This window comes from Miscanthus floridulus, chromosome 13, assembly GCF_019320115.1.
Source record: "Miscanthus floridulus cultivar M001 chromosome 13, ASM1932011v1, whole genome shotgun sequence".
NCBI classification, from domain to species: domain Eukaryota; kingdom Viridiplantae; phylum Streptophyta; class Magnoliopsida; order Poales; family Poaceae; genus Miscanthus; species Miscanthus floridulus.
Genome location: NC_089592.1, coordinates 76206027 through 76277014, shown reverse-complemented (window position 1 = coordinate 76277014; position 70988 = coordinate 76206027). Strand labels below are relative to the sequence as shown.

General features: G+C 50.9%; 3 protein-coding genes, 1 long non-coding RNA gene and 1 pseudogene across 9 annotated transcripts; 3 read left to right on the top strand and 2 right to left on the bottom strand.

The window, feature by feature from the left end:
* The first annotated feature begins 16246 nt into the window (after window positions 1-16246).
* On the top strand, window positions 16247-17966 carry LOC136502143 (NAC domain-containing protein 83-like). Of its 3 annotated transcripts, XM_066497616.1 has the most exons (3): window positions 16247-16401; window positions 16483-17463; window positions 17563-17966. In XM_066497616.1, exons 2-3 carry the CDS (start codon window positions 16827-16829, stop codon window positions 17880-17882), a joined length of 957 nt encoding a protein of 318 aa, XP_066353713.1. In that variant the 5' UTR covers window positions 16247-16401; window positions 16483-16826; the 3' UTR covers window positions 17883-17966. The 3 variants fall into 3 exon arrangements, with proteins under 3 accessions (XP_066353713.1, XP_066353712.1, XP_066353711.1); XM_066497615.1 differs by having other exon boundaries at window positions 16628-17966; XM_066497614.1 differs by having other exon boundaries at window positions 16483-17966.
* A 17485-nt stretch (window positions 17967-35451) lies between these two features.
* On the top strand, window positions 35452-37240 carry LOC136500073 (uncharacterized; annotated as a pseudogene).
* A 643-nt stretch (window positions 37241-37883) lies between these two features.
* Window positions 37884-39675, bottom strand: LOC136502141 (NAC domain-containing protein 83-like). 3 transcript variants are annotated; one of them, XM_066497613.1, is made up of 3 exons: window positions 39556-39675; window positions 38494-39474; window positions 37884-38394 (listed from the first exon to the last, which is right to left on the bottom strand). In XM_066497613.1, the coding sequence occupies exons 2-3, from the start codon at window positions 39128-39130 to the stop codon at window positions 38075-38077; spliced, it is 957 nt and encodes a 318-aa protein (XP_066353710.1). In that variant the 5' UTR covers window positions 39131-39474; window positions 39556-39675; the 3' UTR covers window positions 37884-38074. The 3 variants fall into 3 exon arrangements, with proteins under 3 accessions (XP_066353710.1, XP_066353708.1, XP_066353709.1); XM_066497611.1 differs by having other exon boundaries at window positions 37884-39474; XM_066497612.1 differs by having other exon boundaries at window positions 37884-39329.
* Window positions 39676-49040: 9365 nt separating this feature from the next.
* On the top strand, window positions 49041-51200 carry LOC136499204 (uncharacterized). 2 transcript variants are annotated; one of them, XR_010769939.1, is made up of 5 exons: window positions 49041-49177; window positions 49295-49734; window positions 49874-49924; window positions 50432-50584; window positions 50741-51200. It is a non-coding gene; the product is annotated as an uncharacterized lncRNA (long non-coding RNA). The 2 variants fall into 2 exon arrangements; XR_010769938.1 differs by having other exon boundaries at window positions 49295-49760; window positions 50741-51199.
* A 1132-nt stretch (window positions 51201-52332) lies between these two features.
* Window positions 52333-54397, bottom strand: LOC136499203 (thaumatin-like protein 1). Its single transcript, XM_066494904.1, has 3 exons — window positions 53941-54397; window positions 53112-53787; window positions 52333-52719 (listed from the first exon to the last, which is right to left on the bottom strand). The coding sequence occupies exons 1-3, from the start codon at window positions 54008-54010 to the stop codon at window positions 52506-52508; spliced, it is 960 nt and encodes a 319-aa protein (XP_066351001.1). The 5' UTR covers window positions 54011-54397; the 3' UTR covers window positions 52333-52505.
* Between the last annotated feature and the right edge of the window lie 16591 nt (window positions 54398-70988).

Genomic DNA, 70988 nt, shown 5'->3' with positions numbered 1-70988 from the left:
GTTGTCCGACCACACACTATGACTAGAGGTAAAATAATGATGGTTCATGGTCGGCACCACTAACGCGTGCTCGACAACATTAGTGAGTGGTCGGATATCTCCGTGATCCAGTGGGCTAACACTGGCTGCTCCCGAAGCGGCACACTTGGAATGGTCTGGGCAAAAACCAGCATGTTCCATCTTAAATTACTTATAGGCTTTCTCTCCTTGTCAATTGCAGGTCAAATTGACTAGCACGCCCTTGGGAGGAATTCATAGGGTCGACTGGTCCTGCGTTGAAGCTAAGCAGATCTCTAGCCTTGCTCCATCAAGCAGATCCTTCTGGCTTACTGTGTGTCGACATTTTTGTGTTGACACATGTTTTGGCATGCCCGGTGGGACCCCACAATTGTCATAGCGACTTACAACAATAATAACATCCTTATGGTGCCTTATGAAGACCTACCCGATAAGATAAAGATGTCATCAACAAAGCTATAGAAGAATTTTAGAACAAGTGTTTGTTGTCCTATACCAAGACACGCGACAATAAAGTTGTTTAGAAATTTCCACTACCAAGAATCTTGTTGCATGGGCAATCAGATACAGACGAAGCTAAGGACATGCATTTCTTCATGGATGCCGTAAACAAATCTATTCATGATGCCATATTAAACCATAATATAGTTTTTTTCCAAACACATTCCATAACACCATGAAAGAGGTGTTTCATGGATATCCAGTTGATCAAATCGGACTGGCTTATTACAACATTCCACATCCGTTGACTCAGGGGACTAATCAAGCTAGCACTAGCCATCAAGAAGCAGCACCAGCTGGTAATGATGATGTCCAGGTAGTTCATAGCTCATCTGAGCAGATTTAAGGTACCACCACCAATCAGATACAATATAATCCTGGATCATCAGCACAACATGTGCAACAGCCGACGGGGCAAGGTTAGAACCAGATGGTTAATTTTGGCACATTAGGCCAAATACCATCGTCGGCTCAAAAAATAGCGCCATCAGTTCAAAGGATTCATAGAGATATAAATCCTAATATCTATAACCAGAGACTTCAAGCAACAAACCAGCAAAGGACCCAACAGATAGAGGTTCTGCAAGGATATTATTATGGTACAGATTACAATACTCTTCATATGATTCCACATCTAGGGTATCGAGGTACCCAAAATTTTAATCCATAGATGGGTCAGTAATTGCAGAGAAATCCAAATTCAAATGGTGATGAATTGTTGTTTAGAGTGATCGAGATGATGAAGAATCATTTCAGTTTGAAGCCAAAATGGTAGACCTTCTCGTACAAACGCCCATATCCAGAGTGGTATGATTTGGTCGCTCTTACTACAAATTATAGGCTCCTAGAGTTTGCTAAGTTTATTGGTCAAGATAGCACAAGCACGATAGAAAATGTCAATTGGTATCTCACATAGTTGGGTGAAACATCCATTGAAGAAGCCCATCGAGTTTATTTCTTCTCCTTGTCTCTGTTAGGACTAGCCTTCACTTGGTTTTCGTCGCTGCCAGTCAATTCCATTACCAATTGGGCTGACCTAGAGAAGAAGTTTCATACATATTTTTACACTGGGACAGGAGAAAAGAAAATTACCGATTTGACGACTATAAGGCAAAAAACTAATGAATCAGGCACTGGGTTTCTTTAGAGGTTCCGAGAGACCAGAAATTTGTGCTTCTCACTGAACTTAACTGATGACCAGCTAGCTGCTTTGGTCATTCAAGGAATGTTGCCAATGTGGAGAGAGAAGCTACTGGGATACGATTTTGATAACTTAGGTTAGTTGGCTCAATGAGTGGCAGCTCTCAATAGCCAATTCCAGAATATGAGCAGAGATACCCGATTATAGAAGAATGTCGTAATTGCTGAAACCTATAATCCATATTTAGTTGATGACGGCTATGAAGATGATGATGAAGAGGTGGTTGCCATGGCTGAGTGGAATTGGGGTAAGAAGATAGTAATGGTGTCAAATCCTTGGGGAAGGAGAGTCAAAGAAAGCTATGATTTCGACATCACAAAATCAGACAAGCTCTTTGATTTCTTGCTCAAGAAGGGACAGATCAAGTTGTCCAATAATCATGTCATGTTGCCTCCTGATCAGTTGAAGAATAAGAAGTTCTACAAATTTCACAACGCCACTTCTCATTCTACTAATGAGTGCTAGAATTTTTTGGGAACACATACAGAGGGCTATTCAGCAAGGGAGGCTCAAATTTGATAAGCCTCAAAAGATGAAAGTTGATGATAATCCTTTCCCAATAGATCAGAACATGGTTGATGCTAGGCTGCTCAAAGGGAAGACTAAAGTCCTAACATCAACTAGATCAAGAGAAACTAGAATAGTCAATCCCTGAGATGCAAATATCGGCTGATGAATATAGAGAGATTAGAAGGCGTCGTGACCAACAAAAGAGTCGATATGAGCAGGAAGAGACATCAAGGGATGGGGCAACAAGGCCGCGTGGTACATCTCAAATTTTGTTGAATAAGTGGACAGCAGCAGAAGGAAAAGGATTATCAGCGTTGGTTAGAAGAGCAAGAATACCAGCATCAACAAGAAAAAGAGAGGTATAAAAGAAAGCAAGTTGAATCACATTGGAATTGTCCTTTCTTCAGACATTGCTAGAACGAAGGTTTGAAATTAATTACTAGAAATAACTGTACAGAGTGCTATGAGTAATATTGGGAGTTTAGGCAATCTCAAACCAACCGTCGGTCTATCCATACTGAAGATGAGTATCATCATAATAACATGGATCGGCGCTTAAAAAATAGAAGTGTTTATGATCGGCTTGAAAAGCGAGTTGTTGATCAAAATTGAGCTGATTATGAAGAAAAAAGTAATGAGGAAGAATATGTTTGGTAGGAAGGCCAATGATGTCCAGGAGGTTTGACAAGAAGCCAAAAAAGAAGGGATGCAATGCCTAAGGAGTAGAGAGCTAGAATAGGCTTAGGCGTCCGGTAGACCTCAAGTGTAGTGTGCTAAACAAACAGCCGGTAGGGGTCAATCATCGGCTAATATTCAAGTGGCTTTTTTATTACCATCAGAATTTAGAGCTCCAGCAAACCAAGAAGTCTATTCGAATTTTGATAAATCAGAGTATGAAGAGATAGTTGCCAAGTTGACGGTTATACAGCAGGGCTATATTCGATAAGCCAGTGAAACATCGACACTTAAAGGCTTTATATGTAAAAGATTTTGTTGATGGGAAGTTGATGAGCAAGATGTTGGTGGACGGAGGTGCTTCTGTCAATGTGTCTAAGACCTGGGACTAGGAGATTTGATTAAAATTGATATGATGCTTAAGGATTTTGGGGGTAATACATCTAAGACCCGGGGGGCAATGAACGTCGAACTAACAATCGAGAGTAAGATTCTGCTCACCACATTCTTCGTCATCGATGGAAAAGGTTCATACAGTTTACTCCTCGGTCGTGATTGGATTCATGCAAATTGTTGTGTACCATCGACCATGCATCATTGTTTGATTCAATGGTATGGAGATGATGTTGAGCTGGTTCACGCTGATGAATCTATGAGTATCAGCAACAGGCCGATCCAATATATTGGGAGCTAGAAGACTTTCGAGTGTTTTTCTGGCAAGCTATGGGAAAAAGGCTTCATTAAGATCAGTGATAAAAGCCAACAGCCAATCCAAGCAATTAGCTCTTAGAGTTTGTTTTGATGGATAATCATGTCTTCGCGTCGACCGATGGGTTAAGGGAGATAAACATTGGTCCTAGAGATAGGCCTAGGCCGATGTACGTGAGCTGCTAAGTCAAATCCTGAGTACAAGCCAGAGTTGGTAGATTTATTAAAGGGAATTTAAAGATTGTTCTGCTTAATGAGATGCTTGGCTTGGGTCGATCGATCATTTAATCTTTGATCTAAAAAGTTATGGTGTAACCTGTCAATAAGCAATCGATGGAAAATGTTTAAAGGAATATTATCCTAGTGCTTGGATCAACACTTGATGGCCGATTTGTTCAGTCATCGACTCTAATAGACGGTACCCGAAGGGTATCAGCCTCTAGTTTAAAAATTAACCCAAAAGAGGGGAAAAGCCGATACAAGATGTATCACCTATAGAGCAAAACAAACATAGGAGCACTCATGATATATACAAAAACATTGCAGGAGTACGCTAAGATACGATCATGAAAAAATAGAGGACTTTATTGATTAGTTTGCCCTAAATACAAACTAATCGAAGACATGGTTTATCACATCCTGAGCGGATGTGATGTCCACAATGGCCTCCGCTGCATTCGACGAATTCCTCAATCAACTCCTCATGCTCCTCGAGGCCGTAGCCCATCAGGAAGCTAGTCTCTATGATATGGAGCTTGTACCCTGGTCTTGACCTACGCCGTGGCCAGCTGCCACCGATGCTGCCATGACGAATGCCATGAAGGGCAATCTCCTAGATGAGGGTCAGGAACATCATGGAGGCGGGCATTGATGAGGGGGCCCCAGGCATTGACGGCCAGCCGTAGCCACTGTTCGTCACCAACTAGAGAGACTCCAACTACACTATCAGGGCTAGCGATCACAGAAGCAGAAAAGTTATCAAGATAAAGACAGTGGAAATCAAAATAAAGGTGTTCCTAGAATCCATCTTACCCGCCACCATGGCGTCATACTCGGCCAGCCGCACCCGAGCAGCACTGGCCTCCCCCTCGGATGGCGTGAAGGGCTGCTTGAGAAGCCCCGAGGTAGATCTCGAGCTGACCATTTTCTCGAGTTGCCTCGAAATAACGGTCCTTGGCTACCCTCCACTCTCGGAGGAAACGCCAGGCGTCATCGTGCCATTATAGAAGTCGGAGGAGTCCAACAACTAGTCCGCCATAGAAGCAGTATCAGATACAACATTGGAGGGCTCACTAGCCCTGGGAAGAGGACAAAGGCTATCATTTAAGATGAACCTATAAACAAGTTAGAAGAGTTCACCGCCGTGAGCAAAAGATATCGATCTCACCTCATACGATGAAGGCGCTGGCTCACCGACATGTCCTCCTCCAGAACCTCCCTCGTCGTGCGCTTGCCTCGGTTGTCCTCGCTGGCCATGGAGTTTGGTTGGATCTATAGAGAGGAGAAAGGAAACCGCTACTAGGATTTGAGAAGGTGGAGAAGTGCAAAGGAATAGGAACAGTTGCGAGTGTAGATGTGTTCAAGGTCAGAGCCCTCGGCTGGTATTTGTAACCACGAAGCAAAGTGGTGGATATCTCAGGACATGCAAAAGGCAACCGCAATTAATAGAAGGCGAAGCGTCACCTGCACTAATGCCGAAGAGAATACGACGTTGATAACTAAAGATAGAAGGTTGAAGGAGTTCTCTTAATAAAGGCCATATTTTTAGACTTAATCGGATTAAGGATAGAAGTCTGGAATCGGACTATTTTCAAATCAGCTCTTTAGCCAAAACAAGAAATATGATAAGGCAACAGAAAATATGGTTATCATTGATTCTACACAAGATACATGTTGATATACAGATTATAAGTCTAGAGCATCTTGGATTGTTTTCAATACTTCTAGCCGGATAGCATAGACTTATGTGATTTGTTGCTTATCTTCTTTGGCTGATCCAGGGATATCCTTGAGGCTACTGTAGATGACCCTGGCTTCTCTGATCTTGGTCAATAGTTCCTATTTCTTCTGCTTAATGGCATCGGGTATTTAGGCCAGAATGGACTTGTGGTGATCAATGGTAGCTTTCACGTTCTCTAGTTCCTTCTCAAGTTCTGCACACCCAACTTCCAGTTGGGTTAGCTCTAGATTGATCCTGAGAGAAGAGTTCTTCAAATCATTGATCAACTATGTCAACTCTTTGTCCTCTTGCCTGTTGGAGTTCTTCTTGGCTAGTAAATGATGAGGACATCATTGGCTCAAATATGACCATGCCAACCACTTCTATACCAAAGGTGCAACCATTCTATATGAGGCTTATCATTGATGCATTTGATTAATTGGTGCTCCACCATAAAATGTGTTCATTCTTATTTTCAGAATTACTTACATGGATCAAGGGAAGGCTTGATTGCATATGGAAAGCATGGAAGGTTAATGAAGTTGATTGGGGACCAAATCCAAGTATTCCTAATGTCCTCTGCTAGGCCACCACGTCACTTTGGTTCCAAGGACGGAAAGAGTCCAAGTCCAACACGTTTTAGAAGTTGAATTCGGACTGCAAAATAGTCCCAAATTGCGACAGTCGCCACGACTTCATACGGACTCCGATTGGGACGTTCTAGCACTTTTTGGAAAGCTTATCAAGTCTATTTTCCAACGGATCTGGACTCATGGCTATATCTTATCTGATGCTTCCGCAGTCGTCATTTCAACGCTAGGACCTTTTCTGCCTTTGGTGCTGCGTCACCCTATTTTGGGCCGATGGTCCATGTATCAAGTTGGGTCCATTAGGGATGCGTCCTAGGGTTGGAGAACGACCCCAACACCCCCTAGTCATTCCCCTAGGTATTAATAAGGATTAGAGCCGCCACAAACAGATTGGGTTTTGTTTTGTTGAAAGTTTAGCCATTGCTACTTCCTTGTAGACGCGTGTGTCGACTAGACCATCCGTTCTACTCGATTCAGAACCCCAACTTTGTGATTTTAGATTGGTTTTCATCTCCATATTTGCAATTGAGTTGCTTGTTCTACTTGTTCTTGCTTGTTCCTCGATTGCTTGTAGGAATTACCCTAGTGGTTTGGTTGATCGTGTTCCACAAGATCACGACGGCTGTTGGAGGTGGTGTATCGGTTGCTAAGGCGTAGCATCCTTGGATGGTTGTAGTCGGGCCGTGAACGTTATCTCCATCCCCAAATCGAGTTATCCACCTTCTCTCATTGAAAGATCAGGATTCACCCTAGCGGGTTCATATCAGTTGATAATCAGAGCAAGGTTGATCGGTGAGAGACTTCCAGTTCTTTATTGTTTTTAATCTCCTATAGTCTAGAAAAAGCCAAAACAAAATTAGTAGATTAGTTCTCCATAATCCCAAAATAGGGTGACACAGCACCAAAGGCAGAAAAGGTCCTGGTGTTGAAATGACGACTGCGGAAGCATCAGATAAGATATAGCCATGAGTCCAGATCCGTTGGAAAATAGACTTGATAAGCTTTCCAAAAAGTGCTAGAACATCCCAATCAGAGTCCGTATGAAGTCGTGGCGACCGTCGCAATTTGGGACTATTTTGTAGTCCGAATTCAACTTCCAAAACGTGTTGGACTTGGACTCTTTCTGTCCTTGGAACCAAAGTGACATGGTGGCCTAGCAGAGGACGTTAGGAATACTTGGATTTGGTCCCCAATCAACTTCATTAACCTTCCATGCTTTCCATATGCAATCAAGCCTTCCCTTGATCCATGTAAGTAATTCTAAAAATGAGAATGAACACATTTTATGGTGGAGCACCAATTCATCAAATGCATCAATGATAAGCCTCATATAGAATGGTTGCACCTTTGGTATAGAAGTGGTTGGCATGGTCATATTTGAGCCAATGATGTCCTCATCAGTAAAGCTTCACGGTTAGACAGTCTCCTCTAGGCCTTTTTCACCTTTGGAGCTTGATCTTCAATAATGGACAAGGATGACAAAACCTTGGTAAGAACCAGGGATGGATTACCTTTAAAGACCAAGGAGACTCTTTGCATTAAATCTGCATCTCAGACCAAATCGGCTATATTCTTCTCAAGCATTAGCAACATATCCTTTTGCCGATTTCTAGTCTTTTCTGATAGAGCTTCTTTAGAAGAGGTGGCTGATGAGCTGATTTTATCTTCATCTAGATACTCTTCAAGATTGAAAGAGTAGCTCGGAGCTGAAAGATTAAGTGCCTATATATAAGAAAATCTTGTTAAGAGGATTGAATCGGTTGATAATAAGATAAACAATGAAGCAAGTACAGTACATTTTCTATGGTAGCCTCTATCTGGGAAGAAGGAGCAGCTGATGATGCACCAATGATATCTGGTTGAATTGGCTCTGAACTCTCAACATTGATATCTACAGACATCAAGGAAGATTTTTTAGTTCATGTTTGTTGCAGAGAAATAAACTAAGCATATGACTTTCTTACCATCAGTTGTGTGCTAGACTGGGGAATCGATAGTTTGAGTGTCAACAACAATAAGATCATTTTTAATAAGGAGACTATCAGACTCCTGCTCTTGCATAGGTGTTTCCTCAGGAAGTATCTGGCATGATAAGAAGTCAGATGAAGGATGAAAAATTGAATAAAATTAAAAGTTTTGAGAAAATACTTCGACAACATCAAGGGTAAAATGGAAGGGCTCACATCTTCTGCTGTCTTGGAAGCATTAGCTATTTCAACCAAAGTTGGCTCCTCTTGGGGATCGGCTGATGAAGGTCAAGTCGATGCTGAATCAAATGCCTAGGATAATAGTTCTACACCCAGAGTCGATTGGGATGCAATGGTTGATAGCTGTGAAGAAAGAGGATTAGAAGTTGAATATCATTTTGAGGAAAAAATGAATTATTTACCTAGGCAGCCGATGGTCTCATTCTAGCGAAGTCTTTTCCTAGTAATAGTTTTCTGGGTTGTCCCTTGGCCTATCTTGCATTTTGAGGATTGATACGTTATGATTGTAGGGGCAACTTGAGTTTTCATCAGCTTCTTCAGTGGAGGTGCAGCTGATCCTATTCTTGAAACTAGGCATGGTGGCTGATAATCTATAGGACGCCCCTCTCTATCCACTGCTTGGGGGATCGAATTTGGTGTCCTGAAAAGGTCTGTTAGAATAGTTGGCAGGGGAACTCATCAAGTAATGTTTTTGAAAAAAGGAATGGTAAGTTACCTTCACTATCAGAAGCAAACTCTCCATCTAGAGCTATGCATCTAGGATGGACCGGCCCACAGAAGAGGTGGGAGTGCCATTCTTGCCACTAGGAGTCAAAAAGATTAAAAGAGAAGTTGACTCTTGTCCAGTTGTGCAAGTAAAGAGAAGGAAGATCTGATCCTAGTTGGAAAACTTTGGAGTCTTTCCATTACTTCACTAATGCCCTCTCTTAGCCTCAGTATATCGTTGAAGAATAGTTGAGGAGGTAGTTGACCAAGACCAAACTAATGAGCTACAAAAGAAGAGTTGTAAAACTCATAGGTTGGAAGGTTGCCTTGGAAGGAAGGAACCTATAGACATTTTGCCGTGGCCATGACAAAACTCGGCTGGAAGAACACAGGGCTTGATGAAAGAATTAAAGATTAGTGGCCGCCAGTTTCATCTAAACAGCCTAATTCAAATCAAAATTTGAATGGGAAGATCAACTTATTGTTCTCATTCTCATCATAGGGTAGCCAAGTCAGGATATCTGAATCAAACCCTCCATAAAACCTTTTGAAGAGATGGCCAACATAGACAACAATTGTTATGGCCGATGCAGCTTCACCATAACTCATGCACTGATGGGTTCTTCCTTCTTCGCCTCTATATTCCTCATCAAAGTTGGAGGAAGGAAAGCTCAGGTTTCTGAGATCAGGCCTTACAATCTTGTGCATATACAGGTTCAAACATAACTGTATCAACCACCAAGGGCCACTAATAGTATGCACTGGTTCGTTCTTTAGTAACTAGGCAGCTACCTGGTACATCAGATAATAAGCAGCTCCTAACAGATACTTTCTAAGAGGAATATCCTTGCCTACTAGTTAGATGCTCTATCATAAGTTTATGATTGTAAGTTAGACCACAAGATGACCCATAGAAAATAAATCTCTCTAACCACATGTTCTGAAAGGCCACATATTCTCTTTCGCTAACAGTTGATTCATCTCCAATATGGTTCAGAATGTAGCTTGCCCATCCTGTGCAATCTGATATTTTGGCTAATTTCTTAGATCCAACACTTAAGAAGTCATAAGGCTGCATCGATCCTATTATTCTAAGGCCGGTCAGCATATAAACATCGGCCAAAGTGATGGTCATTGGGCCATGACAAAAAACGAAAGCATTTAGGGTGTTGGACCAGAAATAAGATGCAGAAATTAAGAGTGAATCATTCTCTTCATCCCAGACAACGAAAGTGTCAAGCATTGATTCAGATCATAAAGCTCCTAATCTCCACCCTTTTTCTCGAACATCCTACGAAACCAGTCTCTCCATCCCTTAGGCATTTTGGGCCAATTTCTGAAGGGAGTCTTGATATTCTAGGAAGACGAATCCACTATAGATTGTTTGAAGGAGATTTGCTTGGTTTCTTAACAGATAAAATCAGATGGATTAGGGTCACCCATAGGCCCAAGAAAATAGACATTAGGAGCACTAGCCGATGGAATCAAGATTTCGTTCCTCATTTCCTAGAAATCAGATAAAATAAAATTGAGAAGAAGGGAAATGCAGGGAAGCGGCCGATACTTGGAGAATGGGAACTTGAAAGCATACCTTAGGGACATGGTCGCTGGTCACCATTACAGCCAAAATAGATTTGAATCTAAGAAAGATCACTTGGATGAAAGCTTGATAGGGCAGAGGATTCGCTAGGGTTGAAGCTTTGGCGATGGCAGCGTCGGCTGTTAAGATTTGCTTGAGAAAGAAAGGGAAAGCAAATGGGTCGAGTGAGTTGGAAGAGATACTATTGGGATATGATATAAGACTCGGACCAGAAAGTTAGGAGTCACGCGTATATCTCGAAATAAAATGATTGTGACGTGGTAAATAAATAAATAGGAATTTTGGAATAAAATCATTTTTATTCCAAAATTGGGGGGCATGTGTTTACACCAAAATTTGGGAAGAAGAATACAGGAACTCGAAGCTTCCAAGATTGTGTCAATCAAGAATCAATTGCATAAGGATCGATATTAGTTGATTCAGATATGACACTGAAATCGGCTCTCTTTGAATGACGTCAACCGATAACGACAAAGAGCTGTGGTTGGTGTCGACCGATAACGACAAAGAGCTGTGGTTGGCGTCGGGAAATACATATCAGACTCTACAAAAAGAGAAAGATTAGGGTCCAAGTTATCTTAAGTTAGGAATGTTTTCTTTTATACCAAAGATTGTACTGAGTCATACTTGAGTAGGATTCATGCTTAGGCTTCGGGTATAAATATTGGACCCCGACTATTGTAAAAAGGACATCCAATCAACCAATACAAGTTACTTTCTTTTTTGGCTCCGTGCCAACCCTTAGGAGTAGGAGTAGAGTAGAAGCTAATGAGTTCTTCAACAAGAAGGGCTGCATCGGTTCGGCCGACCTCCGGCTTGCCTGTAAGTACCATCATGGCTTATATTTCTATTTGTACGACTGCATCGGTTAAGTTCGACATCCACTATGAACTCTAGTATAAGCTAGTTATCGATCTTTATCTAGTTTAAGTATGACTGCATCGATCCGGTCGACCTCCACTGCTCGAATTAAATTAAGGTCAAGTTATCGGCTCTACCTAAGGGTGGCATCCTTCGGGTAGATTCATTAAGTTATCGATCTTGCTGATGTTTTTATCGTCGTTAGTTTGCAGCAACATCAACCTGCCCAGTCAAGATTGATCTAGATCGGCCTCACATCATTTTAATCCCTCGTTTATCTTGTTACATTGCAATGGTTCTTACTTCAAATGATGGATTATGTTTTATTGGCTGGTCTACTTTGATCTTGATTGTGCATAGTACGCGGTCAAGGCATGTCTGATCTTGAGGATGTTTACTAGCTAGTTGAATCTGGTCTATAGCCCACTATCACGGCTGCATCGATTCGGTCGACCCCCACTGTTAGTACTCTAGATTGGAGGATGCTAGCTGGTAGGTTTGCTTTTGACCAGGCATGGCCCTGGCTGTTTGCTATGCCTGCATCGACTAAATAGCCGATCGCCCGTATTTCAATGTTCATAGTGTGTTTTCATGATCCTGCTAAATATGAGTCGATTTGTTTTCTTTAAGGATATAATCTGTTATCTTTATTATGGCTGCATCGATCCGGTCGAACCCCGCTGTTAAAGATAATATGTTAGATTTGAGGAGTTGATAGGTCTGCTCGTGTTGAATAGTTGATTGTTCACATGCTATGATCCTTTTTCAACCCGAATCGGCTCTTTTAGCCGATTCATCCGCGCTTTTACAAATATGACACGCTCTCATGAACCTATTAAAGTATGGTCGATTCTATGAATTCTCTGGATTTAGTTTGTTGTTATCATCAAGCTACATCGATCCGGTCGAACCTCACTGTTGATGGCAATGGATTAGGTCTAGACAGTTCATGGGTCTGTCTGTATCAAATAGTCGATTGTGTGCGTGGCATATCCCTTTTTCTTACTAAATTCATTGGCTCTACACTACGTATTGATAGAAATCTGATTTAGCTAGTGATGTATCTCTGACACATACATGTTAATAGTTCAAGGAAAAGAATCACTAAAATTGGGTACGTCGCAATTGTCACTATAAAATCAGTCACAACCTGTGAGCATTACAGTTCTTAACAGTCGATTTTCTTCTTGTATCAGTTTATTTGATCGATTTTCCCATTTGGCTGTTAGGCCACTGGATCGTTGAGCACTCACCAGTGTTGTCGACCACGACTAACGTTGTCCGACCACACACTATGACTAGAGGTAAAATAATGATGGTTCGTGGTCGGCATCACTAACGCGTGCTTGGGAACATTTGTGAGTGGTCGGATATCTCCGTGATCCAGTGGGCTAACACTGGCTGCTCCTGAAGCGGCACACTTGGAACTGTCTGGGCAAAAACTGGCATGTTCCACCTTAAATTACTAATAAGCTTTCGCTCCTTGTCTATTACAGGTCAAATTGACTGGCATGCCCTCGGGAGGAATTTGCAGGGTCGACTGGTCCTGCATTGAAGCCAAGCGGATCTCCAGCCTTGCTCCATTAAGCAGATCCTTCCGCTTTGCTGTGTGTCGACGTTTTTGCGTTGACAGTATTTAACGCACTAGACTTTCTCATAATCAGAATAGGAAAATGTGCCAACCCCTCGACTACTACTCTGACTACTCGTATTCTGAATCTATTTTATTAGTAATTAGTAACGCTACGGGGACTCACAGTCTTCTAACGTTTGTTAGCGTCTACGTCGAGTATAAATATCCTTCCTGGTCTCTTTTACTTTTCACTTGCAAGTTGCTAGCCAAGGAAAGGAGGTAGTGTTACAACTTCGTTATTCAATCATAGGAAGTGGACGAACAAATCAATAGGCCATAAGTAACGTCGAAGGCAACCTAGCAACCTAGCAACTCACCTTTTTAGGACTCAAGCTAGGAGGCTGATGAGAAGCAGGGTGCAACTCACCTCATATTAGCCAAACTGATGTCTGCTTTCATCATCTTTGAAAACACCAACTCGCATATCGGCAGCAAGGACCAAGACAACGAGATGCCACTACATCATGGCGTGCAATCTTATGTCAACAGAATGTCATCAATCAATGGTGATCTATAGATGGTGTCTCATGGAATCATGAACAACCATGGACACGAGAAGACATCCCTAAGTCATCAGAGATGAAGCTTTCATGCAAATTCCAATGAGGTTTCTTCCTCGACTATCAAGATGGCTGGCGTATCACTAACAAACAAAGAAGAAGAACTCTCCGCCATGTCATTAGAGGACAAAGACAACCAAGGAGAAATTTGAGTTTGCATCTTAATGAACCCCTAACTCGTCAACCAAGGATCAACAAAAATCAAGAAAGGTTGATGGAAGAAGAACATGCAATTGTCCGTATCCTCATCTCTAGGATTGGATGGTGCAAAGAAAAGCTAAAGGCAAGAAGAGGTCCTGCTCAATGGACCTAAAGCCATGAAGCTCTCGCCAATAGGTAAATTGGATAAGCTTCCTTCAGGTATGTTTTGTCACTAATAATTTCAATAAAACAAAGGAAAACACAAGGTAGATTCAACCAAGCATTATGCAACATGGAATCACATTCACAAGAGAATTCTGTCAACCAAACTTGATTATGCATTCTGCAAAATTCAAGTGTGGGGAATAGAGTTCTCTAAAACATCTCATGTCATATTGCTAGTTTGTCTTGGTCATCCCTACCTTTGTGATGTGCTCAACTTGCTAAATCTCTAATAAGTAACAATTTAAATAATCATGCTCCTTTGAGTCACCATACATATTGTTGTTTCTACTCGAATGAATCTCTTTAGTCTTTTAAACTTTCTTATTCTATTGTAAGTATGTTTCGACATATTATACGAACATAATCATTAAATCAAAACATACTTGTATAGAATTTGGTTGTATATGTGGACTAACCCTTGCAGAAAAATATTCAAATTTTGTTAGGAATGTTAGGAGATCATTCGAAGAAACAAATCAAGGTTTGAGATATTCTTCAAAATAATTTTGCACATTTTTGCCTGAACCTTGTTGAAAAATTGAAGTAGTGGTGAATAATAAATGCACATTATTTAAAACATGGGATACAGATGACCTTTAGCTCTATGACAACACTATCCTTGTTTTAAATCATTTGTATACTCCTTTGGATATGTGCTGTCCACTAATCCTTTGCAGAGAAGAAACAATGAGTAGAGCAGAAGGTCCAAACAAAATGACAAGATCCTCAAAAGAAAGAACAAAAAGATGGCATGGTAAAAGAATGAGAAAGAGGGAGTGCGACATAGGAGACAAGATACTCATGAAGAGCTCAAGCAAGGAAAGCTTCGAGCAGAAAGAGACGACCACCACAAGTAATCTGCCCTTCATCACATGGTGTCATTCTGCTTCAATAATGAAGGTCATCATTAATGAAGATAAGTGGTCATCATTCTGCTTCGAGCATTATTTATTCTTATAACATCTTAAGATAAGTGGTCATCATTTTCCTATTGATCTTGGTATGCACATAAATGAAGACATAAACACGTTTGAGTTACAACTTTGCTTGATTTAACTTGATTAACTCAACATGTGTTTGTTCCTTAAGTTTGTTCATAGCACCACTTTCTTGATCTCATAGTCTTAACCAAATGAGCTAAAATGTTGCATATCTTATCTTTGGAAGATGATAGTCATAATCATATAAAGTTTGATACATTATAAAGATGGACAATCCTTCATAGGTTGAGCAACTCCACTCTTTCTGTTATCCTTCTGATCTTATCACCCTTGTTATAAGAATAAATAATGCACATAACATCAACCTTATCATGATTCAATATACCTAAGGCTAAAGAAGAATAAATGAAGTTTTGGTTCTGTTGGTGTTTTCCCACCAACAGAGTCCATGCACTTGATCTCTACCTTGTTTTTATAAGCAGAACACACTTCGAGCAAAGTGTGGGGGAGTTGATCCCTCAAATTCTATAAGTGAAAGTTCTAAATCGACTAATAATGATACACACAAGATGTTGCCAGCTTATACTGTTGATGATTGACATCGAAACACTAAACAAGGAGGAAGAACAAGGCAATAAGAATGAACATGTCAAACCAAAATCAAATTTAAAACCAAGATAGGTTTAGCAGAAAAAGGTGGCACCACCATTGAAAGTGCCACTACTGGAGGCACCACCTCAAGAATCCTCATCTTCAAGAGCGAACCTAGTGAACCGAGGAAGGACGCATGTCTTTCTCTAGTCCGAGGGATATCATGACTCTAGGAGGCCTTCCACCTGCTTCGTCAACAGACTCTGCAACCATTGAATAGACAAAACGATACCATACAATGTATGTTACATAATCATATACAATGGTAGATAAGCATGGGACATGAGATGGCCAGCCTCCAGCAACAACAGCAACAACAAAATCAAAATTGGAAGGCTCTGTTTTAGCACCTCCACATCCGGCCATCTCGTTGAGCAACCACGACAACAACTATCTTAGGGGAGAAAACATGCCCTGTATATCTAGATAAGTATTTCTTTTTCTTTTATTATTCTTAGTTTGCTTTTATTAGAAAAAAAGATTGAACAATAAAAATAAAATAAAAAAAGTGTGTCTAGTTTGCTTTAATTTCTTTTAAGAGCTAAATAAACAATAACGGACTCTGAAGATGATTTTTTAAAATAGAAATAATAAATAGTTGATCTGCTATAATTTCTTTAAAATATCTGGTTTTCAGCCTTGAATTCTCTCAAATTTTACATAGGATTCTTTTGATATAAGGATTTACCAGCCTATTCGCTTGTTGATTTCAAGCCGACCAAACCAGCCAAGCCAACAGTATTTTCCTCTCGTAACGAACCAGCGCCAGCCAGCCAAATCAGCCCAAGAAAGTGAACAAGCCGTACGTCGGCGAGCCCTTCTTCTTCGCCGCCACGTGCAGCGACGACTTGCGTCGCCTTCGGGAGGTTCAGCAAAGCCCGGCGGGTGGCGGCTGGTTCCACGACAGAGCCTGCCTCGTCGTGCTCAGATGGTGGCCACGGGGATGACGAACTAGTACGTCGACGAACATGAACTTTCCTTTTGTTTGGATTTTATTGTGCTTCTATAAAAAATTGGGGATTTTTCCTGCAATAGGTTTTCAGGTTTTGGGGAATTTGGACTTAGATTGAATGAGTAATTGATCTTAATCTCTATGGGCATGTTGGCACCAACAATAGTCGTTGTTCCCTCCTCGTACTTGGTATCTGTAGTCGGATTGTCTTAATTTTCCGCGGTGCAGAGTCGGAGTCGGATTTCAGAAGGCTGGATCGACAACGCGTTTTGGGTTCTCGCCTTCCCCTTCCCGCGGTTTCATAAATCCCCCGATCCCATCTCCTCTAGCGCCCACTCCGATCCCTTTCGCGTTTCTCCTCTCTACCGCCACGCCCGCCAATAATCCCTAGCGAGCCGCCGCCGCCGGAGCAATAGAGTCACCGTCCATGGCCGCACAGCTTGGTCTTGCTCCTGGCTTCCATTTTGTGCCCACTGACGTGGAGGTGGTCAGGCTTCACCTCCTCCCTTGCATCCAGGACCAGCCCCAACCGCCGAACGACATCATCGTGGACGATCCGCTGAGCGCGCCGCCGTGGGCTCTCCTCGAGAAGCATGGGCGGAAGCATGAGGCTTTCTTCTTCGCGGTGGGGCAGGCCCTGAACGCCAAGGGCAACCGCCAGAAGCGGACCTGCGAGGGACACGGGACCTGGGAAGGGCAGGGCAAGAGAAAGCGCCAGGAAGAAGGCAAGGAAAAGGAAACCAAGAAGCGCATGCGCGTGAGCGTGTGCGGCCGCACCAAGGAGATCGAGTGGGAGAAGTACGCGCTCAGCTTCCACGAGCGCGGCGTCAAAGGCAGCACGGGCTGGGTCATGCACGAGTACTCCATCACTTCCCCACCTGAGTTCGCTCGGTCGCCGATGAGGGTGTACTGCATCCGCCACAGTGGCCACGGCAAGAACGCCAAGAAGCACAACAGGGACGCGGACGATTGGGGCAGCGACGGTGAGGACGATGATGAAGTGGACGATGCAACCCTCGCCACTACCTCGTGTACTGCGGAGGAAGATCCTGCCCTGTTCATCGGTGAGTACCCACTAGCACCGCAGGCCAAGCACGCCACTTCTCTTCCTGTGGCGGCGGCTGATGTTGTCAATGCCAATCCTGCTGATGGGGCGGGCGCAGGAGCAGGCAATGATCAGGACTTGCCCGCGTTGGTGGAGGACAACGCCACTACCTGGTGTGCTGCAGAGGAAGATCCTGCCCTGTTCATCGGTGAGTACCCGCTTGCACCACAGGCCGAGTACGTGACTTCTCTTCCTGTGGCGGTGGCTGATGTTGTCAACGCCAATCCTGCTGATGGGGCGGGCGCAGGAGCAGGCAATGATCAGGACTTGCCCGCGCTGGTGGAGGACGATGACTGTTTCGCTTTCATGAACTCTTTGTCTGATTTGGTGCCTGGTTTTGACTTCGCAATGAGACCATGGTGCCGGATGCATGATTAAACACGCCAAAAATTGATTTAGCTCCTTAACTTGTAGCTTGAGATAGCGAATTGCTGTATCTGTTGATTTTGTTGAGGATTCTTCGATTCGTAGGTGCCGCCTTTTTTTTTGTTTAACTGTACTGCCTTTTTAGTACTAGTTAGTTTAACCATCTTGATTTGTCTTAAAGATACTTGATGAGATCCTATTTGTGACCATTGGTGTATGTGGGCAATTCAAAATCTGCTTCTCTGCTATCATTTTTTTACTATTTTTGTTTTATACTTAAATACAATCAATGATACTGAAAGAACCTTGATAAATGCTGCAGAAGGTGAGAATTACTATGGAGTTGTGAACTCCTCAATTATTACCAATCAGTAACAGTTTGAGCAAATAAACAGAACCTGAAGCTAATGGTACTCACTAAGGATGCACATACTGTTAACTCTATTGATTAGACTGAATGCTTCTGTGTCTACTTATTTGTTTGTTTATATTTAACTACTACACTATTAGTGGAGAAGAAGCAAGATTAGGAACATGTGTGGTTTCTTGGAATCAGATTGCATTTGTGTGTGATTATTAGTGTCATGTGGGGCCGCACCTACGCACGCCAGCGAAGGGCCCGTGATGTCAGGCGGGCCGCAGCACGCGCTGAGGCAGCAGGCGCGGGTGATCAGGAGGAAGGTGCGGCTAAGGAAAGTGGCTGATTTGATTAGATAAGTGATTGGCCTTAAGTTTAGGGGATTCATCCCTAATTAGTTATTTCCTATTTTATTGTTGCCAAGTGTGGCGGCCCATGGGCCTATATAAACTGTATTAGAGGTCATGATCAATCAGGCAATAAAGTTATCCCTAATCTCTCTATTCTCTGTAAGCCTACGGAAGAGGGGTATAACCTCACCGGAGAAGACGGCCGACGGCTACGAGCTCCGTAGCCGCGGTCCAGCCAGTCAGGGGTTCGCTGCCCTTGACAACCTGGTATCAGCCTCCAGGCGTTCCCTTTCCCGGCAATCCTCGCCCATCCGCCCCACCCAATCCACCACAGCCGCCGCCCACCCTCCCAGCAGCCCGCCATCACCACCATCATCCTCCGCGTCCGCGCCGCACCCAGCCACCATGAGTGAGCCAACTATGGCCGACGTGATGGAGATGTTGAAGGCCCTCACTTCGGAACTGTCAACAATGAAGTCCGACATGGCGGCCATGAAGGACAAGGCGTCATCCTCAACGGACAGCAGCGCCGGCGGTCACCAGGACGGGGCGCGCGATCTTGATCGCCCTCCGAAATTCCAGAAATTGGATTTTCCCCGTTACGATGGTAAGACTGATCCGCTGCTCTTCATCAACAAATGCGAATCATACTTTCGCCAGCAGCGTACCATGGCGGAGGAGCGCGTTTGGATGGCCTCGTACAACCTGGAGGACGTCGCCCAGCTCTGGTACATCCAGCTCCAAGAGGATGAGGGTACGCCACCATGGGGGCGCTTCAAGGACCTCCTGAACCTTCGGTTCGGGCCTCCCCTCCGTTCGGCTCCGCTGTTCGAGCTCGCCGAGTGCCGGCGTATTGGTACAGTCGAGGAGTACTCCAATCGCTTCCAGGCCCTCCTGCCGCGTGCGGGTCGTCTGGAGGAGGCACAGCGCGTCCAGCTCTTCACCGGCGGGCTCCTGCCACCACTCAGCCACGCCGTCCGCATCCACAACCCGGAGACGTTGGCGGCTGCCATGAGCCTGGCCCGCCAGGTGGAGCTGATGGAGGCCGCCCGCCCAGCGCCGGCCCCAGCTCGCGCGCCACCGCGCGGCATCTTGCCTGCGCCCGCGCCACGACCAGCACTTCCGGCGCCCCCGGCGCACCTGGCGCTTCCGGCTCCACCAGCGGCCGCCCAGCAGGGCCGCATTGAGGGCAATCACCGGCGCCTCACCCCGGACGAGATGGCGGAGCGGCGTCGTCTGGGTCTGTGTTTCAATTGCGATGAAAAATACACACGTGGCCACAATCGGTTCTGCAGGCGTCTCTTCTTCGTGGATGGCGTGGAGATTGAGGACGCGCGGGACGCCGCGGACGACGTCGAACACGACGCCACGGCGCCCTGTTTTTCCCTACAGGCAGTGGCTGGGGTCCCCGTGGCGGGCACTATGCAGATCGCCGTGGTTCTCGGGACCGCGGCCCTCGTCGCCCTGCTGGACTCCGGAAGCACGCACAACTTCATCTCGGAGGAGGCAGCTCGACGCTCCGGTCTACCCCTCCACCAGCGGCCTCGCCTCACCGCCTTGGTCGCCAATGGTGAACGCGTCGCCTGCGCCGGGGTCATCCGCAACGCGCCCTTACTCGTCGATGGCGAGGCGTTCCCGGCCGATCTCTACGTCATGCCGCTGGCCGGGTACGACGTCGTCCTCGGTACCAGGTGGCTCGGTCAGTTGGGGCCCATCGTCTGGGACCTTGGCAGCCGGCGCATGACCTTCCAGCGCCACGGGCGCCCCGTCGCGTGGACCGGCGTAGCCTGTCCTTCGGTGCCAGCCTTACGCGCGACAGCACAGGCGCCGAGCGCGTCCCTCCTCGATGAGCTGCTGGCCACATTCAGCGACGTCTTCTCCGAGCCCACGGGCTTGCCACCGCCACGCGCCCGCGACCACAGCATCGTCCTCCAACCTGGCGCACCTCCAGTGGCCGTCCGCCCCTATCGGTACCCGGCGGCCCACAAGGACGAGCTCGAGCGGCAGTGCGCCGCCATGATCGCCCAGGGGATCGTCCGCCGCAGCGACTCGGCGTTCTCCTCGCCGGTCCTCCTCGTCAAGAAGGCCGATGGTTCGTGGCGGTTTTGCGTCGACTACCGCGCCCTGAACGCCGTCACCATCAAGGACGCTTTCCCCATCCCCGTCGTCGACGAGCTGCTGGACGAGCTGCACGGGGCTCGCTTCTTCACCAAGCTCGACCTCCGGTCAGGTTACCACCAGGTGCGGATGCGGCACGAGGACATCCACAAGACGGCGTTCCGCACCCACGACGGCCTGTACGAGTTCTTGGTGATGCCATTCGGCCTCTGCAATGCCCCGGCAACATTCCAAGCGCTCATGAACGACGTGTTGCGTTCCTACCTCCGCCGGTTTGTGCTTGTTTTCTTCGACGATATTTTGATCTACAGCTCCAGCTGGGCGGACCACCTCCGACACCTCCGCGTCGTCTTGACTCTCCTGCGCCAACACCGCCTCTTCGTCAAGAGGTCGAAGTGCTCGTTCGGCGTCGACTCCGTCAGCTATCTCGGCCACATCATCTCCGCGGCCGGCGTAGCCATGGATCCCGCCAAGGTCCTGGCCATACACGACTGGCCACAGCCTCGCTCCGCGCGTGCTGTACGCGGCTTCCTCGGCTTGGCGGGCTACTACCGGAAGTTCGTCCACAACTACGGCACCATCGCCGCGCCCCTAACCGCGCTCCTGAAGAAGGAGGGGTTCACGTGGAACGACGACGCCACGGCTGCCTTCACCGCCCTTAAAGCGGCTGTGACGTCAGCCCCGGTGCTGGCACTTCCGGATTTCAGCAAGCCTTTCGTCGTCGAGTGCGACGCGTCTACCTACGGCTTCGGGGCGGTCCTCATCCAGGAGGCGCATCCGATTGCGTTCTTCAGCAGGCCAGTGGCGCCACGACACCGCTCCCTTGCGGCATATGAGCGGGAGCTCATTGGCCTTGTCCTGGCTGTGCGGCATTGGCGGCCGTACTTGTGGGGACGTCGCTTCTTCGTCAAGACGGACCACTACAGCCTTAAGTACCTCCTCGACCAGCGCCTCGCAACGATCCCACAGCATCACTGGGTCGGGAAGCTACTCGGCTTCGATTTCTCCGTCGAGTACAAGTCAGGGGCGACCAACACGGTGGCTGATGCCCTCTCGCGCCGCGACACCGACGAGGACCCGGCGGTGGCCCTCATGGCGATCTCAGGCTCTCGCTTCGACTTCATCAGCTGTCTACGCCAGGCCCAGGCAACCAACCCCGCCTTGGTGGCCATCCACGACGAGCTTCGCATGGGCTCTCGCGCCGCCCCCTGGGGATTGGCCGACAGCATGGTCACCTACGGTGGCCGCCTCTACATTCCGCAGTCATCGCCACTACTGCAAGAGATCCTGGCAGCCGTTCACGACGATGGGCACGAGGGTGTCCAGCGCACCTTGCACCGTCTCCGCCGTGACTTCCATTTTCCCAACATGAGTCGTTGTGTGCAGGACTTTGTGCGCCAGTGCGTCACTTGCCAGAGATACAAGTCCGAGCATCTTCATCCAGCAGGGCTGTTACTGCCGCTGCCCATTCCCACAGCGGTGTGGGCCCACATTGGCCTCGATTTTGTGGAGGCGCTGCCCCGGGTGAATGGAAAGTCGGTGATCCTCTCCGTCGTCGACCGCTTCAGCAAGTACGGCCACTTCATACCCCTGGCGCACCCGTACACTGCTGAGACAGTGGCTCAGGCGTTCTTCACCGACATCGTGCGCAGGTTGTCAAGGGCAGCGAACCCCTGACTGGCTGGACCGCGGCTACGGAGCTCGTAGCCGTCGGCCGTCTTCTCCGGTGAGGTTATACCCCTCTTCCGTAGGCTTACAGAGAATAGAGAGATTAGGGATAACTTTATTGCCTGATTGATCATGACCTCTAATACAGTTTATATAGGCCCATGGGCCGCCACACTTGGCAACAATAAAATAGGAAATAACTAATTAGGGATGAATCCCCTAAACTTAAGGCCAATCACTTATCTAATCAAATCAGCCACTTTCCTTAGCCGCACCTTCCTCCTGATCACCCGCGCCTGCTGCCTCAGCGCGTGCTGCGGCCCGCCTGACATCACGGGCCCTTCGCTGGCGTGCGTAGGTGCGGCCCCACATGACATCTCTCCCCCCCTCGAGAGTCAGCTCGTCCTCGAGCTGGAAGTCTGGAAACTGCTCGCGGAAGGATTCAGCATCTTCCCATGTGGCCGACTCTGGAGGTTCGCCGCGCCAATGGACGAGCAGCTGACGAACGCCTCGCGCCAGGCGAGCCTGCTCCACCTTGCTGGGCTCTGGAGCCACCGTACCATGGTGGATGTGCGGCAGAGCCGGTGGAGCGTCCGGGGGGGTGCCGGCGAACTTCTTGAGGGTACCGACATGAAACACATCATGTATACGAGCTTGCGGGGGGAGCTCCAGACGCACAGCCACATCGTTGATGATCTCGCAGACGCGGTAGGGCCCGATGTAGCGCGGCTTCAGCTTGCCGGTCTGCGCCTGAGGAAGGGACGCCATGGTGCGCTGTCGAAAGCGCAGGAGCGCCCAATCGCCGACCTGGTAGTGCACCGGGCGATGCTGCTGGTCGTAGTGGCGCTTCTGGACACCCTGTGCTTGCTCCAAGCGGTAGCGAACATCAGCTAGGAAGGCCTCGCGCTCCTCCATGTCGCGCGCCACTGCCGCAACGCGCGTCTCACCAGGCTCGTAGGAGCGGATGGTGGGCGGGTCGCGGCCGTACACCACGCGGAACGGCGTCTCCCGAAGCGAGGACTGATAGGCCGTGTTGTACATGTACTCAGCCCATGGAAGCCATCGCAGCCACTGCCGGGGTCGGTCACCTGTAAAACAGCGTAAGTACATGATGATGACCTTGTTGGCCGCCTCCGTTTGTCCGTCGGACTGGGGGTGGAAGGCGGAGGTCATGTGCAGCTTGGTGCCCATGAGGCGCATCAGCTCGCGCCAGAACAGCGAAGTGAACACCGGGTCACGGTCGGACACCATGGACTGCGGCAGGCCATGGAGGCGCACGATGTCGGTGAAGAACGCCTGAGCCACTGTCTCAGCAGTGTACGGGTGCGCCAGGGGTATGAAGTGGCCGTACTTGCTGAAGCGGTCGACGACGGAGAGGATCACCGACTTTCCATTCACCCGGGGCAGCGCCTCCACAAAATCGAGGCCAATGTGGGCCCACACCGCTGTGGGAATGGGCAGCGGCAGTAACAGCCCTGCTGGATGAAGATGCTCGGACTTGTATCTCTGGCAAGTGACGCACTGGCGCACAAAGTCCTGCACACAACGACTCATGTTGGGAAAATGGAAGTCACGGCGGAGACGGTGCAAGGTGCGCTGGACACCCTCGTGCCCATCGTCGTGAACGGCTGCCAGGATCTCTTGCAGTAGTGGCGATGACTGCGGAATGTAGAGGCGGCCACCGTAGGTGACCATGCTGTCGGCCAATCCCCAGGGGGCGGCGCGAGAGCCCGTGCGAAGCTCGTCGTGGATGGCCACCAAGGCGGGGTTGGTTGCCTGGGCCTGGCGTAGACGGCTGATGAAGTCGAAGCGAGAGCCTGAGATCGCCATGAGGGCCACCGCCGGGTCCTCGTCGGTGTCGCGGCGCGAGAGGGCATCAGCCACCGTGTTGGTCGCCCCTGACTTGTACTCGACGGAGAAATCGAAGCCGAGTAGCTTCCCGACCCAGTGATGCTGTGGGATCGTTGCGAGGCGCTGGTCGAGGAGGTACTTAAGGCTGTAGTGGTCCGTCTTGACGAAGAAGCGACGTCCCCACAAGTACGGCCGCCAATGCCGCACAGCCAGGACAAGGCCAATGAGCTCCCGCTCATATGCCGCAAGGGAGCGGTGTCGTGGCGCCACTGGCCTGCTGAAGAACGCAATCGGATGCGCCTCCTGGATGAGGACCGCCCCGAAGCCGTAGGTAGACGCGTCGCACTCGACGACGAAAGGCTTGCTGAAATCCGGAAGTGCCAGCACCGGGGCTGACGTCACAGCCGCTTTAAGGGCGGTGAAGGCAGCCGTGGCGTCGTCGTTCCACGTGAACCCCTCCTTCTTCAGGAGCGCGGTTAGGGGCGCGGCGATGGTGCCGTAGTTGTGGACGAACTTCCGGTAGTAGCCCGCCAAGCCGAGGAAGCCGCGTACAGCACGCGCGGAGCGAGGCTGTGGCCAGTCGTGTATGGCCAGGACCTTGGCGGGATCCATGGCTACGCCGGCCGCGGAGATGATGTGGCCGAGATAGCTGACGGAGTCGACGCCGAACGAGCACTTCGACCTCTTGACGAAGAGGCGGTGTTGGCGCAGGAGAGTCAAGACGACGCGGAGGTGTCGGAGGTGGTCCGCCCAGCTGGAGCTGTAGATCAAAATATCGTCGAAGAAAACAAGCACAAACCGGCGGAGGTAGGAACGCAACACGTCGTTCATGAGCGCTTGGAATGTTGCCGGGGCATTGCAGAGGCCGAATGGCATCACCAAGAACTCGTACAGGCCGTCGTGGGTGCGGAACGCCGTCTTGTGGATGTCCTCGTGCCGCATCCGCACCTGGTGGTAACCTGACCGGAGGTCGAGCTTGGTGAAGAAGCGAGCCCCGTGCAGCTCGTCCAGCAGCTCGTCGACGACGGGGATGGGGAAAGCGTCCTTGATGGTGACGGCGTTCAGGGCGCGGTAGTCGACGCAAAACCGCCACGAACCATCGGCCTTCTTGACGAGGAGGACCGGCGAGGAGAACGCCGAGTCGCTGCGGCGGACGATCCCCTGGGCGATCATGGCGGCGCACTGCCGCTCGAGCTCGTCCTTGTGGGCCGCCGGGTACCGATAGGGGCGGACGGCCACTGGAGGTGCGCCAGGTTGGAGGACGATGCTGTGGTCGCGGGCGCGTGGCGGTGGCAAGCCCGTGGGCTCGGAGAAGACGTCGCTGAATGTGGCCAGCAGCTCATCGAGGAGGGACGCGCTCGGCGCCTGTGCTGTCGCGCGTAAGGCTGGCACCGAAGGACAGGCTACGCCGGTCCACGCGACGGGGCGCCCGTGGCGCTGGAAGGTCATGCGCCGGCTGCCAAGGTCCCAGACGATGGGCCCCAACTGACCGAGCCACCTGGTACCGAGGACGACGTCGTACCCGGCCAGCGGCATGACGTAGAGATCGGCCGGGAACGCCTCGCCATCGACGAGTAAGGGCGCGTTGCGGATGACCCCGGCGCAGGCGACGCGTTCACCATTGGCGACCAAGGCGGTGAGGCGAGGCCGCTGGTGGAGGGGTAGACCGGAGCGTCGAGCTGCCTCCTCCGAGATGAAGTTGTGCGTGCTTCCGGAGTCCAGCAGGGCGACGAGGGCCGCGGTCCCGAGAACCACGGCGATCTGCATAGTGCCCGCCACGGGGACCCCAGCCACTGCCTGTAGGGAAAAACAGGGCGCCGTGGCGTCGTGTTCGACGTCGTCCGCGGCGTCCCGCGCGTCCTCAATCTCCACGCCATCCACGAAGAAGAGACGCCTGCAGAACCGATTGTGGCCACGTGTGTATTTTTCATCGCAATTGAAACACAGACCCAGACGACGCCGCTCCGCCATCTCGTCCGGGGTGAGGCGCCGGTGATTGCCCTCAATGCGGCCCTGCTGGGCGGCCGCTGGTGGAGCCGGAAGCGCCAGGTGCGCCGGGGGCGCCGGAAGTGCTGGTCGTGGCGCGGGCGCAGGCAAGATGCCGCGCGGTGGCGCGCGAGCTAGGGCCGGCGCTGGGCGGGCGGCCTCCATCAGCTCCACCTGGCGGGCCAGGCTCATGGCAGCCGCCAACGTCTCCGGGTTGTGGATGCGGACGGCGTGGCTGAGTGGTGGCAGGAGCCCGCCGGTGAAGAGCTGGACGCGCTGTGCCTCCTCCAGACGACCCGCACGCGGCAGGAGGGCCTGGAAGCGATTGGAGTACTCCTCGACTGTACCAATACGCCGGCACTCGGCGAGCTCGAACAGCGGAGCCGAACGGAGGGGAGGCCCGAACCGAAGGTTCAGGAGGTCCTTGAAGCGCCCCCATGGTGGCGTACCCTCATCCTCTTGGAGCTGGATGTACCAGAGCTGGGCGACGTCCTCCAGGTTGTACGAGGCCATCCAAACGCGCTCCTCCGCCATGGTACGCTGCTGGCGAAAGTATGATTCGCATTTGTTGATGAAGAGCAGCGGATCAGTCTTACCATCGTAACGGGGAAAATCCAATTTCTGGAATTTCGGAGGGCGATCAAGATCGCGCGCCCCGTCCTGGTGACCGCCGGCGCTGCTGTCCGTTGAGGATGACGCCTTGTCCTTCATGGCCGCCATGTCGGACTTCATTGTTGACAGTTCCGAAGTGAGGGCCTTCAACATCTCCATCACGTCGGCCATAGTTGGCTCACTCATGGTGGCTGGGTGCGGCGCGGACGCGGAGGATGATGGTGGTGATGGCGGGCTGCTGGGAGGGTGGGCGGCGGCTGTGGTGGATTGGGTGGGGCGGATGGGCGAGGATTGCCGGGAAAGGGAACGCCTGGAGGCTGATACCTGTGGGGCCGCACCTACGCACGCCAGCGAAGGGCCCGTGATGTCAGGCGGGCCGCAGCACGCGCTGAGGCAGCAGGCGCGGGTGATCAGGAGGAAGGTGCGGCTAAGGAAAGTGGCTGATTTGATTAGATAAGTGATTGGCCTTAAGTTTAGGGGATTCATCCCTAATTAGTTATTTCCTATTTTATTGTTGCCAAGTGTGGCGGCCCATGGGCCTATATAAACTGTATTAGAGGTCATGATCAATCAGGCAATAAAGTTATCCCTAATCTCTCTATTCTCTGTAAGCCTACGGAAGAGGGGTATAACCTCACCGGAGAAGACGGCCGACGGCTACGAGCTCCGTAGCCGCGGTCCAGCCAGTCAGGGGTTCGCTGCCCTTGACAACCTGGTATCAGCCTCCAGGCGTTCCCTTTCCCGGCAATCCTCGCCCATCCGCCCCACCCAATCCACCACAGCCGCCGCCCACCCTCCCAGCAGCCCGCCATCACCACCATCATCCTCCGCGTCCGCGCCGCACCCAGCCACCATGAGTGAGCCAACTATGGCCGACGTGATGGAGATGTTGAAGGCCCTCACTTCGGAACTGTCAACAATGAAGTCCGACATGGCGGCCATGAAGGACAAGGCGTCATCCTCAACGGACAGCAGCGCCGGCGGTCACCAGGACGGGGCGCGCGATCTTGATCGCCCTCCGAAATTCCAGAAATTGGATTTTCCCCGTTACGATGGTAAGACTGATCCGCTGCTCTTCATCAACAAATGCGAATCATACTTTCGCCAGCAGCGTACCATGGCGGAGGAGCGCGTTTGGATGGCCTCGTACAACCTGGAGGACGTCGCCCAGCTCTGGTACATCCAGCTCCAAGAGGATGAGGGTACGCCACCATGGGGGCGCTTCAAGGACCTCCTGAACCTTCGGTTCGGGCCTCCCCTCCGTTCGGCTCCGCTGTTCGAGCTCGCCGAGTGCCGGCGTATTGGTACAGTCGAGGAGTACTCCAATCGCTTCCAGGCCCTCCTGCCGCGTGCGGGTCGTCTGGAGGAGGCACAGCGCGTCCAGCTCTTCACCGGCGGGCTCCTGCCACCACTCAGCCACGCCGTCCGCATCCACAACCCGGAGACGTTGGCGGCTGCCATGAGCCTGGCCCGCCAGGTGGAGCTGATGGAGGCCGCCCGCCCAGCGCCGGCCCCAGCTCGCGCGCCACCGCGCGGCATCTTGCCTGCGCCCGCGCCACGACCAGCACTTCCGGCGCCCCCGGCGCACCTGGCGCTTCCGGCTCCACCAGCGGCCGCCCAGCAGGGCCGCATTGAGGGCAATCACCGGCGCCTCACCCCGGACGAGATGGCGGAGCGGCGTCGTCTGGGTCTGTGTTTCAATTGCGATGAAAAATACACACGTGGCCACAATCGGTTCTGCAGGCGTCTCTTCTTCGTGGATGGCGTGGAGATTGAGGACGCGCGGGACGCCGCGGACGACGTCGAACACGACGCCACGGCGCCCTGTTTTTCCCTACAGGCAGTGGCTGGGGTCCCCGTGGCGGGCACTATGCAGATCGCCGTGGTTCTCGGGACCGCGGCCCTCGTCGCCCTGCTGGACTCCGGAAGCACGCACAACTTCATCTCGGAGGAGGCAGCTCGACGCTCCGGTCTACCCCTCCACCAGCGGCCTCGCCTCACCGCCTTGGTCGCCAATGGTGAACGCGTCGCCTGCGCCGGGGTCATCCGCAACGCGCCCTTACTCGTCGATGGCGAGGCGTTCCCGGCCGATCTCTACGTCATGCCGCTGGCCGGGTACGACGTCGTCCTCGGTACCAGGTGGCTCGGTCAGTTGGGGCCCATCGTCTGGGACCTTGGCAGCCGGCGCATGACCTTCCAGCGCCACGGGCGCCCCGTCGCGTGGACCGGCGTAGCCTGTCCTTCGGTGCCAGCCTTACGCGCGACAGCACAGGCGCCGAGCGCGTCCCTCCTCGATGAGCTGCTGGCCACATTCAGCGACGTCTTCTCCGAGCCCACGGGCTTGCCACCGCCACGCGCCCGCGACCACAGCATCGTCCTCCAACCTGGCGCACCTCCAGTGGCCGTCCGCCCCTATCGGTACCCGGCGGCCCACAAGGACGAGCTCGAGCGGCAGTGCGCCGCCATGATCGCCCAGGGGATCGTCCGCCGCAGCGACTCGGCGTTCTCCTCGCCGGTCCTCCTCGTCAAGAAGGCCGATGGTTCGTGGCGGTTTTGCGTCGACTACCGCGCCCTGAACGCCGTCACCATCAAGGACGCTTTCCCCATCCCCGTCGTCGACGAGCTGCTGGACGAGCTGCACGGGGCTCGCTTCTTCACCAAGCTCGACCTCCGGTCAGGTTACCACCAGGTGCGGATGCGGCACGAGGACATCCACAAGACGGCGTTCCGCACCCACGACGGCCTGTACGAGTTCTTGGTGATGCCATTCGGCCTCTGCAATGCCCCGGCAACATTCCAAGCGCTCATGAACGACGTGTTGCGTTCCTACCTCCGCCGGTTTGTGCTTGTTTTCTTCGACGATATTTTGATCTACAGCTCCAGCTGGGCGGACCACCTCCGACACCTCCGCGTCGTCTTGACTCTCCTGCGCCAACACCGCCTCTTCGTCAAGAGGTCGAAGTGCTCGTTCGGCGTCGACTCCGTCAGCTATCTCGGCCACATCATCTCCGCGGCCGGCGTAGCCATGGATCCCGCCAAGGTCCTGGCCATACACGACTGGCCACAGCCTCGCTCCGCGCGTGCTGTACGCGGCTTCCTCGGCTTGGCGGGCTACTACCGGAAGTTCGTCCACAACTACGGCACCATCGCCGCGCCCCTAACCGCGCTCCTGAAGAAGGAGGGGTTCACGTGGAACGACGACGCCACGGCTGCCTTCACCGCCCTTAAAGCGGCTGTGACGTCAGCCCCGGTGCTGGCACTTCCGGATTTCAGCAAGCCTTTCGTCGTCGAGTGCGACGCGTCTACCTACGGCTTCGGGGCGGTCCTCATCCAGGAGGCGCATCCGATTGCGTTCTTCAGCAGGCCAGTGGCGCCACGACACCGCTCCCTTGCGGCATATGAGCGGGAGCTCATTGGCCTTGTCCTGGCTGTGCGGCATTGGCGGCCGTACTTGTGGGGACGTCGCTTCTTCGTCAAGACGGACCACTACAGCCTTAAGTACCTCCTCGACCAGCGCCTCGCAACGATCCCACAGCATCACTGGGTCGGGAAGCTACTCGGCTTCGATTTCTCCGTCGAGTACAAGTCAGGGGCGACCAACACGGTGGCTGATGCCCTCTCGCGCCGCGACACCGACGAGGACCCGGCGGTGGCCCTCATGGCGATCTCAGGCTCTCGCTTCGACTTCATCAGCCGTCTACGCCAGGCCCAGGCAACCAACCCCGCCTTGGTGGCCATCCACGACGAGCTTCGCACGGGCTCTCGCGCCGCCCCCTGGGGATTGGCCGACAGCATGGTCACCTACGGTGGCCGCCTCTACATTCCGCAGTCATCGCCACTACTGCAAGAGATCCTGGCAGCCGTTCACGACGATGGGCACGAGGGTGTCCAGCGCACCTTGCACCGTCTCCGCCGTGACTTCCATTTTCCCAACATGAGTCGTTGTGTGCAGGACTTTGTGCGCCAGTGCGTCACTTGCCAGAGATACAAGTCCGAGCATCTTCATCCAGCAGGGCTGTTACTGCCGCTGCCCATTCCCACAGCGGTGTGGGCCCACATTGGCCTCGATTTTGTGGAGGCGCTGCCCCGGGTGAATGGAAAGTCGGTGATCCTCTCCGTCGTCGACCGCTTCAGCAAGTACGGCCACTTCATACCCCTGGCGCACCCGTACACTGCTGAGACAGTGGCTCAGGCGTTCTTCACCGACATCGTGCGCCTCCATGGCCTGCCGCAGTCCATGGTGTCCGACCGTGACCCGGTGTTCACTTCGCTGTTCTGGCGCGAGCTGATGCGCCTCATGGGCACCAAGCTGCACATGACCTCCGCCTTCCACCCCCAGTCCGACGGACAAACGGAGGCGGCCAACAAGGTCATCATCATGTACTTACGCTGTTTTACAGGTGACCGACCCCGGCAGTGGCTGCGATGGCTTCCATGGGCTGAGTACATGTACAACACGGCCTATCAGTCCTCGCTTCGGGAGACGCCGTTCCGCGTGGTGTACGGCCGCGACCCGCCCACCATCCGCTCCTACGAGCCTGGTGAGACGCGCGTTGCGGCAGTGGCGCGCGACATGGAGGAGCGCGAGGCCTTCCTAGCTGATGTTCGCTACCGCTTGGAGCAAGCACAGGGTGTCCAGAAGCGCCACTACGACCAGCAGCATCGCCCGGTGCACTACCAGGTCGGCGATTGGGCGCTCCTGCGCTTTCGACAGCGCACCATGGCGTCCCTTCCTCAGGCGCAGACCGGCAAGCTGAAGCCGCGCTACATCGGGCCCTACCGCGTCTGCGAGATCATCAACGATGTGGCTGTGCGTCTGGAGCTCCCCCCGCAAGCTCGTATACATGATGTGTTTCATGTCGGTACCCTCAAGAAGTTCGCCGGCACCCCCCCGGACGCTCCACCGGCTCTGCCGCACATCCACCATGGTACGGTGGCTCCAGAGCCCAGCAAGGTGGAGCAGGCTCGCCTGGCGCGAGGCGTTCGTCAGCTGCTCGTCCATTGGCGCGGCGAACCTCCAGAGTCGGCCACATGGGAAGATGCTGAATCCTTCCGCGAGCAGTTTCCAGACTTCCAGCTCGAGGACGAGCTGACTCTCGAGGGGGGGAGAGATGTCATGTGGGGCCGCACCTACGCACGCCAGCGAAGGGCCCGTGATGTCAGGCGGGCCGCAGCACGCGCTGAGGCAGCAGGCGCGGGTGATCAGGAGGAAGGTGCGGCTAAGGAAAGTGGCTGATTTGATTAGATAAGTGATTGGCCTTAAGTTTAGGGGATTCATCCCTAATTAGTTATTTCCTATTTTATTGTTGCCAAGTGTGGCGGCCCATGGGCCTATATAAACTGTATTAGAGGTCATGATCAATCAGGCAATAAAGTTATCCCTAATCTCTCTATTCTCTGTAAGCCTACGGAAGAGGGGTATAACCTCACCGGAGAAGACGGCCGACGGCTACGAGCTCCGTAGCCGCGGTCCAGCCAGTCAGGGGTTCGCTGCCCTTGACAACCAGGTTGTCAAGGGCAGCGAACCCCTGACTGGCTGGACCGCGGCTACGGAGCTCGTAGCCGTCGGCCGTCTTCTCCGGTGAGGTTATACCCCTCTTCCGTAGGCTTACAGAGAATAGAGAGATTAGGGATAACTTTATTGCCTGATTGATCATGACCTCTAATACAGTTTATATAGGCCCATGGGCCGCCACACTTGGCAACAATAAAATAGGAAATAACTAATTAGGGATGAATCCCCTAAACTTAAGGCCAATCACTTATCTAATCAAATCAGCCACTTTCCTTAGCCGCACCTTCCTCCTGATCACCCGCGCCTGCTGCCTCAGCGCGTGCTGCGGCCCGCCTGACATCACGGGCCCTTCGCTGGCGTGCGTAGGTGCGGCCCCACATGACATCTCTCCCCCCCTCGAGAGTCAGCTCGTCCTCGAGCTGGAAGTCTGGAAACTGCTCGCGGAAGGATTCAGCATCTTCCCATGTGGCCGACTCTGGAGGTTCGCCGCGCCAATGGACGAGCAGCTGACGAACGCCTCGCGCCAGGCGAGCCTGCTCCACCTTGCTGGGCTCTGGAGCCACCGTACCATGGTGGATGTGCGGCAGAGCCGGTGGAGCGTCCGGGGGGGTGCCGGCGAACTTCTTGAGGGTACCGACATGAAACACATCATGTATACGAGCTTGCGGGGGGAGCTCCAGACGCACAGCCACATCGTTGATGATCTCGCAGACGCGGTAGGGCCCGATGTAGCGCGGCTTCAGCTTGCCGGTCTGCGCCTGAGGAAGGGACGCCATGGTGCGCTGTCGAAAGCGCAGGAGCGCCCAATCGCCGACCTGGTAGTGCACCGGGCGATGCTGCTGGTCGTAGTGGCGCTTCTGGACACCCTGTGCTTGCTCCAAGCGGTAGCGAACATCAGCTAGGAAGGCCTCGCGCTCCTCCATGTCGCGCGCCACTGCCGCAACGCGCGTCTCACCAGGCTCGTAGGAGCGGATGGTGGGCGGGTCGCGGCCGTACACCACGCGGAACGGCGTCTCCCGAAGCGAGGACTGATAGGCCGTGTTGTACATGTACTCAGCCCATGGAAGCCATCGCAGCCACTGCCGGGGTCGGTCACCTGTAAAACAGCGTAAGTACATGATGATGACCTTGTTGGCCGCCTCCGTTTGTCCGTCGGACTGGGGGTGGAAGGCGGAGGTCATGTGCAGCTTGGTGCCCATGAGGCGCATCAGCTCGCGCCAGAACAGCGAAGTGAACACCGGGTCACGGTCGGACACCATGGACTGCGGCAGGCCATGGAGGCGCACGATGTCGGTGAAGAACGCCTGAGCCACTGTCTCAGCAGTGTACGGGTGCGCCAGGGGTATGAAGTGGCCGTACTTGCTGAAGCGGTCGACGACGGAGAGGATCACCGACTTTCCATTCACCCGGGGCAGCGCCTCCACAAAATCGAGGCCAATGTGGGCCCACACCGCTGTGGGAATGGGCAGCGGCAGTAACAGCCCTGCTGGATGAAGATGCTCGGACTTGTATCTCTGGCAAGTGACGCACTGGCGCACAAAGTCCTGCACACAACGACTCATGTTGGGAAAATGGAAGTCACGGCGGAGACGGTGCAAGGTGCGCTGGACACCCTCGTGCCCATCGTCGTGAACGGCTGCCAGGATCTCTTGCAGTAGTGGCGATGACTGCGGAATGTAGAGGCGGCCACCGTAGGTGACCATGCTGTCGGCCAATCCCCAGGGGGCGGCGCGAGAGCCCGTGCGAAGCTCGTCGTGGATGGCCACCAAGGCGGGGTTGGTTGCCTGGGCCTGGCGTAGACGGCTGATGAAGTCGAAGCGAGAGCCTGAGATCGCCATGAGGGCCACCGCCGGGTCCTCGTCGGTGTCGCGGCGCGAGAGGGCATCAGCCACCGTGTTGGTCGCCCCTGACTTGTACTCGACGGAGAAATCGAAGCCGAGTAGCTTCCCGACCCAGTGATGCTGTGGGATCGTTGCGAGGCGCTGGTCGAGGAGGTACTTAAGGCTGTAGTGGTCCGTCTTGACGAAGAAGCGACGTCCCCACAAGTACGGCCGCCAATGCCGCACAGCCAGGACAAGGCCAATGAGCTCCCGCTCATATGCCGCAAGGGAGCGGTGTCGTGGCGCCACTGGCCTGCTGAAGAACGCAATCGGATGCGCCTCCTGGATGAGGACCGCCCCGAAGCCGTAGGTAGACGCGTCGCACTCGACGACGAAAGGCTTGCTGAAATCCGGAAGTGCCAGCACCGGGGCTGACGTCACAGCCGCTTTAAGGGCGGTGAAGGCAGCCGTGGCGTCGTCGTTCCACGTGAACCCCTCCTTCTTCAGGAGCGCGGTTAGGGGCGCGGCGATGGTGCCGTAGTTGTGGACGAACTTCCGGTAGTAGCCCGCCAAGCCGAGGAAGCCGCGTACAGCACGCGCGGAGCGAGGCTGTGGCCAGTCGTGTATGGCCAGGACCTTGGCGGGATCCATGGCTACGCCGGCCGCGGAGATGATGTGGCCGAGATAGCTGACGGAGTCGACGCCGAACGAGCACTTCGACCTCTTGACGAAGAGGCGGTGTTGGCGCAGGAGAGTCAAGACGACGCGGAGGTGTCGGAGGTGGTCCGCCCAGCTGGAGCTGTAGATCAAAATATCATCGAAGAAAACAAGCACAAACCGGCGGAGGTAGGAACGCAACACGTCGTTCATGAGCGCTTGGAATGTTGCCGGGGCATTGCAGAGGCCGAATGGCATCACCAAGAACTCGTACAGGCCGTCGTGGGTGCGGAACGCCGTCTTGTGGATGTCCTCGTGCCGCATCCGCACCTGGTGGTAACCTGACCGGAGGTCGAGCTTGGTGAAGAAGCGAGCCCCGTGCAGCTCGTCCAGCAGCTCGTCGACGACGGGGATGGGGAAAGCGTCCTTGATGGTGACGGCGTTCAGGGCGCGGTAGTCGACGCAAAACCGCCACGAACCATCGGCCTTCTTGACGAGGAGGACCGGCGAGGAGAACGCCGAGTCGCTGCGGCGGACGATCCCCTGGGCGATCATGGCGGCGCACTGCCGCTCGAGCTCGTCCTTGTGGGCCGCCGGGTACCGATAGGGGCGGACGGCCACTGGAGGTGCGCCAGGTTGGAGGACGATGCTGTGGTCGCGGGCGCGTGGCGGTGGCAAGCCCGTGGGCTCGGAGAAGACGTCGCTGAATGTGGCCAGCAGCTCATCGAGGAGGGACGCGTTCGGCGCCTGTGCTGTCGCGCGTAAGGCTGGCACCGAAGGACAGGCTACGCCGGTCCACGCGACGGGGCGCCCGTGGCGCTGGAAGGTCATGCGCCGGCTGCCAAGGTCCCAGACGATGGGCCCCAACTGACCGAGCCACCTGGTACCGAGGACGACGTCGTACCCGGCCAGCGGCATGACGTAGAGATCGGCCGGGAACGCCTCGCCATCGACGAGTAAGGGCGCGTTGCGGATGACCCCGGCGCAGGCGACGCGTTCACCATTGGCGACCAAGGCGGTGAGGCGAGGCCGCTGGTGGAGGGGTAGACCGGAGCGTCGAGCTGCCTCCTCCGAGATGAAGTTGTGCGTGCTTCCGGAGTCCAGCAGGGCGACGAGGGCCGCGGTCCCGAGAACCACGGCGATCTGCATAGTGCCCGCCACGGGGACCCCAGCCACTGCCTGTAGGGAAAAACAGGGCGCCGTGGCGTCGTGTTCGACGTCGTCCGCGGCGTCCCGCGCGTCCTCAATCTCCACGCCATCCACGAAGAAGAGACGCCTGCAGAACCGATTGTGGCCACGTGTGTATTTTTCATCGCAATTGAAACACAGACCCAGACGACGCCGCTCCGCCATCTCGTCCGGGGTGAGGCGCCGGTGATTGCCCTCAATGCGGCCCTGCTGGGCGGCCGCTGGTGGAGCCGGAAGCGCCAGGTGCGCCGGGGGCGCCGGAAGTGCTGGTCGTGGCGCGGGCGCAGGCAAGATGCCGCGCGGTGGCGCGCGAGCTGGGGCCGGCGCTGGGCGGGCGGCCTCCATCAGCTCCACCTGGCGGGCCAGGCTCATGGCAGCCGCCAACGTCTCCGGGTTGTGGATGCGGACGGCGTGGCTGAGTGGTGGCAGGAGCCCGCCGGTGAAGAGCTGGACGCGCTGTGCCTCCTCCAGACGACCCGCACGCGGCAGGAGGGCCTGGAAGCGATTGGAGTACTCCTCGACTGTACCAATACGCCGGCACTCGGCGAGCTCGAACAGCGGAGCCGAACGGAGGGGAGGCCCGAACCGAAGGTTCAGGAGGTCCTTGAAGCGCCCCCATGGTGGCGTACCCTCATCCTCTTGGAGCTGGATGTACCAGAGCTGGGCGACGTCCTCCAGGTTGTACGAGGCCATCCAAACGCGCTCCTCCGCCATGGTACGCTGCTGGCGAAAGTATGATTCGCATTTGTTGATGAAGAGCAGCGGATCAGTCTTACCATCGTAACGGGGAAAATCCAATTTCTGGAATTTCGGAGGGCGATCAAGATCGCGCGCCCCGTCCTGGTGACCGCCGGCGCTGCTGTCCGTTGAGGATGACGCCTTGTCCTTCATGGCCGCCATGTCGGACTTCATTGTTGACAGTTCCGAAGTGAGGGCCTTCAACATCTCCATCACGTCGGCCATAGTTGGCTCACTCATGGTGGCTGGGTGCGGCGCGGACGCGGAGGATGATGGTGGTGATGGCGGGCTGCTGGGAGGGTGGGCGGCGGCTGTGGTGGATTGGGTGGGGCGGATGGGCGAGGATTGCCGGGAAAGGGAACGCCTGGAGGCTGATACCAGGTTGTCAAGGGCAGCGAACCCCTGACTGGCTGGACCGCGGCTACGGAGCTCGTAGCCGTCGGCCGTCTTCTCCGGTGAGGTTATACCCCTCTTCCGTAGGCTTACAGAGAATAGAGAGATTAGGGATAACTTTATTGCCTGATTGATCATGACCTCTAATACAGTTTATATAGGCCCATGGGCCGCCACACTTGGCAACAATAAAATAGGAAATAACTAATTAGGGATGAATCCCCTAAACTTAAGGCCAATCACTTATCTAATCAAATCAGCCACTTTCCTTAGCCGCACCTTCCTCCTGATCACCCGCGCCTGCTGCCTCAGCGCGTGCTGCGGCCCGCCTGACATCACGGGCCCTTCGCTGGCGTGCGTAGGTGCGGCCCCACATGACACTAATAATCACACACAAATGCAATCTGATTCCAAGAAACCACACATGTTCCTAATCTTGCTTCTTCTCCACTAATAGTGTAGTAGTTAAATATAAACAAACAAATAAGTAGACACAGAAGCATTCAGTCTAATCAATAGAGTTAACAGTATGTGCATCCTTAGTGAGTACCATTAGCTTCAGGTTCTGTTTATTTGCTCAAACTGTTACTGATTGGTAATAATTGAGGAGTTCACAACTCCATAGTAATTCTCACCTTCTGCAGCATTTATCAAGGTTCTTTCAGTATCATTGATTGTATTTAAGTATAAAACAAAAATAGTAAAAAAATGATAGCAGAGAAGCAGATTTTGAATTGCCCACATACACCAATGGTCACAAATAGGATCTCATCAAGTATCTTTAAGACAAATCAAGATGGTTAAACTAACTAGTACTAAAAAGGCAGTACAGTTAAACAAAAAAAAAAAGGCGGCACCTACGAATCGAAGAATCCTCAACAAAATCAACAGATACAGCAATTCGCTATCTCAAGCTACAAGTTAAGGAGCTAAATCAATTTTTGGCGTGTTTAATCATGCATCCGGCACCATGGTCTCATTGCGAAGTCAAAACCAGGCACCAAATCAGACAAAGAGTTCATGAAAGCGAAACAGTCATCGTCCTCCACCAGCGCGGGCAAGTCCTGATCATTGCCTGCTCCTGCGCCCGCCCCATCAGCAGGATTGGCGTTGACAACATCAGCCACCGCCACAGGAAGAGAAGTCACGTACTCGGCCTGTGGTGCAAGCGGGTACTCACCGATGAACAGGGCAGGATCTTCCTCTGCAGCACACCAGGTAGTGGCGTTGTCCTCCACCAACGCGGGCAAGTCCTGATCATTGCCTGCTCCTGCGCCCGCCCCATCAGCAGGATTGGCATTGACAACATCAGCCGCCGCCACAGGAAGAGAAGTGGCGTGCTTGGCCTGCGGTGCTAGTGGGTACTCACCGATGAACAGGGCAGGATCTTCCTCCGCAGTACACGAGGTAGTGGCGAGGGTTGCATCGTCCACTTCATCATCGTCCTCACCGTCGCTGCCCCAATCGTCCGCGTCCCTGTTGTGCTTCTTGGCGTTCTTGCCGTGGCCACTGTGGCGGATGCAGTACACCCTCATCGGCGACCGAGCGAACTCAGGTGGGGAAGTGATGGAGTACTCGTGCATGACCCAGCCCGTGCTGCCTTTGACGCCGCGCTCGTGGAAGCTGAGCGCGTACTTCTCCCACTCGATCTCCTTGGTGCGGCCGCACACGCTCACGCGCATGCGCTTCTTGGTTTCCTTTTCCTTGCCTTCTTCCTGGCGCTTTCTCTTGCCCTGCCCTTCCCAGGTCCCGTGTCCCTCGCAGGTCCGCTTCTGGCGGTTGCCCTTGGCGTTCAGGGCCTGCCCCACCGCGAAGAAGAAAGCCTCATGCTTCCGCCCATGCTTCTCGAGGAGAGCCCACGGCGGCGCGCTCAGCGGATCGTCCACGATGATGTCGTTCGGCGGTTGGGGCTGGTCCTGGATGCAAGGGAGGAGGTGAAGCCTGACCACCTCCACGTCAGTGGGCACAAAATGGAAGCCAGGAGCAAGACCAAGCTGTGCGGCCATGGACGGTGACTCTATTGCTCCGGCGGCGGCGGCTCGCTAGGGATTATTGGCGGGCGTGGCGGTAGAGAGGAGAAACGCGAAAGGGATCGGAGTGGGCGCTAGAGGAGATGGGATCGGGGGATTTATGAAACCGCGGGAAGGGGAAGGCGAGAACCCAAAACGCGTTGTCGATCCAGCCTTCTGAAATCCGACTCCGACTCTGCACCGCGGAAAATTAAGACAATCCGACTACAGATACCAAGTACGAGGAGGGAACAACGACTATTGTTGGTGCCAACATGCCCATAGAGATTAAGATCAATTACTCATTCAATCTAAGTCCAAATTCCCCAAAACCTGAAAACCTATTGCAGGAAAAATCCCCAATTTTTTATAGAAGCACAATAAAATCCAAACAAAAGGAAAGTTCATGTTCGTCGACGTACTAGTTCGTCATCCCCGTGGCCACCATCTGAGCACGACGAGGCAGGCTCTGTCGTGGAACCAGCCGCCACCCGCCGGGCTTTGCTGAACCTCCCGAAGGCGACGCAAGTCGTCGCTGCACGTGGCGGCGAAGAAGAAGGGCTCGCCGACGTACGGCTTGTTCACTTTCTGGGCTGATTTGGCTGGCTGGCGCTGGTTCGTTACGAGAGGAAAACACCGTTGGTTGGCTGGTTTGGTCGGCTGAAATCAACAAGCGAACAGGCTGGTAAATCCTTATATCAAAAGAATCCTATGTAAAATTCAAGAGAATTCAAGGCTGAAAACCAGATATTTTAAAGAAATTATAACAGATCAACTATTTATTATTTCTATTTTAAAAAATTATCTTCAGAGTCCGTTATTGTTTATTTAGCTTTTAAAAGAAATTAAAGCAAACTAGACATATTTTTTTATTTTGTTTTTATTGTTCAATCTTTTTTTCTAATAAAAGCAAACTAAGAATAATAAAAGAAAAAGAAATACTTATCTAGATACACAGGGCATGTTTTCTCCTCTAAGATAGTTGTTGTCGTGGTTGCTCAACGAGGTGGCCGGATATGGAGGTGCTAGAACAGAGTCTTCCAATTTTGATTTTGTTGTTGCTGTTGTTGCTGGAGGCTGGCCATCTCATGTCCCATGCTTACCTACCATTGTGTATGATTATATAACATACATTGTATGGTATCGTTTTGTCTATTCAATGGTTGCGAGTCTGTTGACGAAGCGGTGGAAGGCCTTCTGAGAGTCATGATACCCTCGACTAGAGAAAGACATGCGTCCTTTCTCGGTTCACTAGGTTCGCTTTTGAAGATGAGGATTCTTGAGGTGGTGCCTCCAGTAGTGGCACTTCCAATGGTGGTGCCACCTTTTTCTGCTAAACCTATTTTGGTTTTAAATTTGATTTTGGTTTGACATGTTCATTCTTATTGCCTTGTTCTTCCTCCTTGTTTAGTGTTTCGATGTCAATCATCAACAGTATAAGCTGGCAACATCTTGTGTGCATCATTATTGTCGGTTTAGAACTTTCACTTATAGAATTTGAGGGATCAACTCCCCCACACTTTGCTCGAAGTGTGTTCTGCTCATAAAAACAAGGTAGAGATCAAGTGCATGGACTCTGTTGGTGGACCGGCGTAGCCTGTCCTTCGGTGCCAGCCTTACGCGCGACAGCACAGGCGCCGAGCGCGTCCCTCCTCGATGAGCTGCTGGCCACATTCAGCGACGTCTTCTCCGAGCCCACGGGCTTGCCACCGCCACGCGCCCGCGACCACAGCATCGTCCTCCAACCTGGCGCACCTCCAGTGGCCGTCCGCCCCTATCGGTACCCGGCGGCCCACAAGGACGAGCTCGAGCGGCAGTGCGCCGCCATGATCGCCCAGGGGATCGTCCGCCGCAGCGACTCGGCGTTCTCCTCGCCGGTCCTCCTCGTCAAGAAGGCCGATGGTTCGTGGCGGTTTTGCGTCGACTACCGCGCCCTGAACGCCGTCACCATCAAGGACGCTTTCCCCATCCCCGTCGTCGACGAGCTGCTGGACGAGCTGCACGGGGCTCGCTTCTTCACCAAGCTCGACCTCCGGTCAGGTTACCACCAGGTGCGGATGCGGCACGAGGACATCCACAAGACGGCGTTCCGCACCCACGACGGCCTGTACGAGTTCTTGGTGATGCCATTCGGCCTCTGCAATGCCCCGGCAACATTCCAAGCGCTCATGAACGACGTGTTGCGTTCCTACCTCCGCCGGTTTGTGCTTGTTTTCTTCGACGATATTTTGATCTACAGCTCCAGCTGGGCGGACCACCTCCGACACCTCCGCGTCGTCTTGACTCTCCTGCGCCAACACCGCCTCTTCGTCAAGAGGTCGAAGTGCTCGTTCGGCGTCGACTCCGTCAGCTATCTCGGCCACATCATCTCCGCGGCCGGCGTAGCCATGGATCCCGCCAAGGTCCTGGCCATACACGACTGGCCACAGCCTCGCTCCGCGCGTGCTGTACGCGGCTTCCTCGGCTTGGCGGGCTACTACCGGAAGTTCGTCCACAACTACGGCACCATCGCCGCGCCCCTAACCGCGCTCCTGAAGAAGGAGGGGTTCACGTGGAACGACGACGCCACGGCTGCCTTCACCGCCCTTAAAGCGGCTGTGACGTCAGCCCCGGTGCTGGCACTTCCGGATTTCAGCAAGCCTTTCGTCGTCGAGTGCGACGCGTCTACCTACGGCTTCGGGGCGGTCCTCATCCAGGAGGCGCATCCGATTGCGTTCTTCAGCAGGCCAGTGGCGCCACGACACCGCTCCCTTGCGGCATATGAGCGGGAGCTCATTGGCCTTGTCCTGGCTGTGCGGCATTGGCGGCCGTACTTGTGGGGACGTCGCTTCTTCGTCAAGACGGACCACTACAGCCTTAAGTACCTCCTCGACCAGCGCCTCGCAACGATCCCACAGCATCACTGGGTCGGGAAGCTACTCGGCTTCGATTTCTCCGTCGAGTACAAGTCAGGGGCGACCAACACGGTGGCTGATGCCCTCTCGCGCCGCGACACCGACGAGGACCCGGCGGTGGCCCTCATGGCGATCTCAGGCTCTCGCTTCGACTTCATCAGCCGTCTACGCCAGGCCCAGGCAACCAACCCCGCCTTGGTGGCCATCCACGACGAGCTTCGCACGGGCTCTCGCGCCGCCCCCTGGGGATTGGCCGACAGCATGGTCACCTACGGTGGCCGCCTCTACATTCCGCAGTCATCGCCACTACTGCAAGAGATCCTGGCAGCCGTTCACGACGATGGGCACGAGGGTGTCCAGCGCACCTTGCACCGTCTCCGCCGTGACTTCCATTTTCCCAACATGAGTCGTTGTGTGCAGGACTTTGTGCGCCAGTGCGTCACTTGCCAGAGATACAAGTCCGAGCATCTTCATCCAGCAGGGCTGTTACTGCCGCTGCCCATTCCCACAGCGGTGTGGGCCCACATTGGCCTCGATTTTGTGGAGGCGCTGCCCCGGGTGAATGGAAAGTCGGTGATCCTCTCCGTCGTCGACCGCTTCAGCAAGTACGGCCACTTCATACCCCTGGCGCACCCGTACACTGCTGAGACAGTGGCTCAGGCGTTCTTCACCGACATCGTGCGCCTCCATGGCCTGCCGCAGTCCATGGTGTCCGACCGTGACCCGGTGTTCACTTCGCTGTTCTGGCGCGAGCTGATGCGCCTCATGGGCACCAAGCTGCACATGACCTCCGCCTTCCACCCCCAGTCCGACGGACAAACGGAGGCGGCCAACAAGGTCATCATCATGTACTTACGCTGTTTTACAGGTGACCGACCCCGGCAGTGGCTGCGATGGCTTCCATGGGCTGAGTACATGTACAACACGGCCTATCAGTCCTCGCTTCGGGAGACGCCGTTCCGTGTGGTGTACGGCCGCGACCCGCCCACCATCCGCTCCTACGAGCCTGGTGAGACGCGCGTTGCGGCAGTGGCGCGCGACATGGAGGAGCGCGAGGCCTTCCTAGCTGATGTTCGCTACCGCTTGGAGCAAGCACAGGGTGTCCAGAAGCGCCACTACGACCAGCAGCATCGCCCGGTGCACTACCAGGTCGGCGATTGGGCGCTCCTGCGCTTTCGACAGCGCACCATGGCGTCCCTTCCTCAGGCGCAGACCGGCAAGCTGAAGCCGCGCTACATCGGGCCCTACCGCGTCTGCGAGATCATCAACGATGTGGCTGTGCGTCTGGAGCTCCCCCCGCAAGCTCGTATACATGATGTGTTTCATGTCGGTACCCTCAAGAAGTTCGCCGGCACCCCCCCGGACGCTCCACCGGCTCTGCCGCACATCCACCATGGTACGGTGGCTCCAGAGCCCAGCAAGGTGGAGCAGGCTCGCCTGGCGCGAGGCGTTCGTCAGCTGCTCGTCCATTGGCGCGGCGAACCTCCAGAGTCGGCCACATGGGAAGATGCTGAATCCTTCCGCGAGCAGTTTCCAGACTTCCAGCTCGAGGACGAGCTGACTCTCGAGGGGGGGAGAGATGTCATGTGGGGCCGCACCTACGCACGCCAGCGAAGGGCCCGTGATGTCAGGCGGGCCGCAGCACGCGCTGAGGCAGCAGGCGCGGGTGATCAGGAGGAAGGTGCGGCTAAGGAAAGTGGCTGATTTGATTAGATAAGTGATTGGCCTTAAGTTTAGGGGATTCATCCCTAATTAGTTATTTCCTATTTTATTGTTGCCAAGTGTGGCGGCCCATGGGCCTATATAAACTGTATTAGAGGTCATGATCAATCAGGCAATAAAGTTATCCCTAATCTCTCTATTCTCTGTAAGCCTACGGAAGAGGGGTATAACCTCACCGGAGAAGACGGCCGACGGCTACGAGCTCCGTAGCCGCGGTCCAGCCAGTCAGGGGTTCGCTGCCCTTGACAACCTGGTATCAGCCTCCAGGCGTTCCCTTTCCCGGCAATCCTCGCCCATCCGCCCCACCCAATCCACCACAGCCGCCGCCCACCCTCCCAGCAGCCCGCCATCACCACCATCATCCTCCGCGTCCGCGCCGCACCCAGCCACCATGAGTGAGCCAACTATGGCCGACGTGATGGAGATGTTGAAGGCCCTCACTTCGGAACTGTCAACAATGAAGTCCGACATGGCGGCCATGAAGGACAAGGCGTCATCCTCAACGGACAGCAGCGCCGGCGGTCACCAGGACGGGGCGCGCGATCTTGATCGCCCTCCGAAATTCCAGAAATTGGATTTTCCCCGTTACGATGGTAAGACTGATCCGCTGCTCTTCATCAACAAATGCGAATCATACTTTCGCCAGCAGCGTACCATGGCGGAGGAGCGCGTTTGGATGGCCTCGTACAACCTGGAGGACGTCGCCCAGCTCTGGTACATCCAGCTCCAAGAGGATGAGGGTACGCCACCATGGGGGCGCTTCAAGGACCTCCTGAACCTTCGGTTCGGGCCTCCCCTCCGTTCGGCTCCGCTGTTCGAGCTCGCCGAGTGCCGGCGTATTGGTACAGTCGAGGAGTACTCCAATCGCTTCCAGGCCCTCCTGCCGCGTGCGGGTCGTCTGGAGGAGGCACAGCGCGTCCAGCTCTTCACCGGCGGGCTCCTGCCACCACTCAGCCACGCCGTCCGCATCCACAACCCGGAGACGTTGGCGGCTGCCATGAGCCTGGCCCGCCAGGTGGAGCTGATGGAGGCCGCCCGCCCAGCGCCGGCCCCAGCTCGCGCGCCACCGCGCGGCATCTTGCCTGCGCCCGCGCCACGACCAGCACTTCCGGCGCCCCCGGCGCACCTGGCGCTTCCGGCTCCACCAGCGGCCGCCCAGCAGGGCCGCATTGAGGGCAATCACCGGCGCCTCACCCCGGACGAGATGGCGGAGCGGCGTCGTCTGGGTCTGTGTTTCAATTGCGATGAAAAATACACACGTGGCCACAATCGGTTCTGCAGGCGTCTCTTCTTCGTGGATGGCGTGGAGATTGAGGACGCGCGGGACGCCGCGGACGACGTCGAACACGACGCCACGGCGCCCTGTTTTTCCCTACAGGCAGTGGCTGGGGTCCCCGTGGCGGGCACTATGCAGATCGCCGTGGTTCTCGGGACCGCGGCCCTCGTCGCCCTGCTGGACTCCGGAAGCACGCACAACTTCATCTCGGAGGAGGCAGCTCGACGCTCCGGTCTACCCCTCCACCAGCGGCCTCGCCTCACCGCCTTGGTCGCCAATGGTGAACGCGTCGCCTGCGCCGGGGTCATCCGCAACGCGCCCTTACTCGTCGATGGCGAGGCGTTCCCGGCCGATCTCTACGTCATGCCGCTGGCCGGGTACGACGTCGTCCTCGGTACCAGGTGGCTCGGTCAGTTGGGGCCCATCGTCTGGGACCTTGGCAGCCGGCGCATGACCTTCCAGCGCCACGGGCGCCCCGTCGCGTGGACCGGCGTAGCCTGTCCTTCGGTGCCAGCCTTACGCGCGACAGCACAGGCGCCGAGCGCGTCCCTCCTCGATGAGCTGCTGGCCACATTCAGCGACGTCTTCTCCGAGCCCACGGGCTTGCCACCGCCACGCGCCCGCGACCACAGCATCGTCCTCCAACCTGGCGCACCTCCAGTGGCCGTCCGCCCCTATCGGTACCCGGCGGCCCACAAGGACGAGCTCGAGCGGCAGTGCGCCGCCATGATCGCCCAGGGGATCGTCCGCCGCAGCGACTCGGCGTTCTCCTCGCCGGTCCTCCTCGTCAAGAAGGCCGATGGTTCGTGGCGGTTTTGCGTCGACTACCGCGCCCTGAACGCCGTCACCATCAAGGACGCTTTCCCCATCCCCGTCGTCGACGAGCTGCTGGACGAGCTGCACGGGGCTCGCTTCTTCACCAAGCTCGACCTCCGGTCAGGTTACCACCAGGTGCGGATGCGGCACGAGGACATCCACAAGACGGCGTTCCGCACCCACGACGGCCTGTACGAGTTCTTGGTGATGCCATTCGGCCTCTGCAATGCCCCGGCAACATTCCAAGCGCTCATGAACGACGTGTTGCGTTCCTACCTCCGCCGGTTTGTGCTTGTTTTCTTCGACGATATTTTGATCTACAGCTCCAGCTGGGCGGACCACCTCCGACACCTCCGCGTCGTCTTGACTCTCCTGCGCCAACACCGCCTCTTCGTCAAGAGGTCGAAGTGCTCGTTCGGCGTCGACTCCGTCAGCTATCTCGGCCACATCATCTCCGCGGCCGGCGTAGCCATGGATCCCGCCAAGGTCCTGGCCATACACGACTGGCCACAGCCTCGCTCCGCGCGTGCTGTACGCGGCTTCCTCGGCTTGGCGGGCTACTACCGGAAGTTCGTCCACAACTACGGCACCATCGCCGCGCCCCTAACCGCGCTCCTGAAGAAGGAGGGGTTCACGTGGAACGACGACGCCACGGCTGCCTTCACCGCCCTTAAAGCGGCTGTGACGTCAGCCCCGGTGCTGGCACTTCCGGATTTCAGCAAGCCTTTCGTCGTCGAGTGCGACGCGTCTACCTACGGCTTCGGGGCGGTCCTCATCCAGGAGGCGCATCCGATTGCGTTCTTCAGCAGGCCAGTGGCGCCACGACACCGCTCCCTTGCGGCATATGAGCGGGAGCTCATTGGCCTTGTCCTGGCTGTGCGGCATTGGCGGCCGTACTTGTGGGGACGTCGCTTCTTCGTCAAGACGGACCACTACAGCCTTAAGTACCTCCTCGACCAGCGCCTCGCAACGATCCCACAGCATCACTGGGTCGGGAAGCTACTCGGCTTCGATTTCTCCGTCGAGTACAAGTCAGGGGCGACCAACACGGTGGCTGATGCCCTCTCGCGCCGCGACACCGACGAGGACCCGGCGGTGGCCCTCATGGCGATCTCAGGCTCTCGCTTCGACTTCATCAGCCGTCTACGCCAGGCCCAGGCAACCAACCCCGCCTTGGTGGCCATCCACGACGAGCTTCGCACGGGCTCTCGCGCCGCCCCCTGGGGATTGGCCGACAGCATGGTCACCTACGGTGGCCGCCTCTACATTCCGCAGTCATCGCCACTACTGCAAGAGATCCTGGCAGCCGTTCACGACGATGGGCACGAGGGTGTCCAGCGCACCTTGCACCGTCTCCGCCGTGACTTCCATTTTCCCAACATGAGTCGTTGTGTGCAGGACTTTGTGCGCCAGTGCGTCACTTGCCAGAGATACAAGTCCGAGCATCTTCATCCAGCAGGGCTGTTACTGCCGCTGCCCATTCCCACAGCGGTGTGGGCCCACATTGGCCTCGATTTTGTGGAGGCGCTGCCCCGGGTGAATGGAAAGTCGGTGATCCTCTCCGTCGTCGACCGCTTCAGCAAGTACGGCCACTTCATACCCCTGGCGCACCCGTACACTGCTGAGACAGTGGCTCAGGCGTTCTTCACCGACATCGTGCGCCTCCATGGCCTGCCGCAGTCCATGGTGTCCGACCGTGACCCGGTGTTCACTTCGCTGTTCTGGCGCGAGCTGATGCGCCTCATGGGCACCAAGCTGCACATGACCTCCGCCTTCCACCCCCAGTCCGACGGACAAACGGAGGCGGCCAACAAGGTCATCATCATGTACTTACGCTGTTTTACAGGTGACCGACCCCGGCAGTGGCTGCGATGGCTTCCATGGGCTGAGTACATGTACAACACGGCCTATCAGTCCTCGCTTCGGGAGACGCCGTTCCGCGTGGTGTACGGCCGCGACCCGCCCACCATCCGCTCCTACGAGCCTGGTGAGACGCGCGTTGCGGCAGTGGCGCGCGACATGGAGGAGCGCGAGGCCTTCCTAGCTGATGTTCGCTACCGCTTGGAGCAAGCACAGGGTGTCCAGAAGCGCCACTACGACCAGCAGCATCGCCCGGTGCACTACCAGGTCGGCGATTGGGCGCTCCTGCGCTTTCGACAGCGCACCATGGCGTCCCTTCCTCAGGCGCAGACCGGCAAGCTGAAGCCGCGCTACATCGGGCCCTACCGCGTCTGCGAGATCATCAACGATGTGGCTGTGCGTCTGGAGCTCCCCCCGCAAGCTCGTATACATGATGTGTTTCATGTCGGTACCCTCAAGAAGTTCGCCGGCACCCCCCCGGACGCTCCACCGGCTCTGCCGCACATCCACCATGGTACGGTGGCTCCAGAGCCCAGCAAGGTGGAGCAGGCTCGCCTGGCGCGAGGCGTTCGTCAGCTGCTCGTCCATTGGCGCGGCGAACCTCCAGAGTCGGCCACATGGGAAGATGCTGAATCCTTCCGCGAGCAGTTTCCAGACTTCCAGCTCGAGGACGAGCTGACTCTCGAGGGGGGGAGAGATGTCATGTGGGGCCGCACCTACGCACGCCAGCGAAGGGCCCGTGATGTCAGGCGGGCCGCAGCACGCGCTGAGGCAGCAGGCGCGGGTGATCAGGAGGAAGGTGCGGCTAAGGAAAGTGGCTGATTTGATTAGATAAGTGATTGGCCTTAAGTTTAGGGGATTCATCCCTAATTAGTTATTTCCTATTTTATTGTTGCCAAGTGTGGCGGCCCATGGGCCTATATAAACTGTATTAGAGGTCATGATCAATCAGGCAATAAAGTTATCCCTAATCTCTCTATTCTCTGTAAGCCTACGGAAGAGGGGTATAACCTCACCGGAGAAGACGGCCGACGGCTACGAGCTCCGTAGCCGCGGTCCAGCCAGTCAGGGGTTCGCTGCCCTTGACAATTAGTGAATACCTTATTGCTTTCTCAAGAAATATTTATTCTTGTCACAGTTAACATACAAGTTGTTTATCAGAATTTTTAGATAATTACACCTTTCTTTCCTGAAACGATGAGTTTATATATTAGAAGGGAGGTAATTAGATGTGCAGTTTTCTTATCTTCTCATCTGTTGCAATGATCTATCTAGTTCACTTTTATCTAAAAAAAACTATCTAGTTAACTAATGATAAATCATGTTCTTTTGTTTGCTCAGACTGGAGTGAGAAATGGGGATGAAGCTTCCAAGGGTTCAGTTGTGAATAGCCAGAAGGATTGCATCAAATTAAGGACCTCTGTTGCTTTGACAATGGATGTTGCGTCAGCTTCCCCTCGTTGATATTTCTTCGAGGCAAGAATCAATATTTTGAATTCATCTTATAACCTCTTTTGTGTTATTTTGATATTACATATCTAATATGTCATACCATGCAGCCACTGCTCACATAACACCAATGTCCTTTGGTAGGTCATGAGCTTTTTTTGCAATAGGTGAACGTGAAAAGAAGAAGCGTCAGTATTTTTGTTTCTCTTGAAGGAAGAGATCATCTTTACCAGTACAATCAGAAGGAGAGTATGACTATTCATAGATGGCTTGGCATGCACAATAATTTTGGCAATAATAATACCCATTTTTGTCTTCAGTTATTTTCCATGGTGCAGTTGTGACATGATTTTTGGTGTTTTTAGGTGTTGGAGGATTTTCCTTGAGTACAAATGCCTTTTGAATGGCTGGCGCATCTAACACCTGCCACTGAAGAAAAGATCCTTTTTCCATCTCATCATCTCTATAGGCACATCCAAATCAAATTCAGTTGAGTGTTAGCATTGTAGCATGGCTTACTCCATTCGAGAGAACCCGGCATGGACTCTGATCTACATGGCTGACCAGGCTCAATCCAAAGAAATGTATGTTCTGCTTCAATTAGCTTACAGTTAGTATCCTCTCTTCTGCTTAACTTCTTCCACGTCCATTGGTTTCTCTTGGCCGACAAAGGGACTTACAGCGATTTCCCTTGTAATTTCTGTCGTATCCTGCATCGTCAAGGCGTCATCCAACCCTACCAACACCTCTGCCGCTGCAGTCGGCTTCTCCTTGGTAATTTCTTAACTAGTCTATGCCAGTACTTGTGTTTTGTCGACTCTTGGGACCATGATCTGCAAGTGCTCCCTAGATAGTAATAACAAGCCTGAGATCAGATCCGCCTACTAATAATGGTGACTATGTAGCAAATTTTGTCTATATTTTGAATCAATCATAATGGCAACTTGTGTGTAAATTATGCAGCGGCCCCTGTTCATCAGTCACTACTTATGTCTCAACCATTGTAAGTTGAGATTAGCAAGTATCATACACATGATTCATATATGCTTGACTGAACCTACTGTTTGGCATGCAAGAAGAGTGGTATTGACATTTCCAACTGGGCTGAAAAATTTATATATATACATGCATCCCATATGCTTGCTATGTGCTTGACTGAATTGAATAATGGTGCATCTTGGAGCTGCCTGTCTGAATTTTTGTGATGTATAGCTGTTAATATATATTATTTATGACCAGTAACGTTTTTCCATTAATCCATTGGTTCTTTGGTATTTGAAGGACGGGCCTGGTGCAAGCGGTAGAGTCTTACTGCTTGTGACCGGAAGGTCCCGGGTTCGAGTCGTGGTCTCCTCGTATTGCACAGGCGAGGGTAAGGCTTGCCACTGACACCCTTCTCCAGACCCCGCACAGAGCGGGAGCTCTCTGCACTGGGTACGCCCTTTATATTTGCAGTTGCATTGCATTCTCTTTTGTCCTATTCAGTGAGCTATGATTTTTGTTTTCTACATTTTGAGATACGATGCGTTGAATCTGTGTACGACTCAGTGGTGACTGCTGATTAATGGTATGCTTATGTTGTCTCTGCAGGAGAGAAATATAGGTCCTCATCAAGGAGGCGGAAGGTTTCTGGATGCACCCTCTTGTACTTGGATTTGTACATATTAGTTAACATTATCCTAGAATATCTGCAATCTCCAACCACATATATATACAGTGATCACGCTCAAAAAAGTATATGCAGTGAGCAGTGAGCTTGATAATTTGTTCCACTTTGTAAATGACTGCCTTTCTTTAAGACTGCAGGTGTTTGATGTCACAGAAATAATTTTTGTACTCTGATCATGATAGAAGCAGGGTTACTGTACTCTGCTCCATCTAGTCCCTATATTTTATCTAGGTTATGTATTCTCAATCTTAAAATAAAACTTCTAGCATCTTGGGGGTCTCTTGCTGATGATTAAAGAATGCAGAATTTGTGTTTGAGCACTTGTTCATTGAGATTAAATTGCAGAATTTGTCTTTGAGCGATTGTTCCTTGGGATTAAAATGTTGGGTTACTAGTCTTCTGTGTAGGTATCAATGGATTGACTATTTATTGAAGATATGATTTGAGCAAATTTGTCATTATTATAAGCTGCCAATATTTATATTATGACAAGTAATGGCTTATCTTGTTCTTTTGAATCTTTTTTTTATTATTTATGATATTTTAAGATCTTCCAAATACTGGTAGTATATACTGTATAAAAGCTAATAGGCGAAAGCAAGGAAGATGATGCGGCAAAGGCAAGGGAGATGATGCAATGTTGGCATGCAGCTTTATAGGCTTCCACATAGCAAACAAACTCGGTACTGTGGACGGCGGCGCTGCGAACAACCAGCTCCCGGTGGTACGTCCGGCGGCCGCATTGTGGCTGATGCGGAGGCAGGGTGGGCAGCTGTTACGGGGAGGGTGAGCTCTTTGGATTGGGCACGATGAGTGCGGGGATGCCCATTCTTTGTCCAAAGGCATCACTACTGATCGCCTTTCTATCTTCGACTTTTCTTTTTCAATAAAAATGTCATCAAATTTCCTTTTGTCCTTTTTGTTTCATATATCCATTCTAGATTCTAGTAAATAGTGCATTATGACTCCCAAAATTTGTGCTGAAATGTAAGGCATTCTATGCAGTGTTCATGTTCAGATTTAGTAAAATTTGTAAACAGGGAAACTAGTCATATATTGAGCTGTCAGACTTTTCCTCTGGATCAGACCTGTCACTAACTTGCTTATATCATTCAAAATGTAAAACTAGTCACGCAAAATTAGAGGAGAAAACAAAGTGACAACACAACCATGACGGTGTAGAGTTCTAATCTGAGTCACATTACTCTGTCGAGTGTCGACCTCTGCAGATCAAATGGTTACAGTATCCATCTGAGATATTTTTTTATGCGCCTTACTGAAAAAATAGGAAAAGGGACCCGACGACAACATGGCAACCTGAATCGCATCACTCTGTGCACCTGTGCAGATCAAATGGTTACAATATCCATTTGAGATATCAGATCGCATATTCTTGTCATTCCAATGTGACGCCGGGTCAGCATGCGGCGTCGATCACGCCCCCCAAAGAAAAACAGTTGATGCACAAAGAAGAGAATAATGCAAAGAGAAGTGTTTCCGAAAGGCAATGAGCTTATGCAATGCATTCATGGTATTCCGATTGCCACCTTGTAATACATCATTCCTTTTCTAGCACCTATCCACAAACAAAAAGCCTACAGAATATTCTCAACCCATTGCTGATCACTACTGCTGCTCTAATCCTCTTCCAGTCTGAAAATAACTTGTGGATCGCACCTTGCCGAATCATAGCAAGCTGACCATAGGATGATACGGTGTAAGTTGTGCAACAAGCAAGGTCACCACTGCAATTGCCAGGGCAGATCGGAGCACAATGGACGCCGACCACCATGACGTTATTTTCAGAGCACTGGCGTCACTTGCCTTCAAGGATGCGAGCCACACTGAATCTTCCAGTTGCTCGTGGCTTGGCCTCCGCGGCGAATGTTTGGATTTGTCGCTGCAAATATGTCAAAAGAAATATTGATCAAGTCTGCACAGTATATTAGTAGTTCGTCAACAAGAGCAACAGATGTGAGACCCTCGATCAGTCTGATGTGTTCCTTGCAGTTCCAACTCGGCAATTGTGACTTTCTAGTCACACACCACACAAGGTGGTAGGCAAGGGTGCTGAGTGGGGACAGAAGGAAAAGGATGGGAAAGAGAAGAGTACAAATCAAAGCTTCTTTGCTTTGCTCCAAGCCTAAGAATTCCGAATCAAGACCTCCTCACGTAATCGAGTATGTCAAACAAGCATTGCAGCTCGAAATTGCAACTGAAACTGAAACTGAAGGAGCTAGATGAAGGAATGGACGATCTGATTTGCGCAAGAGGTAATAAGAAGAGCCTAACCTCGTCGGAGTGGATTTGGGGCAGAAGGTGATGGTGTAATCGGTGTGGTTGCAGGTGAAGGTGGAGGTGGCGTCGTCGTAGGCGTAGCTGTAGGATTTGGGGCACGCCGACTTGAAGAGCTGCGAGTACTGCGACGGGTGGCAGGTGTTGGGGTTGCCGTAGGCGCCGTTGCAGCAGTACTCGGGGCTGCCGAACGCCTCGCACGCGCTGCGGCAGGCGCGGCCGTCGTCGGCGCGGAGCTCGTCGGGGCAGCGCTCGTTGAGGTCGACGAGGCACCCCGTGTCGGGGCAGTCGGGGCCGGCGGCCTGCACGAGCATGGGCAGGTTGTAGCCGTCGACGAGGCTGACGTCGTAGAAGTCCTTGCCCCCCGCGCCGTCGAGCGTGAACTCGACGAGCGTGGCGGGCGGGGACGCCCCGGCCCCCCGGCACTCGACCTCGCCGGACCCGCAGTCGCCCGTGGCGCACGAGCCCTTGCCGGAGTCGTCGAAGGCGCAGCCGGACCGGCCCCAGAAGCGGCCCGACCACCCCTGCGGCGCGTACAGCGACCGCGACTGCCCTGGAGACAGCGCGAACCCCGTGGTCTCCAGCGGCGGCGTCCCCGAGCCCGACAGCAGGCCCGGCCACACCGTGTCGTCGCAGCGGTTGGTGAAGGTGAACGTGATGCCGCACACCGATCCTGCGCGACGGACGGACGGACGCGAGCACCGCCACCGGAAACAATCGACACGGTTCAGTCACACACACTTGCAGGCTTGCCCATCCATCCCCCCACGAATCCAAGCAATCAATCCAAGGCAGGGGAAATGAATCGGAGCCGCCACGTACGTACCTTGGAAGAAGGAGAGGATGAGGACGGCGATCGAGGCCGGCGAGCCCGGCAGGCGCGCCCCAGAAGCCATTGAAGGAGGTGGCACGGTGTTGGGAGGGAAGCTCGAGCGCGAGGCGTGCTGGTGGTCGGATTATGAGGCTGGATGGGCGATTGGTACTAGCTAGAGTGAGGAGGAGCCGGGGCGTGTGCGGCCGTGTAATAAGGCGGCGGCGGCGGCGGCGGTTGGGGGGAGGTGGAACCGTGGAAGTGGGCGCGACCCTCACGGCCCGTATCCCCACCTCGCCTCGCCTTCACTTGCGGAGCGGGGGGAACGGGGGATGCGCCGATGTGGGGGGTGGGGCTGCGGGAGCCGAGAGGCGTGCCGTGCGTGGCTTGCCGGTTTTATAGCCGCCGGGGACGATCGGGGAGGACCGGCCGGCACCGGCAGCAAACCAGTCAATTTAAACCAAGATGAGTGGATTCCCTGTGTTCCGTTCTCTCCTCTCGTCTCATGGGTCAAGCAATCACCGATTTGGAAGGGTCCTATTCAAAGGGACAAAACAGATCTGGCGTGGCTCACCGTCCTTTTTCTTTCATTCATTCGTTCATGAGTCATGACTCATCAGGCCCGGTTTAAATCTAGGATCTCGTATTAGTTGAGGTGTCACGTAACGTGTTCGGATTCTAATAAAAAAATAAATTACACAATTCGTAATCTACGAGACAAATTTATTAAGCCTAATTAATCTATCATTAACACATGTGTTACTGTAGCACAACATTGTCAAATCATGGACTAATTAGATTTCAAAGATTTATCTCGCAAATTAGTATGTGATTAGTTATTTTTTAGTCTATATATAATACTCTATATATATGTCAAACATTCGATGGGATATGGAGTAAATTTTAGGGGAGAAACTAATATCCCATTTGGATGTTGGCATTGAGATAGGAATCAGGGAATTGGAATTGCATATTTTCAATACCACGTGTTTGGACGTCTTGGAATTCACTCTTCGAATTTGACCTCAAATTCCACATGATATTGCCATAGTTACTAACCGGCCAGTCACAATACCAAGCCGGAGAGGTCTGTATTGGTCGGAGTCAGCCGAACGAAGCACGATCGCCCGAGCTGCTGCCCTGCGCCGCTGTAGCTCAACAGTGCCGCCTGTCACCGTCGAGCCGCCTAGCGTCGACGTCCGCCGTAGGACCTCGGTTGTGCCGCTCATCACCATCGAGCTGCCCAACATCGCTGTCCGCCGCCGTCGAGCTGCCCAGCACCGTCGTCCATTGTCGGAGCTCGGCAACATGGCTTGCAGTTTGCTGCCATCGAGTTGCCCTGCGTCGTCATCCGCCTCCCGCCGCCGGAGCTACCCAGCGCCGCCCACCGTGGATCTCGGCAGTGCCGGACACCATGGATCTCGTCCGCGTGCGCTGCCCGCCATGGATCTCATCGGCGCCGCCTGCCGTGGGTCCCTACAGCGCTAGCCGCCGTGAGCTCGTCGTGGTGGGTCCGCTCCTCGCCATGGAGATTTTTTTATTTTTAACACTTTTTGTAAACTAATTTTAAATCTAACACTGTTTTTTTCAAAACTAACACTTTTGGCCGCGCCTTTTGCCATGGCGCAGCGAAACGCCTATGCCGCGCCATGCATGGTGGCGCGGCGGGAGGATGACGTGGCGTCATCGTGGCAAGGTCAGCCACGCCATCCATCTTGGCGCGGTTGTGACGCGCCATCGCTGGTGGCGTGGCAAGGCCCAATTAAAAGCCCGCGACGCCCCACTACGCCCGCCCTCGCCCCCGAACGCCGCCGCCACCATCGCCTGCGCCCCCGCCCGCCCAGCCCTGCCAGCGCCGCCGCCTGCTAGCGACTCCTCGCTTGCACCAGCCGCCACCGCCTCGCCTTCCAGCGCCGCCTCCTCTCCTTGGCTCATATCAAGGTACTCTCTCTCTCTCTCTCGATTTCTTGTTATTATGAATGTTATTTTAGTTAGGGTTAGTGATTTAGGATAGTTAGGGTTAGTGATTTAGTATAGTTAATTTAGTGAATTTGTTTATTTAGGTAGGTAGTTTTTAGGGTTTACATTGTGTGTTGTAGTATAGTTAAGGTTTTGTCAGGTAGTTAAGGTTTAGGTTACTGTTAGTTAGGCCTTTGGGTTTAGGGATTGATTAGGTATTTATTATTTAGTTAGTTTATAGTAGTAAAGGTTGTCAGTATAGATACTAGTTTTCAAGTGTAGGTACTTAGTAGTGCGTAATACGATGATTTGGAATGGTTTGATGAACCTCCTAGCTTCAATGACGTTTATGTCCGTTTGAATGCATAGAAGTTGCTTATTTTCCAAGTGGAGTTATTTAATATGTTTTAATGTTACTTTGAATATATACATGTGCTTTCATATTGTGTTCCTATTGTATAACACATAGTTCAAATTTTGCAATGCTACATAATATTAATTTGAATACTCTAACCCTTTGTTTATCAATTTGTAATAGGATGGCCTCTCCCACGCAGCACCCGTTATACCCCTTTTTGAGGTGGAGTATGACGAGCCGCACCGAGCACACTTATTGAGTGGCACCGACGCAGAGGTGCCCTTGCCTCCTTTGAGGCCCCGCACGCATACCAGGGCGCACCAGTGGGACGAGCGTTAAGCGCCATACATACGGCGTGCCGACTTCCTCGAGCTTGTCCGTGTTGTCAACTATGGTCTTTCGCCCCTTGACCCAGCACTACTTACTGTAGCTATAGACAGGTGTGAGTGCCTTCATTGTACGTAAATATTCTTATAACAAATTTGAGGTAACTAACCGTCGTTCTATTCTTATAACAGGTGGAGGCCTAAGACCCACATGTTCCACCTACCTTACTGGGAGATGACCTTGACCATGCAGGACGTGAAGGCTATCTTTGGCCTTTGGTTGGGGGGACTTTTAGTGACAGGTATAGTTGACAACGATCACTGGAGGGAGCTGGTGGCTTAGTTCACTGGCTTTCTTCCACTAGACGACGAGGTTTCCAAAAAAGTGAGCAATTCAAGCCTATTTAATACTTGCATTGCTTTCCTGCAGCAATCGGGTCTCATTTTCTTTGGTGAATTTTAGAAAAAGTTCCAGTGTTTTGTCGTCATGGATCACAGAGCTTTTGATTACTTGGACCCATAGGCTATTGAGGCTCAGATCGACAGGTTCGCTAGAGTGTGGCTCTGGCACTTCCTTGGTGCTTTCCTCTTCCCCGACGCCTTAGGCAACACCATCAGCTGGATCTTCCTTAACATACTACGCCAGCCGTGGGATAACATAGCGGTGTACAGCTAGGGCAGCGTAGTCCTGGCATGGACGTATCGATAGCTATGTGTTGCATGCCATCGCACCTCAGGGTATACGAACCTTAGGGGTTGCTCCTACCTACTCCAAGTTTGGTGTTGGGAACGATGGCCCGTTGGGAGGCCCCTTGTTATTGATTTACCGGTAAGTACTTCGGTTCACTATATTCTTCGAGACAGTTACATATGATTAAATTTTTATTGGCTAATTCATTATCGTGTTCAATGCAGCATTGGAATGGGCAGGATACACTCTCTACAGCTCTGTATATCTGGACGCAAGCATAGTTAGTTAGAGGGAATGCGAGGCGTAAGTACAGGGATGATCTCGACGTCCTGACACAACACCATGTTATGCTCTCTTTACTATCATATATGTGTCTTGTTCGATGTATACTATATCACAACCTAACTCAATTACGAAATGTTCAGGTGCATTGGTGTCTTTGGGATGCTCCAAAGCTCTGAGTACTATCTGAAGTCCTGTCACTAGGGATGAGTTAGACTGAGTATCGCTGCAACGTCCCTCTTATTTTCTTCTACATGGTCGAGATTCACTTGCCCATCAGGGTTTGTAGGTAGTTTGGAAGAATGACAGGCTACCCACCATCCGCTTTACTCCACCAACCAAGAATTGCACGGGTGCGTTATCAGATTAATAACAAAGCTATAATTCAGAGGCGTGTATGGTACAACCAACAAACGTTTTGTTGCAGGTATGACCGTAGGAAGAGGTACAAGACCAAGGATTGGACGCGTGACACACAACGCGTACATCAGGTTGTGGTCAGAACAGGGACTGGCAGCCGATCGATGCGGGTCCCCCACATGACCAACACACCTTCGAACGAGTACCTACGGTGGCTTCATAAGTTTATGAGGACACATATCAAGCCCCGTACACTGAGGAGGCGATTGACGAGGACGACGAGGAAGATGTGATCGAAGATGTGTACGACGTTGCCATTAGGGACGACACACAACTATAGAGAGCCCCGCTTCAAAGATGCGTGGTAAGATACTCGAATGGTATAATTTGTTATCCATTTGGTATTAAGTATCTGTACTAAAACTGTCCAACCGCGTTTCTGTACCCAGGCGACATAATTGTCAAGGCTATCCAACGAAGCAACGTTTCGGCTTCATGAGTCTAGAGGGCTGGGGCCAGGCATTCTCGAGGCTTTTGTGGAGATAAACATAAACTTTTCCATTCTGAAAATGTTTCTTTAGTGTATATGCGTTTGGGAAATGTACTAACTTTAACGTTTATTTATGCAGAAGGTGAAGCAGAGCTGCAGGAAGCTAGCTCAGAAGCTAAGCTCCATGGACACTCCTTGGGTGGAACCGGTAGTCCCGGCACGGTCGGGTGGCACGTCTTCTGGCTCTTTGAGGACACCAGCTGGCTTTTCTTAGCCGGTGACAGGTGCCACTTCCATAGTACATACACCACCACTTCATAGCGCTGGGAAGGACCCTGAAAGCGAGGACGACGATGACGACGACCCCCTGGGCTTCTGCAGACAGCACGACCAATGGGACAATTGGCCACAGGACGAGATCGGCATGTCTCAGCTAGGTGGTGCCTCGCTTGGTACCCAAGGAGCCTCACAGGTAGTAACAAAGATAGTTTCTTTAAATACGTAAGCTCCATGAACTAACAATCATAAAGATTATAAGTAATCGTGCATATCATATACTTGCAGGTACGAGCCGTATGCACCGGCAACGCGACCACACCGACGTTGGCTACACTCCCAATGTGTTGTCTACAAATCCGAAGAGACAGGGGCGTCCGAGGGATCCTTACAGTTCTGGGACTTAGTTTGTTATGTTGAACTTATGTCGAACAAATATTTCGTTCGAAACTTGCAGACTCATGAACCAATAAAAATGTTATGTGGCAACTTGTCAACTTGAGCACAGACTCTATTTATTTGCTTCATATTCGTTTTAATGCATCGCGGAAGCACTTGTAGTTGTTTACAGCACCGACAAGCAGCATCTACACGCACGTCGTCTCAGACTGCAAAAAGTTGGTTCCGATTAGACGGTATGATCAGTCTTGCGTAACAGAGCAAAGCTGGCATGGCCTATAGTTCAGGGCTACGAAACTAGAGTCTAGCAACGCAGTGCTATGTCAAGTCATGATAAACCGATAAGATGGGATACAGTATATGCAGCGGCATTAAAACAAGAGATAAAATCTAATAAGACAAGTACAACGACATAGAAGCGAGATACAAAGTTTGAAAAAAGGTACATTGAACGGAGAACAGACCATCGTTACAGCAAGGCAGACAAAAAGTGTTAGATTTAAAATTAGTTTACAAAAAGTGTTAAAAATAAAAAAAATTCAGGGACACGACGTGCGCGCGATATCTCTGGCCCGATGGCGATGGAGACGCATCCAAGGGTAGTCTATTTGTACATACGTGCCGGGCCGCACAGGCAGTCGTCGCCACGTACCTACACATCGTCACATCGCTACTTGACGCCGCCGCCGGCCATATCGATCTCTCTGGTGGATGAACTTCGAACGCTACCACAAGCTGGCCGCCGCCGCTGGAGACTGGACGGTAGTCTGACGAAGGGACACGCCGTGGGCCGGGGCGCGGCAGTGTCGCGCCATGCATGGCGGCATGATAGCTCCTGCCACGTCAGCGGCCATGGCGCGTGGAAGTGCCACGTCATCCTCCCGCCGCGCCACCATGCATGACGCGCACATGCGTTTTGCCACGCCATGGTAATAGGCGCGGCCAAAAGTGTTAGTTTTGAGAGGAAAATAGTGTTAGAATTAAAATTAGTTTAAAAAAGTGTTAAAAATAAAAAAAAATTAGCATGGACCTCGTGGATGGCTGCCGGCTCCATGAGCAATCCTCATTTTCATTTCGGTTAGAGGGACATCAAAACAACTTTTGGTATTGTGTTTGTTCTAGTTTCCACCTGGCCAATTCAGAAGACATCCAAACAACAGAAATGGAATTATAGTCCAATACCATTTTATCATGTAATTGAATTGGAGATCCAATTCTGTTGACCCAATTCAATAGCAACATCTGAATGGACCCTAAGGCCTTATTTAGTTGGGCGAAATTTGAGAATTTGACTACTGTAGCACTTTCGTTTTTATTTGGCAATTAGTATTCAATTATGGACTAATTAGGCTCAAAACGTTCGTCTCGCGATTTCCAACCAAACTGTGCAATTAGTTTTTTTTGTCTACATTTAATGTTCCATGCACAATATTCGATGTGATGACTACTGTAGCACTTTTTGGGAAAACTTTTTGGACTAAACAAGACCTAAACAAATTTAGTCGTGGCTCATGCTGTCATGCAGTCAGTCATGTTTGAGAAACATTTTGGGAGAGAAATACAGCACGGTAGCTACAGATGGACCAGTGGCTGCCTGATGATTGCCAATTTGTTTGGCTTGGCGTTGGTGACTGTGGTGAGTAGAGTAGCTGGTGACGACAACCTCTTGTCTGCTTCCGCTCTGCGTAGAATACCTGGCGCTGTCGCGCATCGGGAGCGTACGTCACGTCATTGTCTCATTGGGCGGTTTTGTACTTGGATGAACGAAAGGCCGCGCCGCGAGTCCGCGACGCATATGCATAAGTTGACTCGGTTGGCACCACGTTCGTGAGTCCGTCCGTGCTCTCGGAACGTGGAAGTGGGGCGCGCGGCGCGGTGCCCTCCCGCTCACTCGCCTGGCTGGCCGCTAGCGGTCCGATCGGCGATCCAAGGGCCAGGCACGCGACAGCGACAAAAGGCTGGGAATCCACGTGCGGTCCGCGTAAGTCTTCAGGCCGATTCTTCGCACGTAAGCAAACTGGCCGACCGATGATGGTTCGTGTCTGCGACGGACACGCGGGGACACGCGGAGACAGCTTCTCTGTCGAGTATCCCATATTTTATCGAGTGTTTTTTTATCGGACGCTCGATAAAGAAGTTATTTATCGAATGCTAGAGAAAAAACGCTCGACAAATAACTAGTACTCGACAATGAGGTAGTTTACCGAGTACCGAGCACTCGGCAAACAATAACACTCGACAAAGACATGGCTTGCCGAGTGCCCGACACTCGGCAAAGGGCCGCCGCCGTTAACCCTTTGCCGAGTGTCTTCTCCTGACACTCGGCAAAGCGCTGATTTGCCAAGTGTCATTTTTTGACACTCGACAAACTAAATTTTTTTTCACTTTTGACCTCCAAACTTTTTCTGCAGTCCTTATACAGTACTTGGTACTCCATGTTCCAATGTGGCATATTCCTCGGACTTTTTCTATATTTCTTTTATTTATTTTATTTAATTGAATTTTCATAGATAATTCAAATTATAACTGCTAGTCTTTCGAATAATAAAAAAATGAATGGAAAAACGATATTCATGTTATTTAGTATAATGTGAGGCCATATCCAGGAACATACCATCAATTTCGAACGTCTTGTTCACGAAACATGACCATGAACTTGCGGTCGAGTTGTTTTTAAATTCTATAAAAAGCAAACGAAGACCGAAAATCTTGAAACGTGTCGAGATGTCATGATATCATATGTGGAGGCTGTGATAAAAAATTGAGAATGTTTCGCACAAGTTGTCACGTACGATGCTTGCAAACCGCCCGCGCCAGCGTCGCCGTCGCCCGCGCCCGCGCCCGCGTCGCGCTGCCAGAGGAGGAGGAGAAAGAGAGGAGGAGAGGAGGAAGAAGGAGGAAGAGAAGTAGGAGGAAGAAGGAGGAAGGAGGAAGGAGGAGGAGGAGGCGCCCCGGCCGCCGTTGCCACGTCCCCGGCACTTCCCCATCCGTCGTCTTGTCCATCGGCGCCCTGGCCCCTTCACCACCGCCGCTCTACGACGCCAACTAGGTATGCCCTACCGTCGTCGTTGTCGTAGTATTACTAGTAGTTGCGGTAGTAGTAGTGATAGAGTAGTGGTGGTGGTAGTCGTAGGAGTCGTAGTAGTGGTTGCGACATTGTTATATATATGTGGTTGGATATAATCTTGTGCATGTCGGCCATCGTGCCGTTCATATATATGTGCATGTCGGCCATCATGTCGTTGGTTTTCTTGTAGGTTTTGAAAACCTCACCGTGCAGGGGAAGTGCTGCTGAAATTTTATATTGATAGTTTTATGTTTCTTTTTTTGCAGAGAAGAGCCCGTTTGAGCGAAGCCGGAGTACCTCGGCGACCCTGATCGCCTTCCTCGCCGCTGCGGGTCTGCCTGCACCGCATCGCCTCGCCACTGCACCGACCCGCCACGGCCCCGGTAGCCTTACTCCACCGTCACCCTAGGTATAACCCCTCTTTTCGTATCATGGTCGTAGATCACATAACCCAGTTAGGCGTCTCCCGTTCGAAAGAGATACGGTTGGAAATATGCAGATATTTCCATATCTAAAACTATATCTGTTTCGAATTGTCCACGTTTTTTGGACAGCCCGTGAATGCATAGGTGGGGTTAGTTTTCATGGTCTGCTCTGATCCAAGACAGAGTTTCGACATCATCTTCCTGTTGTTCTCCGGATACACACTCTCCATAGCAGGACATGTATTTAGAGAACAGCGGGAAGGTGCTGCCGAAATTTTGTCTTGGATAGGAGTAGAGCATGGAAACAAACCTCATCTACGGATCCGCGGGTGGGATTAGGACCTATCCTCACCTATTAGATAGTAGGAACGTCGTGTAGATGTAATTGATGTTTATATTACTCGCCGCTATATATGTTAGAGGATGGAGGACCGTGAGTGGATATACATGAGCTGCGCAAGTCAGGGTCAAGTCACCAATGAATAGATCGACAAGACCGATGCTTTCTTGGAACAGACATTTGGTGTGGCTGCTAAAGGAGCGAATAAAATTTGCTGTCCCTGTAGCAAATGTGCAAACAGGAAAAGACAAATGAAGAAGGTCATGGGGGAACATCTTTGGAAGAATGGATTTACGGTAGACTATACCCGGTGGGTCTACCATGGTGAAGCCGATCGTATGAGAGAGGAGGTGGTGAGACCACGCGTCGAGGATTATGATGCTGATGCTGGGGTAGCAGACATGTTAAATGACTACCACAAGGCACAGTTCGCTGAAGGACGTACGGAGGAGCCAGAGGCAACCGCAAAGGCGTTCTATGACATGTTTGCTGTGGCACAGAAACCCCTTCATGGCCAGACAAAGATTTCTCAACATGGATGCCATTGGACGCATAATGGCGTTAAAGTCCCAGTATAGCCTGAGTCGCGACGCCTTCAATGGTATGTTGACAGTTATTGGCAGCCTGCTTTCGGAGGGTCACCTTCTGCCAAAGAGCATGCACGAGTCACAAAAACTTCTTCGTGCACTTAAGATGTCGTATGAGCAGATACATGCTTGCCCGAAGGGGTGCGTCTTATTTAGGAAAGAATACGTAGAAGCAAAGTACTGTCCAAAGTGTAAATCCTCTAGGTTCCTAGAGTTAGATTCTGGTGATGGCCAGAAGAGGCAGCTTGACATTCCCTTGACAATCCTACGACACCTTCCATTCATACCGAGGATACAATGGCTATACATGACCAAGGAATCCATGAAACAGATGACATGGCATAAAAATGGCAAACGATACAATCCTGACAGGATGGTACATGCATCCGATGGTGAAGCATGGACCCACTTTGATGGCATTCGTCATGAGAAAGCTAAAGAGGCTCATAATGTACGTGTTGCACTAGCAATGGATGGGTTCAATCCTTATAGAATGATGGCTGCCCCATACACATGTTGACCCATGTTCGTTATCCCCCTCAATCTCCCCCCCCCCCGGTGTATGCTTTCAACGACAGAACGTATTCTTGTCGTTGATAATTCCTAGACACCCGAGGAATAATATGGGTGTGTTCATGGAGCCTGTGATTGATGAATTGGTCCATGCTTGAGAGAAAGGGGTATGGACATACGACCGAACTACAAAGAACAACTTCAAAATGCATGTTTGGTACCACTACTCCCTGCATGACTTCCTGGTGTATGGGATATTCTGCGCCTAGTGTGTTCACGAGAAGTTCCCATGCCCAGTATGCAAGGAAGGTCTAAGGTTCATTTGGTTGCTGAAGGTTGGCAAGTATTCATTGTTCGACAAACATCGGCAATTCCACCATCTTGATCATGCATTCAGACGAGACATCAAGAACTTTATGAAAGGTGTCGTAGTGATAGACCCTGCACCACCGATAATGACTGGTGCCACGGTTCGTGAACACATAGATGGTCTCATGGTCAATCTAGAAGGTGGTTTTGTGGGATATGGTGAGCAACATATGTGGACTCATAAGTTAGGCTTGACTCGGCTCCTCTATTTTGATGACCTTCTCCTTCCACACAATATTGATGTAATGCACACTGAAAAGAATGTTACCGAGGCACTTTGGGCAACAATCATGGACATTCCTGACAAGTCAAAGGACAACGTTAAGGCTAGAGTGGATCTGACAACGTTATGCGATAGACCAAACCAACATATGAAGCCACCTAGTCATGGCAAGACATGGAGAAGGCCTCAGCGGATACACAGAAAAATGGGTACGCGAATTCATTTATTTATTCTAACGCTCAATTCTGCATGATTTCTAATCATCTTGCTATTTTTCTTGCAGTCAACGTCACATGATGGCCAGCCTTGCTCCATCTTCAAGGCATTTGCTATGGCCCACAAGGACAAGGCGACGTTCGACGTCGACTACAACCCGGAGGACGGGCCCGAGGCATACAACAATGCGACCATCCACAACCGCCTCATTGAGTACACATCGATGCCAAGGAAGGTCCATGGGCTAGATTATGATCCGATCACTAAGAACTATGGATGAAAACGGTACGGATATTTATTCGACCGTCCGTTCGACCGAACAAATATGAACACTTATCTGGATAGTTACTCGGATATCCGTAATTTTTTTCGGATATGGATAATAAAACGGATATCTTAGGCGGATATCAAATACGGATGTAATATCATCGATATCCGGCGGATATCGGATAATCCGGATAAGTATCGGATATATCCGGATTATTAAAACGGATATTATCCGGATATTTTTCAAACTTTCTCAAATGAAAAAATGGCCTATATAAGGATTGTAGATCTTGATGAGCTGAACAAACTTGGTATTCAAAACTTTTCAATTTGAGACAATCTAGGGTTCCGAAAACTAGTTTGTAGGTGTCGAAATTTAAAAATCATAAATTTGAACCATCCAAACTATCTCAAATGGAAAGTTGACCAAAACAACAATTGTAGATCTTGATGAGTTGAACAAACTTGGTATTCAAAACTTTTCAATTTGAAGTCATTTAGAGTTCATAATACTAGAGTCAAAGTGTTATTTTTTCATTTAACCAAATTTGACTTGGTCAAACATGCTCAAATGAGACACTAAATGACCTCAGATGAAAAAACTCTGAATACGAAGTTTGATCATCTCAGCAAGATCTACAATTGTTACATAGCTCATTTTGTCATTTGAGAAAATTTTATCAAACACTAGTCATAAATTCTTGAATCTCATATAGACTTTCTAAAACCATGTCACACACTTGTGAAATTTGAATTACATTTTGTTCAAACTTTCTCAAATGAAAAAATGGCCTATATAAGGATTGTATATCTTGATGAGCTGAACAAACTTGGTATTCAAAACTTTTCAATTTGAGACAATCTAGGGTTCCAAAAACTAGTTTGTAGGCGTCAAAATTTAAAAATCACACATTTGAACCGTTCAAACTATCTCAAATGGAAAGTTGACCAAAACAACAATTATAGACCTTGATGAGTTGAACAAACATGGTATTCAAAACTTTTCAATTTGAAGTCATTTAGAGTTCATAATACTAGAGTCAAAGTGTTGTTTTTTTATTTGACCAAATTTGACTTGGTCAAACTTGCTCAAATGAGACACTAAATGACCTCAGATGAAAAAACTCTGAATACCAAGTTTGATCATCTCAGCAAGATCTACAATTGTTACATAGCTCATTTTCTCATTTGAGAAAGTTTTATCAAACACTAGTCACAAATTCTTGAATCTCATATAGACTTTTCTAAAACCATATCACACACTTGTGAAATTTGAACTACATTTTGTTCAAACTTTCTCAAATGAAAAAATGGCCTATATAAGGATTGTAGATCTTGATGATCTGAACAAACTTGGTATTCAAAACTTTTCAATTTGAGACAATCTAGGGTTCTGAAAACTAGTTTGTAGGCGTTAAAATTTAAAAATCACAAATTTGAACCATCCAAACTATCTCAAATGGAAAGTTGACCAAAACAACAATTGTAGATCTTGATGAGTTGAACAAACTTGGTATTCAAAATGTTTCAATTTGAAGTCATTTAGAGTTCATAATACTAGAGTGAAAGTGTTGTTTTTTTATTTGACCAAATTTGACTTGGTCAAACTTGCTCAAATGAGACACTAAATGACCTCAGATGAAAAAACTCTGAATACCAAGTTTGATCATCTCAGCAAGATCTACAATTGTTACATAGCTCATTTTCTCATTTGAGAAAGTTTTATCAAACACTAGTCACAAATTCTTGAATCTCATAGACTTTCTGAAACCATGTCACACACTTGTGAAATTTGAACTACATTTTGTTCAAACTTTCTCAAATGAAAAAATGGCCTATATAAGGATTGTAGATCTTGATGAGCTTAACAAACTTGGTATTCAAAACTTTTCAATTTGAGACAATCTAGGCTTTCGAAAACTAGTTTGTAGGCGTTAAAATTTAAAAATCACAAATTTGAACCGTCCAAACTATCTCAAATGGAAAGTTGACCAAAACAACAATTGTAGATCTTAATGAGTTGAACAAACTTGGTATTCAAAACGTTTCAATTTGAAGTCATTTAGAGTTCATAATTCTAGAGTCAAAGTGTTGTTTTTTTATTTGACCAAATTTGACTTGGTCAAACTTGCTCAAATGAGACACTAAATGACCTCAGATGAAAAAACTCTGAATACCAAGTTTGATCATCTCAGCAAGATCTACAATTGTTACATAGCTCATTTTGTCATTTGAGAAAGTTTTATCAAACACTAGTCACAAATTCTTGAATCTCATATAGACTTTCTAAAACCATGTCACACACTTGTGAAATTTGAACTATATTTTATTTAAACTTTCTCAAATGAAAAAATGGCCTATATAAGGATTGTAGATCTTGATGATCTGAACAAACTTGGTATTCAAAACTTTTCAATTTGAGACAATCTAGGGTTCTGAAAACTAGTTTGTAGGCGTCGAAATTTAAAAATCATAAATTTGAACCATCCAAACTATCTCAAATGGAAAGTTGACCAAAACAACAATTGTAGATCTTGATGAGTTGAACAAACTTGGTATTCAAAACATTTCAATTTGAAGTAATTTAGAGTTCATAATACTAGAGTGAAAGTGTTGTTTTTTTATTTGACCAAATTTGACTTGGTCAAACTTGCTCAAATGAGACACTAAATGACCTCAGATGAAAAAACTCTGAATACCAAGTTTGATCATCTCAGCAAGATCTACAATTGTTACATAGCTCATTTTCTCATTTGAGAAAGTTTTATCAAACACTAGTCACAAATTTTTGAATCTCATATAGACTTTCTGAAACCATGTCACACACTTATGAAATTTGAACTACATTTTGTTTAAACTTTCTCAAATGAAAAAATGTCCTATATAAGGATTGTAGATCTTGATGAGCTTAAGAAACTTGGTATTCAAAACTTTTCAATTTGAGACAATCTAGGCTTTCGAAAACTAGTTTGTAGACGTCAAAATTTAAAAATCACAAATTTGAACCGTCCAAACTATCTCAAATGGAAAGTTGACCAAAACAACAATTGTAGATCTTAATGAGTTGAACAAACTTGGTATTCAAAACGTTTCAATTTGAAGTCATTTAGAGTTTATAATACTAGAGTCAAAGTGTTGTTTTTTCATTTGACCAAATTTGACTTGGTGAAACTTGCTCAAATGAGACACTAAATGACCTCAGATGAAAAAACTCTGAATACCAAGTTTGATCATCTCAGCAAGATCTACAATTGTTACATAGCTCATTTTATCATTTGAGAAAGTTTTATCAAACACTAGTCACAAATTCTTGAATCTCATATAGACTTTCTAAAACTATGTCACACACTTATGAAATTTGAACTACATTTTATTCAAACTTTCTCAAATGAAAAAATGGCCTATATAAGGATTGTAGATCTTGATGATCTGAACAAACTTGGTATTCAAAACTTTTCAATTTGAGACAATCTAGGGTTCTGAAAACTAGTTTGTAGGCATCGAAATTTAAAAATAATAAATTTGAACCATCCAAACTATCTCAAATGGAAAGTTGACCAAAACAACAATTGTAGATCTTGAGGAGTTGAACAAACTTGGTATTCAAAACTTTTCAATTTGAAGTCATTTAGAGTTCATAATACTAGAGTCAAAGTGTTGTTTTTTCATTTGACCAAATTTGACTTGGTCAAACTTGCTCAAATGAGACACTAAATGACCTCAGATGAAAAAACTCTAAATACCAAGTTTGATCATCTCAGCAAGATCTACAATTGTTATATAGCTCATTTTCCCATTTGAGAAAGTTTTATCAAACACTAGTCACAAATTCTTGAATCTCATATAGACTTTCTGAAACCATGTCACACACTTGTGAAATTTGAACTACATTTTGTTCAAACTTTCTCAAATGAAGAAATGAACTATATATATGCTGCTTTTACTCAATATCCGAATAGATATTTGTATCCGACCTTCTCCAAATCTGATTCATACCGTATTCGATACTCATTATTCATATCCGTAACCGAGTCAATCCGTATTCGTATATGTATCCGAACGCTATCCGTGTCCGAATCCGAATCCAAACAAAAATATGAAAACAAATATAATATGAGTGATATCCGTTCGTATCCGATCTGTTTTCATCCCTACTAAGAACGTTGATGGAGAAGTCATCATGAGGGTGGGAGGAGGCAAGAAGCATGGACGGTACTCGATTGGCAACGACACAATCAACTCGGCCGCTACTCCCAGTCTCTCTCAGATTCGAGCAAGAAGCACGAGCACGAGCCTGGCTATACGACCTCAGCAGGACATTTCACACCACCAGGTGGAGGCACTCGAGGTTATTCCTGGTTTATTCATCGTTCATTGGTTTTTTCATACCTTTCCTTTGCATTATTGTAATATTGGGGTGAATATATTGTAGGCCCAGCTGGAATAAGAGAGGAGGATATGAGAGCAGATGCAAGTGAAGATGGAGAGGGTGGAGGCCGAGCAGTGAAGGATGGCGGACATTCTTCAGTACATGCAAAGTCTTGGCACCGCTACAGGTGTAGTTCCACCACCTTCGCTATTCGCTCCACCTCCATCTCCACCTCCTCACTATTCTACTTCTGTGAGTATAAATGTTTTAGTTTGTATGTTCATGCTTACGGTCAAACCTAGTGGAGTATGAAATTTTTATTCATGTATGGTATATATTTATCTTGTCTCACACATGCAATCTCTTCTCCTTTGTGCAGAATCAATCGGCGGCATCGAACGATCCTCATGCTTCAGCGAATCCTTCATCAAATCAGTCTCATTAGCCATCTTGATGATGATACTTATGGTTGTTAATGGTACTTCTATTTGCAATTGTGGTTGTAGATGATGGAGCACTTGGATTACTTGTGAACTTATTTGTGTTATATTGTGAGACATGTGACGTTTGTGATATATATGTGACGTTTGTGATATATATGTGGTGTTGGTGATATATATGTGTTGTTGATGATATATATGTGATGTTGGTGATGTTTGTCATATATATATTCTGTTTGTTTGGATGGGATGTAAAAAACAAATAAAAAGGTTGTTTTCAGTCACTTTGCTGAGTGCAATGGCTATGACACTCGGCAAAGTGACTACCTGGGAATATACTTTGTCAAGTGCAAAGGCCATTGCACTCGGCAAAAATCATAGATTTGCCGAGTGCCATGTCACTACAAAAAATCTGGGCTTGTATGACAAACCGAAATTGTCATGTAAAGTACTGAATTTGTCATAAAATGTATTATATGACGAAAATGCGGCGTCACGCCGGTCGTCATATAACGACCGTCACATAATGTACCGTGTGACGATTGTATGAAAAGCCGTCACAAAATGTGATGACCTTTTGTGACGGTACCATTTGGTCATCACATATTGTTACCTTTTATGACGATAGTATTTGTCACATATTATTTAGTCAACCCGTCACTCAATATATTAACCGTCACAAATGCCGACTACGTATCCTGGTTAATGCTCACTATTATGACGATAAGAAGCCGTCATCTATAGTGTAGTTAACCATGGTTAAGAAGCGTCGCGCATTATATATTCATTCAGTGATGAATCTTAGCACAGGTCATATAACATAGACATAAAAGTCACGCCATCATTCACTTAGAACCCAAATCATATGATATATTACATAGCGCAAATAGGTTCAACCATCACACAAGTTTGTCTTTTGCATATGCAAATAACTTCATATAGCTTATGATAAGACAGAGTTTGTAGTTCCAGCAATACATTAGCCCCCATGTCCTTTACTACAAAGTTGAAGAATTTGCACCTTGCAAGCATTTATAGCTCACATGTCCCTCACTTCTCTCCTTGCTGCAACTTTCAATTGAACAAAACAACACAAAACAAAATAA

Bases quoted from the DNA above. Each gene is read 5' to 3' on its own strand.
- LOC136499203 (XM_066494904.1), bottom strand. From the start codon at position 54,010: ATGGCTTCTGGGGCGCGCCTGCCGGGCTCGCCGGCCTCGATCGCCGTC. The intron at 53,788-53,940 runs GTACGTACGTGG...TCCGTCGCGCAG, and splicing joins CATCCTCTCCTTCTTCCAAG to GATCGGTGTGCGGCATCACG. The intron at 52,720-53,111 runs GTTAGGCTCTTC...ACATATTTGCAG, and splicing joins CCCAAATCCACTCCGACGAG to CGACAAATCCAAACATTCGC.
- LOC136502141 (XM_066497611.1), bottom strand. From the start codon at position 39,130: ATGGCCGCACAGCTTGGTCTTGCTCCTGGCTTCCATTTTGTGCCCACT.
- LOC136502143 (XM_066497615.1), top strand. From the start codon at position 16,827: ATGGCCGCACAGCTTGGTCTTGCTCCTGGCTTCCATTTTGTGCCCACT.